This window comes from Nycticebus coucang, chromosome 18 (assembly GCF_027406575.1).
Source record: "Nycticebus coucang isolate mNycCou1 chromosome 18, mNycCou1.pri, whole genome shotgun sequence".
NCBI lineage: Eukaryota > Metazoa > Chordata > Mammalia > Primates > Lorisidae > Nycticebus > Nycticebus coucang.
The window spans coordinates 1,963,918-2,036,006 of record NC_069797.1 but is presented as its reverse complement, the minus strand read 5'-3'; the positions used below and the strand labels follow the sequence as shown (position 1 = coordinate 2,036,006).

Genomic DNA, 72,089 nt, shown 5'->3' with positions numbered 1-72,089 from the left:
GAGCCGTGTGAGACCACGGCACTCTACTGAGGGCCATAAAGTGAGATTCTGTCTCTACAAAAAAAAAAAAAAAAAGAAAACTATGAAACTCAAGAAAAGAAATAGCTGAAAATGTTAACAAAAGGAAAAATATACCATGCTCATGGCTGGGAAGAATCAACATTGTTAAAATGTCCATACTACTCAAAGCAATATACAATTTCAACGCAATCCCTATTAAAGCTCCACTGTCACACTATAAACATCTTAAAAAAACAATACTTGGTTTTATATGGAATCATAAAAAACCGCAAATAGCAAAGACATTACTTAGAAATAAAAACAAAGCTGGAGGAATTACGCTACCAGACCTCAGACTGTACTACAAATCGATAGTGATCAAAATAGCATGGTATTGGCACAAAAACAGAGAAGTAGATATCTGGAACAGAATAGAGAACCAAGAGATGAATCCAGCTACTTGCCGTTATTTAACCTTTGACAAGCCAATTAAAAACATTCAGTGGGGAAAAGATTCCCTATTTAACAAATGGTGCTGGGTGAACTGGCTGGCAACCTGCAGAAGACTGAAACTGGACCCACACCTTTCACCATTAACTAAGATAGACTCTCACTGTATGAATGATTTAAACTTAAGACATGAAACTATATAAATACTAGAGGAGAGAGCAGGGAAAACCCTTGAAGAAATCGGTTTGGGCGAGTATTTTATGAAGAGAACCCCCCGGGCAACTGAAGCAGCTTAAAAATAAACTACTGGGACTTGATTAAACTAAAAACCTTCTGCACAGCCAAGAAGTAAGTAAAGCAAGCAAACAGCCCTCAGAATGGGAGAAGATATTTGCAGGTTATGTCTCCGACAAAGGTTTAATAACCAGAGTCCACAGAGAACTCAAACGCGTTAGCAAGAGAAGAACAAGGGATCCCATTGCAGGTTGGGCAAGGGATTTGAAGGGAAACTTCTCTGAAGAAGACAGGCACGTGGCCTTTAGACGTATGAAAAAATGCTCACCATCTTTAATCATCAGACAAATACAAATCAAAACTACTTTGAGATATTATCTAACTCCAGTGAGACTGGCCTATATCACAAAATCCCAAGACCAGAGATGTTGGCGCGGATGTGGGGAAAAGGGAACACTTTTGCACTGCTGGTGGGAATGCAAATTAATACATTCCTTTTGGAAAGATATATGGAGAGCACTTAGAGATCTAAAAATAGATCTACCATTCAATCCTGTAATCCCTCTACTGGGCATATATCCAGTACACCAAAAATCACATCGTAAGAAAGATATTTGTACCAGAATGTTTATTGCAGCCCTATTCATAATTGCTAAGTCATGTAAAAAGCCCAAGTGCCCATCAATCAACGAATGGATTAATAAATTGTGGTATATGTACACCATGAAATATTATGCAGCCTTAAATAAAGATGGAGACTTTACCTCTTTCATGTTTACATGGATGGAGATGGAACATATTCTTCTTAGTAAAGTATCTCAAGAATGGAAGAAAAAGTCTCCAATGGAGGCGGCGCCTGTGGCTCAGTCGGTAAGGCGCCGGCCCCATATACCCAGGGTGGCGGGTTCAAACCCAGCCCCGGCCAAACTGCAACAAAAAAATAGCCGGGTGTTGTGGCAGGAGCCTGTAGTCCCAGCTACTTGGGAGGCTGAGGCAAGAGAATCGCTTAAGCCCAGGAGTTGGAGGTTGCTGTGAGCTGTGTGAGGCCATGGCACTCTACCCAGGGCCATAAAGTGAGACTCTGTCTCTACAAAAAAAGAAAAAAAAAAGTCCCCAATGTACTCAGCCCTACTATGAAACTAATTTAGTGTTTTTGCATGAAAGCTATAACCCAGTTACAACCTAAGAATAGGGGGAAGGTGGGAAGGTGGAAAGGGAGGGGAGGGAGGGGGAGGTGGGTAGAGGGAAGGGGATTGGTGGGATTACACCAGCAGTGTATCTTACAAGGGTATATGTGAAACTTGGTAAATGTGGAATGTAAGTGTCTTGGCACAGTAAGTCAGAGAATGCCAGGAAGGCTACTTTAACCAGTGTGATAAAAGTGTGTCAAACGGTCTCTGTAGCTAGTGATTGATGCCGCATGATCATATCAATGTACACAGCTATGATTTAATAAAAAAAAATACTTTACATATATGTATATGATGTTCAACCACAAAAGTTATCAAAAAATTGGAAAGAAAATGGGTCATCGAAAAAAAAATTCATTCTTTAAGAGTCCTTAGGACTATCACATACCTCAGAGGACTTCTCTAATATTCATTAATTTAATAATAACATATGTTAATAATATATGTGTGATACGATGGATATAGTCTCAGTACATAAGAAAAAAGAGAGGCTGGTCCAACAGCACTGAGAGTCAGGACCACGCAGCAAGGAAAGCAACCAGATGTATAATCCAATGTCCTCATTTGGATGGTCAGGTGACAACATCTGTCCTAGCCATTTCAAAGAAATGGTCAGGATTCATAGGATTTTCTTATCAGGTTGAGTGTTTGCTGCCTGTAAAGTGAGAGTCTTCTCGGTGGGGCCGGGAATCACTACATAATGGTGGCAGAGAGGCCAATAAAGACCCTCTGGAGAACACAGCTCCAGTCAGGGTGGAGTTCAGACAGTGCAGCCAGATTCTCTCCAACACCATTGCTCACAGGAGCCCTGAGAGCCTCCTCATGGTTAGTTCCTTATATTTTCTTGACACAAGAAAGAGCCTGGCATTCCAAGCAGTTAGATTTGGAAGAGAAAAGTCAGAAACCATGACTTGAGACAGATGTTTTCATTAAGTCACTCTATGAAGAGAGTGTATGATGCCCCATGATCATATCAATGTATAGTTATGATTTAATTAAAAAAAAAGAAATACGCTTTAAATACACTCTAAAGAATGTATTTAGTCGCTCACCCTCTTCCCCAAAATTGACTATGAAATTTCTGCATAAAGTGTTTAAAATTATCCCACTCTGCTCCCATGGGGTAATGTTTAAAAACTTTAAGAAATAGTGGCAGGACAAGGAATAAAAAAAGCCACTTATTTTTTTTTTTTTTTAATAATGTAAAAAGCCGAATGTGCTGTAAAAATAAAAAGTACTCATTCTGAGTTTTCGATGGACATCAATTAGAATTTTGACTTTTGTGTGTTACTCCGTAACACAGAACTTATGTTTCATCTTAGGGGTTCAGTTCAGGACCAGAAAAGTCATCTTAGCATGATTCAGTCATTTGTCTTTTCTTGAGCAGGACCAGGCTTGTGCTGGAAGGGAGCACCCAGTTGGGCCAGACATGTGCCCAGATGATTAGAGAGAAGTGTTTAAAACCAGAGTGCAAACACAAGTTAGTTCCTACTGCTATGCCAAGACCCAGGAAATGTCACAGAGGAGAAGCTGCTTGAGAGATCAGTGTACAATCAGTATAGATTGATCTCATGGGACGAGGGGAAGAAAACAGAGCAGCGGGAACAAAGGAGCCAGCACGGGCAGGAAGGAGCTGGCACAGATGAGCAGCACAGGAAGGGGAAGCTTTGCTCGGGAGAATGGCACAAGGGTCACGGCAGGAAGAAAAGCTGGAAATGAGGCAGGAGGGTGGAGGGGCAAGCAGAGACCACAGTGTGAGGAACCGTGAACACCCTGTGCACTGGACTCTCCTCACAGTCCATGGACAGGTTCCAGCAACTTCCAAAAAGGGCTCTAGCAGGAGTTCAGAGGGTAGGTTACAGGGAGATCACTGAGGGAGGTGCTGCAGAGCTCCAGGGAAGAGAAGGAAAGCGGATCTACAATGAAGCCAGAGCAGCAGATTGGGGTGGCGGTGGGGGGAATGTCAGAGTTATTTCTGAGACAGAATTGAGAAAACTCCAGTGTGAGTAAGAAGGCAAGGGTGGCCTCCAGATGTGGCTGGGAAAACTGTGACTCATTAGCCAAGTCAGAGCAGAGGAGGTTTGGGAGTGGGTTTCAGGGAAGGGAGGATGGCGATTGTACTTATAAACATGTCAGACTTGATGTGTGGAGTGTGAGCATTGCTTGCCATCTGGGCGGCGGTGGCTCGTTAGCAGCTGAGAGCACAGCGCAGCAGCACAGACTGATCAGGCTGTACAGGGTCTACACATCACAGAGGAGGTCGGGCTCATCTCACTCCACCAAAACACTTTGCCTAGAATCCCGAATTCCTTATCTTGACTTCTCTGACTTTCTCCAGACAACAAAGAATAACAGAAACAGTATTTTGAATACTAATTGATGGGCTCCTCCTTCCTTCCAGCCATACTTACAAAATTCCTGAGGCCTTGTCATGACCTTTAGGCTGGAGAGCAAAGCTACCCACCCAACAATAAAACCCGGATTACAAACACCGGACCACTAATGTGGCACGCCATCACTCCCTGAGAGAAAGGTCCCTGCAGACAGGATAAAAGAAGCCATGTGCTGAGAAAAGAGAGAAGTGAAGGAGCCACACACAGGGGACAGGGCCTGCAGCCTCCAGTGATCAAGCAGCACATGTGGGCAGCACCAGGGCAGCACACAGATGTCATTACTCAACCAGCAACCCAGAGATTGTCCAGCAAGATAACTGTCCATCTCCTCTCTGATTTATCTTCTATAAGAAACACCCTGATACTCAACAACCCACGACACTCCAAACTCCTATGAATAAAACTAGGTTTATTCCATACCTACAGTTACCTCCACTGTAGGGGTGGTGGTAATGTGAAGGGAAACATTTCATAGCTGTCCATAGATGGAACCAGCTGAAAAATCTACCATGGAGATCAGACAGAAACTAGAAATTTCACAACTGTAATGCATTCTTCAGACACGTGCAGGAGAAATTTCCTTGGAGTGGAATTTAAACCATCCTGCTGACCAAGGCTAGCTATTGTTCAGACTCTTTCTTCCATTTAAATAGAGTGGTTTTCTTCTACCCTGCTTAAACCTAGGATGCTTGAAAATGTTCCATGATTTGGCTACATCAAGGCAATCTATTGATAGTGAAATTTTGTCAGATGCCAACGTCTTCTCTCCAGAGGCTTCCTGGAAGAAATGCTCTGCTCACGGGCTCCAATTAGACAGCCCCCTTTGATTTGTTTGTAACAGTCACAAGCAAAAATCCACTTCCTTTCTCTCTGTACAAGATTAATTTGTTTCCCCATCACTTCTGCTTCATTATTTCACATCTTCCAGGCTCAAGTCACCATTACAGATAAACTTTTTTTCCTCCGAATAAAGGAAATGAAATCAAATTGTATAAATAAATGGAGCTCTAATTTTTTTCTCCATATTTCTCACAGCTTTGCAGATGCCCCTTGTGATGTTGCTCTGTAATAAAGAAGCTTATGGGGGCAGGACTAAATTTTTACGAAACACATTAGCCAACGGCATCTCTCTCACACATTCTACTTGAGACTCAAAAAGGAAAAAAAAAAAAAAGTTCATCCATTCTAGGTTTTGCCTTTCCAATTAACCAAAATTTTAAAAAGGAATTTGAAAAAATCATATATACAGGATGATCCCAAATGCATGAAAAAGTGTAGGGAAGGAAATTGCCCATGCATTGATATGAATTGCCTCTGGAATGGAAACAATCTGGGAGGTGAAATTTTTTTTATTTCTTCTCATTTGTGCTTTTTTTGATACTTTCTAAATTTTCTAGACCGTGCTATCCTAGTCTTATAGTGAGAAAAAAAAAAGCAAATAGCAATCACAAAACCCCATGGCAGGGTCAAGTGGTCTGCCATCACCAGGTAGGGGCAACCACAGGGTAAGAGGATTCCATAGGATTTATAACCAGTTTCTTTTTTTTTTCTGAGACAGAGACTCACTATGTCACCCTTGGTACAGTGCTGCAGCGTCACAGCTCATAGCAACCTCTAACTCTTGGGTTTAAGTGATTCTCTCACCTCAGCCTCCTGAGTAGCGGGGGCACCTGGCTATTTTTTGTTGCAGTTTTCATTGTTGTTTAGTGGGCCCGGGCTGAGTTCTAACCCGCCAACCTCGGTATGTGTGGCCGATGCCCTACCCGCTGAGCCACGGGTTGCCACCCTCATAATGAGTTTCTATCATTTTGTAGAGCACGACATAAGAGAAATCTCAAGCCACACCAGTGCATCACTGGCGATACATATGTTGTGACATACCTGAGCCAAAGGGAAGAAATGGCTTAGCACCTGGAGGAAAAGTGGCAGGGAAGGAAGATCCAGAAACTGCCACGAGAAGGGGATAAATCTGTTTGTGCTAGGACTACGGAATTCCAGAAATCTAGAGGAGGAGGAGGACAGTGTTCTTTCATGTCAGACAGACAAGGAGGAGCCCAGACTCAGTGGAGAGTGAGAACAGGAACTCGCCGCAGCAGAACCACGGCAGCCTCGGGCTGTCGCAGACTCCGCAGTGATGGATCAGAGCAGCTGTGTGGTGCATGAAAGACACACACAGGGACAACACTGCAGGCCCTGCTGCCACCTGTTAGGTGCTGGGTGGAGTGTGGGTGGGATCGGAGGATGGCATGCTTGAGAGATAAGAACGATATTCTTTTTATACACTCAGAATGCCTCCACATGTTCCCATGCAGACTTTGTAGCATTTCAGTAAAGACACCTTAGGCCATCTATGGTTAGGGTTAGACACTGTAAGGAACACTTTAAACACTCCTGCTGCTTCCCACCTCTCCATCCGTGGGCCACACATGTCCTGTCACAGCCACAACATACAGATGCAATCACACACACACACACGACCTAAACACACACACGACAAACCTTGATGGGGGCAGCTGTAAAGGTGGCTTAGGAGAGTTAGTTTACCATTCTTTTAATTTCCGTCTATTCTTTGATAAAGATACTTTCTCAACCATATGCAAAAGCAGCTTCAACCCACCCTTTAATCTACCACACTGCCATCCTCGAGCCCCTGCTTTACGGAAATTCTGGTGTTTCCACTATGCTTTCGTATTGGCAACAGGGGGAGTCAAGCATTTGCAATTCTTATTTGGTTTTACTTCTTAAGCATGGCTTTTCTTTATCTTTTTATTTTTATTTATTTATTTATTTATTTATTTTTATTTTTTTGAGACAGAGAGTCTCAAGCTGTCACCCTAGGTAGAGTGCTGTGGCGTCACAGCTCACAGCAACCTCAAACTCCTGGGCTTAATTAATTCTCTTGCCTTGGCCTCCTGAGTAGCTGGGACTACAGGTTCCCACCACAACGCTTGGCTATTTGTTGTTGTTGTTGTTGTTGCTATTGTCATTGCTGCTTTAGCTGGCCTGGGCTGGGATTGAACCTGCCGGCCTCAGTGCAGGTGGCTGGCGTTCTACCCACTGAGCCATGGATGCCACCAAGCATGGCTTTTCCAACATGTTTAATTAAGGCAGCCTGCACCATTGCTATGGCAGATAAGAATGATGTTTGCTATGTGTTTGTAACTGCCAGTTATAAAGTATCACGTGATTTCTACCCTAACATAGAAATTGTTACCATAATCCAGCTTCTTACCCAATGGGAAATATACTCCAGCAATAAAATACACAAGCATTTTGCACTATGGAGAACCCGCTCCATTTTGTGTGCGTATTTATTCGGATTAATGACACCTTAGTATGTCATTGCCACCCAGAACAATTCCCACTGACAATTTTTTTTCTCCTGAAATTCTCATGCACTTTGAAGAGTCACTCTTCAAATGTTTTGCTGTGTCATCGGAAGCTGTCCATACCACTAGTTCTGTCAGATCTCGTAACCAAGCAACTTTTGGCTGAGCATTGAAAACCTTCTTGTTGCCCAGTAGTGCCTAGAAACTGATTGTTTTTTCTCTACCCAGATTCATCCAGCTTCAGATCTAATCCTCCAGCTGTCGTGGGTGAATGGGGTCACACATTTTCCCAGAACACCATTGGACTAATCTGGGCAATCATACTCAATTAAGCTGTCTTTGAGAAACTTGACGTTCTGGAAGGAATAGAAAGAGTTTGTTAAACAAAATGTTGCTCCTGACCCGAGAGAGCCAGGACAGCAGCCGAGATGCCCCTGTCAGGACCCCCAGTTACCTCATAGAGATGGGAATCCCAAGGATCAGAGTTAAGACCATCTGCCTTCTCTCAACCTGATTTTTTAAAAAATCCCAATTATACACAATTCTTTTAACAGGGGTCAGACTGCTGATTTTGACCTGTTCATAAATACAGTTCTAAAATATCTGATTTGAAACTCTCCAAAGGAGAATCTGAGCCAGTGGGGAACAGTGACATCAAAGGTAAGTGCTGACGTCTGAGTTTCCCCCACCCTGTGTCTGAAGCTCAGAGAAGAAACAGCCGTGCTGAACCCTCTCTATAGCTCCAACATCCACATGTGTGTCATGAGCTCCCTGTATGATGCTGACATGCTTTCCTGTCTCTCTGTAGCCTCATCTTAAAAAAAAAAAAAAAAAAAAGAGGCTGGAGTCATTTTTAGTCTTACTCAAGGTCTCCAAGACAAGGGTAACATCTGAACGGTGGGAGTCCCTACACTCTGGACTTCTAGATAATCAGCAACACTGTCTCTAATCAGAGAGCCTTTAATCTCCAGAAATTAAAGCTGGTTCTCTTTCACTTGCCAAACACACAAAATCACATATTCTGCCAAAATACATAGATAAGAATTATGGACACACAGACCCTTCGGCTAAGAAAGTTAGCTTAGCATGGGATTTACAGAGTTAGTTATTAAGGCAGATTTTGAAGGCCATAATGATGAGATTGATCTTTATCATCATTTCTCATGACCCAGTTGGGGATAGAAGATTCCTTCTAAGACCCCATCTTCACTATTTGCACTCTTCACACTGTCCATGCAATTTTTGGCAACCAGTTGCCCACCTTCCCTTCTAACCATCATAACTTCCTTTTAGAAAAAGATTTGCTTTATAGCACTGCAAGCCTTCCTCAAGAGAATGGAAAGAGAGGAAGTTAACAACTTAATGGGACATCTCAAGCAACTGGAAAAGGAAGAAAATTCCAACCACAAACCCAGTAGAAGAAAAGAAATAACGAAAATTAGAGAAGAATTAAATGAAATTGAAAACAAAAGAATTATACAACAGATCAATAAATCAAAACGTTGGTTTTCTGAAAAGGTCAATAAAATAGATAAATTTGGCTAACCTAACCAGGAAAAAAAGAGTAAAATCTCTAATATCATCAATCAGAAATGACAAAGACGAAATAACAACAGACTCCTCAGAAATTCAAAAAATCCTTAATGAATATTACACTTTTATTCTCAGATATATGAAACTTTATTCTCAGATATATGAAAATCTGAAGTAAATTGACCAATACTTGGAAGCACATCACCTTCCAAGACTTAGCCAGAATCAAGTGGAAATGTTGAACAGGCCTATATCAAGTTCTGAAATAGCATCAACCATACAAAATCTCCCTAAAAAGAAAAGCCTGGGACCAGATGGCCTCACGTCAGAATTCTGCCAAACCTTTAAAGAGGAACTAGTACCTATATTACTCAACCTGCTCCAAAATATAGAAAAAGAAGGAAGACAACCCAACACGTTCTATGAAGCAAACATCACCCTGATCCCCAAACCAGGAAAAGACCCAAAAAGAAAAGAAAATTATAGACCAATATCACTAATGAATATGGATGCAAAAATATTCAACAAGAACTTAACAAACAGAATCCAGCAACACATGGAACAAATTATACATCATGACTAAGTTGGTTTTATCCCTGGGTCTCAAGGCTGGTTCAATATATGTAAATCTATAAATGTAATTCAGCATATAAACAAATTTCAAAACAAAGACCATATGATTCTCTCAATTAATGCAGAAAAAGCTTTTGATAATATTCAGCATCCCTTCATGATCAGAACACTTAAGAAAATTGGTATAGAAGGGACATTTCTTACACTGATAGAAGCCATCAACAGCAAACCCACAGCCAATATCGTATTGAATGGAGTTAAAATTGAAATCATTTCCACTAAGATCAGGAATTAAGGCAATGCTGCCTATTGTCTCCACTGGTCTTTAACATTGTGATGTAAGTTTTAGCCATGGCAATTGGGGAAGAAAAGGTGATCAAGGGTATCCATATAGGGTCAGAAGAGATCAAACTTTTGCTCTTCACAGATGATATGCTTGTATATCTGGAAAACCCCAGGGATTCTACTACAAAACTCTTAGAAGTGATCAAGGAATACAGCAGTTACCAAATCAACATTCATAAATCGGTAGATTTTATGTATACCAACAACAGTCAAGCTGAAAAAACATTTAAGGACTCTATTCCTCTCACAGTAGCGCCAAAGAAGATGAAATATTTGGGAGTTTATCTAACAAAGGACGTGAAAGATCTCTATAAAGAGAACTATGAAACTCTAAGAAAAGAAATAGCTGAAAATGTTAACAAATGGAAAAACATACTATGCTCATGGCTGGGAAGAATCAACGCTGATAAATGTCCCTACTACCCAAAGCAATATACAATTTTAATGCAATCCCTATTAAAGCTCCACTGTCATACCTTAAAGACCTTGAAAAAATAATATTTCATTTTATATGGAACCCGAAAAAACCTTGAATAGCCAAGAAGTTACTCAGAAATAAAAACAAAGCAGGAGGAATCATGCTACCAGACCTCAGACTATACTATAAATCGACAGTGATCAAAACAGCATGGTACTGGCACAAAAACAGAGAGGGAGATGTATGCAACAGAATAGAGAACCAAGAGATGAACCCAGCTACTTACCATTATTTAATCTTTGACAAACCAATTAAAAACATTCAGTGGGGAAGAGTCACTATTTAACAAATGGTGCTGGGTGAACTGCTTGGCAACCTGTAGAACACTGAAACTGGACCCACACCTTTCACCATTAACTAAGATAGACTCTCACTGGATTAAAGATTTAAACTTAAGACATGAAACTATAAAAATACTAGAAGAATGTGCAGGGAAAACTCGAAGAAATTGGTCTGGGCAAATATTTTATGAGGCGGACCCCCCGGGACAATTGAAGGAGCTTCAAAAATACACTACTGGGACCCGATCAAACTAAAAAGCTTCTGCACAGCCAAGAACACAGTAAGTAAATCAAGCAGACAACCCTCAGAATGAAAGAAGATATGCACGTTATGTTTCTGACAAAGGTTTAATAACCAGAATCCACAGAGAACTCAAATGTATAAGCAAGAAAAGAACAAGCGATCCCATCTAAGTTTGAGCAAGGTAGCTGAAGAGAAATTTCTCTGAAGATGACAGATGCACAGCATACAGACATATGAAAAAAAGCTCATCATCCTTAATCATCAGAGAAATGCAAATCAAAAATACATTGAGATATTATCTAACTCCAGTAAGATTAGCCCGTATCACAAAATCCCAAGCCCAGAGATGTTGGCATAGATGTGGAGAAAAGGGATCACTTCTACAGTGCTGGTGGGAATACAAATTAATACATTCCTTTTGGAAAGATGTTTGGAGAACACTTCGATATCTAAAAATAGACCTGCCATCGAATCCTATAATTCTTCTACTAGGTATATACCCAGAAGACCAAAAATCACATTATAACAAAGATATTTATACCAGAAAGTTTATTGCAGCCCAATTCATAATTGCTAAGTCATGGAAAAAGCCCAAATGCCCATTGATCCACGAATGGATTCATAAATTGAGGTATATGTGCACGATGGAATATTATGCAGCCTTAAAGAAAGATGGAGACTTTACCTCTTTCATGTTCACATGGATGGAGCTGGAACATATTCTTCTCAAGAATGGAAGAAAAAGTATCCAATGTACTCATCCCTACTATGAAACTAATTTATGGCTTTCATATGAAAGCTATAACCCAGTTATAACCTAATAATATGGGGAAGGGGGAGAATTAGGGGAGAGAGAGTGGAGGATGGGTGGAGGGAAGGTAATTGGTGGGATTACACCTACGGTGCATCTTACAAAGGTACATGTGAAACTTAGTAAATGTAGAATATAATTGTCTTAACACAATAACTAAGAAAATGCCAGGAAGGCTATGTTAACCAGTATGATAAAAATGTGTCAAATGGCATATAAAACCAGTGTATGGTGCCCCATGATCACATTAATGTACACAGCTATGATTTAATAAAAGAATAAATAAATAAATAAAAATAAAGTAGAAACTACAAAGGGGGCAGAATGGGGGGGAGACAAGGGATAAAAAATTGCCTATTGGTCACAATCAACACTGTCCACACGACAGGCACACTGAAAGCCCTGACATCTGCTTCATACAGTGTGTCTGTGGAACAAAAACATTAGTACCCACTTAATATTTTGAAATAAAATAAAGAAAAACAAAGTATCTCTAAATTAATAAATTAATTGTCCCCTAGGATTAATCACCTCAAATTAGCAACAGTGAACAATGGAGTAGCTTCATTGTGCCTTTTTTCCTCCTAAGGTGAAAATAAAATACCATATGGTATCTAATTTCCCCTACCAAAGAATTTAAGAGTTCACCTTGTCTGTAGTTTTATTCCTTCTCAGCCCCTACAACAAGGCAATTCTGATGGCTGAAAATGTTCCCACCACATGCAGGTGCTCAGGAAGCCACAGCTGTGGGCCACCTGCCTACAAGCCATCTCACCACGCTGACCTTGCCTTTCAAGCCTCCTTTTCTTCAGTGTAATTGAAAGATTCAAAGTGAAGACCAAGTCCAAATGTGAATAACAAAATGTTTTCCTGTCGATTCTACATTTTGGTGTCTATGCCTTAACCATGATTATGCATTCTTCCCTGGACTCATCGCTTTTCCCAAGGAGCTCCACTTGTTCCCTTGAGTAGCCACAACTCTGTGCAGTGACCGTCCCTGGGAATTCCTTTCTTGGCATCCAGGCTTCTAGGAACCTACTGCTCACTTTGGTACTTTATCGAAGTAGCAACCGGTGTTGGCTCAGCAGGTCTGACAGAGGCTCCCATTCTACCTCACATGACTAATAAGTGTAAGCAAGGGCCATGTGTTTTCCACACCTCTGGTTTCTCATAAAAAATGAAAGTAACATTTCTTCCTTTCTCAGATGTTAGAAAGATGAACAGAACATGTGGAAATTATGCAGGGTAAAGATGGTATGTACACGTGAGCGCACTTTCACTGTGTTTGTCATCATTTTAAGTCACGCTAATCTAGTAGAAAAAAGTATACATTTACTTATCCTTGTGGAAGTCTACTGCCATTGCAATCAGTTGTGTCTCACGTTACTTCTTTAGTTAGAAAGAGAACATTTCCCAGAGTCTAACTTGAGATCAGACGGCAATTGGTTCTCTGGCCACTAATGTAACTTCATGATGCCTTTTTAAAGTTACAGATGATACACTCGCTTGAAAACCTGTATTAGCCACTAGTTTATTTTTCAATGGAGTATGCTGACCATAGCTTGAAGTGTAGTGTTATGTGGATTAATAACTGTTGACAGCATGCTAAATGTAGCCAAAGTCATTTCCTACTTTTTTTTTTTAATTTTTTTATTAAATCATAACTGTATACAATGATATGATTATGGGGCATCATACACTCACTTCATAAACCATTTGACACATTTTTATCACAGTGGTTAACATAGCCTTTCCGGCGTTATCTCAGTTACTGTGCCAAAACATTTACATTCTACATTTATCAAGTTTCGCAAATACCCTCATTTCCTACTTTTAAAAATTATTTACCAGCTGGATTTGGTGGCTCATACCTGTAATCCTAGCACTCTGGGAGGCTGAAGAAGAAGGATCACTTGAGCTCAAGAGTTTAAGACCAGCCTGAGCAAGAGTGACACTCTGTCTCTATTAAAAATAGAAAAATTAGCTGGGTGCCGTGGTATGCACCTGTAGTCCCAGCTGCTCAGGAGGCTGAGACAAGAGGTTTACTTGAGTCTAGGAGTTCGAGGTTGCAGTGAGCTATGATGATGACACCACTGCACACTACCCAGGACAACAGAGACTCTGTCTCCATATGAAGAAGGGGGATATTTTGAAAACCTAAAGGGGGAAGGCAAGCACAATGATAAGAGATTCATTACTAGTCAGAATTTTTTGACCTATTTGTGTTTTTGATAAAAGGCAAAGAAGTGAAATCCCAAGTTGAGAAATCACTTCCATGGATGTCTAGATTTTACATTAAAATACAAGCATAGCTCAAACATTTTCAAACTCAACTGAAATAAGGTAACTAAATCTTACTTACTTTACAAAGTAAGCCATCTTTACTTGCCCTAAGAATGTTTTCTTTATAATTAACTATGTACAAATACGAAACAAGTTATAGTTTTGGTTAGAGTTCTTACAGAAAAAAAACCCACAAAGCCAAGTTTATACATTAAAATCAACCATAATTTGATTATAAATAAAAATGTATGTATTAAAATCAAATACCTCCCCAAAACAATAAAATTAAATGTATAACGTGCTTTTATTAAGCTTTTATACTAGCATTAAGAAGAAAAATTGTTACCATCTAATATCAAATTAGTTACCTCCAGAAAGAACATCGGTCCATGCCACAGGAGCCTCTAGTTGTAGCTTCAGGTGGCACCTGATTACTATGCTTCTGCACTGGGAGGGACAAGTGGTGTGATGACCTTGTTCCTTAGAACGTTTTTCAAGGAGTGTTTAGTACAGTACTAATGAACTATTTTATGGTGTTTAGTCTTCAAAATGAATCCTGGCAAAATTCCTGAAATAATTTTCAGTTATGTACCATTCCCCCCATTTGGTTAGAATCGATGGTTAAATGTCAGCCAAGAAAAATGGCATCATACCTACACATTATTAAAAAAAAAATCTGTATTCCTCCCTGACAGAACAGTCAACTGCTTATCAATAAGCCATTAAAATTTATTACATAACAACTACGTGAAAAATAAAAACATTTTATACATGGATAGAATTTTGTTAGACGTGGTCACCAATAAGCCTTGACAATACAGGTTTTCCTGAATGACAGCTGGACCATTTGTTATCAGCAGGGTATGTGAATTAAGTACATTATTATCTTTACCAAAACTACCCAAATGGAAAGGGGGGGCGAACATAAAACAGAAAGTCACTAAGAAATGGAGAGGTGAAAACCTTTAGTTCATGCCTTTACTTTTACTTTCAAATTTTGACATACTACAAAATTAACTTTTTAACTAGCAACACTGAACATATGTATATATACACACATGCAATCCTTTGGTGTTTATTACTAGGTCTAAAGTAATAACAGGCTCAATATTTTAGTTCATTTGACTAAAAATAGGCCTAAATTCTATCTTTTGGTCAGCCTGACTCTTTCAGTACAGTAGTTTATAAGCATCTACTAGCCATACTTCTATTTGTATTGAAAGTTTCCTTTTCCTGCAGCGAGCTTACATAGTATTATGGTAAGCTATTAAACATTTACAGGTCCTGACAATAGTCTCAACAATTTATACACATGTACTGCATCACCATATGCCATTGACTCCATTGGTTTCCTTGAACCATCTCTTACGGATGCCACCTCCAAGAAACAAGGACACAGTGAGGAATGAGGTGACTGTGAGCAAACATAAAACTAAGGCATAATGCCTTATGGAAATAACTCTGCCCTTCCTGAAACATTTTTACTTTCAATTTTTACATGGTTAGCATTTCAGAACTTTAAAATAAGACCATAGAAATTAGTGACTGAAATATATTCTATTCTTTTAATTCACCACTAAGAAAATTTACTTTCCTTGTAACTTTGACTTTGAAACTTTTTGACTTTTCAAAAGTCAAATGAAGTAAGCGGGTCGAACAAACTTGTCATAGCCCAGAGTTTGAGGAGAATGACCATTGAATTTGGGACTGCTTCTAGTAATTGTATTCCCTGGTGATACGTTATTTATGCACTGTAATATATAAGTTATTTATTTGTCAGTTCAGGTAAACATTTTATTATTTTATGTACACACAGGTACATGAGTGCTCACACACACATACATACACACTGTTTTTTTCTTTTAACTGGGGCATACTATGTAACTTCTAACGTAACTAAAAGTTTAGCATACTATAGGACCAAATGTGAGCAGGAAAATCACCGGGAAAAGCTGCAAGAAAGATAACTGACCACAGCAATCTCTTCTCTTCATCCTCTCTTAATTCTAAATCCTACTGCACACTCCATAAATGAGTACTCTGGTTCCCCAATTTGCCGAGATACTGCAACACAGCCTTCCTTGGATTTGCCTCCTCTTGAACCATATTTTGACTCAGTGATGACTGTTCCCTAACCAAACACGGCACTGGAAGCTGATCCCCCAAAGTGGGATAAGGTGCTTTCTTACAAATGCAGTCTGGGGACAGTCTTCAAAATTCCAAGCGGGACTTAGCTTGTTTCTGTAGGAGGACTGAAAATCCAAAGCCCCATTCTGGTGATCTATCATGAAGAATACTCAATGTGTCTAAATTCACCCTTTGGCCACAGCACCCACTCCTGCTTCTCAATTGGGCAAGATTTTTATTTTTACCTCCACGAGATTTTCCATTTTCTGTTATATCATTGCTGTTTATCCGTGCACACCTTGACTTCCTACTACATTACAAACTCTCCCAGGGCAATGCTTGCACATTATACGTCCTTCTCTAGTTTCCTAGAACATCCACCAAAGAGTTGGTTAACAGCAAGGCATTTATTTCTGCAGAGAAGTAGCATATATATATTTTTTTAATTTGGAAAACATTGCCTCTTTTTATTTGAAGGAAAGAGGTTTTCATTATTAAAAGAATCTACATGAAGTTCTCTAAGAAATTACATGATATTCATCACCTTTAAAATACCCTACCACTAGAAAGAACGAAATACATTATAACCATTACATGGCCTACCAAGGATCTGTTGAACTTGCTGTAACTGTTTTCGAGGGCACTCCTAAGGCCATTGTTACTGTCGTGAAGCTTCCGGTTAGCTGTTCTGCAGGGTAGAGAAACAGACGAAGAGGTGTAAAAGGAATGTGTTAGTGGGGGGAGTCAATGTCACCACTTTCTTTTCAGGCTGTAACATTCAGAATGTGGAATAACATTACCTCTTCCCTCCAAAGGTCATAAACTGAGATCACAGTTCACTACTCCAACTGCAACAACTTAATTGGTAACTTAATTGTTCTTTAAAGGTCTAGGGACATGTTAGATTGAATTAGCTATGGTGTGCAACACACTCCTCCCCCCGGAAGCTCCATGGTTTGGACAGGTTTGGGGCAGGTCTTTATTATCTAAATGCCTGAACTTAGCCAGCCAGTCCACACTCCCCAGGGCCAGGAATGGACACCACATGTTCTATCAGCCCTCGCGGCCGGTGCACCACTGTGTACCAGGTAAAGGGGTGGATGATAACCAGTCAGATCTGGGTTCGAATCCTAACTCAGGTGCTTATTTCCATCTGACACTGTTAGAGCGTCAGTGCTTCCTCAGATAAAATAAGGATGATAATAGGGCCCTATCACACAGAGTGGCTGCTCTTCCCCTCTGAAGGCCAGTTCATCCTTTATACCTCAGCTCAGCCCTCACTTCTTCTAGGAACACTTCCTTGACCTTTTAGGACAGGCCAAAGCTTCCCTCAGGAGACAGAATCTCTCTGCACCCCACTTGGCATTTCATATTTATTTCTATGATTATGGGCCAGCTCCTGTCTTCCTCCCCCAGAGTAGCCCCCAAAGGAGAGAGAGATTTCTCACTTCCTTGCTATCCTATCCTCAGCTCCTGGCACACCTGACCTATGAACAGTGCTGACTAAAAATCTGTTGAATGAATGAACGAACTCAAATTCTATAATCACCCAGGTGAGCCTTAATTAGAATTTAAAAATGGTAACTAAAAGAAACTGGTCAAACCTAATTTTATTTCATTTGGGAGAACTAAAACCAGAAGAACATACTGCATGGGTAGAAAAGAAAGAAAGGGGAAGGGAGAAGGGAAGGTTTACGGGCAAGATCGTGGGAAGTTGGAATTATTGCAACTTAGTTATGAAGGTGACAGAGCAAGTATAATATTAATACTTTCAACTTAAGGACGGAAAAAAAAAAAAAACTAAGAAAAAATATACCATTAGCCAAGAACAATAAATTGAGAAGGAATGATTAAGTCAGCCCAGTTGTATGGCTCTCACTACAGTGAGAAGCCCGACAAACTTGGTATAGAGCTCAGAGAAAGCCATGGGGTCAGGGTTGTTCTTCTTTACAGAGGTTCAAAAAAGACACGTGGGACAAATCCCCTGACTTGTAAGGAGCTTTGGAGAATTATCCTCTATGTCCTGCAATTTAATAATTTATTTAGGATTAGAAGCAGCAGAAAGTTAAGCCATGCACCAAGGGCCCACTGCCTCGGGCAGAAACACACACTGACCTGCGAACCTGGTCTTAAGAACACAGCAGCGCGTTCTAGGCGGCATGGGTTTTAGTGACGAGGAATAAGTAAAGTGTAAATGTGATAAGTATTCGATTTGAGAACTTACTGGAGTATTTTAATTTGCCTCTCAAGACTATTTTGATCTTCTGTGTACTCTCGGATTATTTCCAGGTCTCTGTAAAATTATATTTTATGTTTGAAACAGTATTAGATACCAAGGTCTGCCTTATGTATACCCACCCTCCCAGAACCTTTTCCACCTTTTTCAAAGACAAGTGACCTTGGCCACGATTTTCCATCCTCTCCTCTTGCAACTCCACAAACACACTCACAGACTGTGCTTCACGGAGCCAGCATCTGCCCCACCTCTGACACTGGAAACCCAGTGCTTTTCCTCCTCGGCTGCACCTTGGCACCCACCAGCTCTTCCATCCCCATCCTTGTGAGCTGGCTCTGTTCTCCATGGGGACTGAACCCCTGACCGGCTCCTAAGTCCCCTCTCTTCAGTTCCTCTCAATATGCTGGACATTCTCTGCTCATTCCAAGCCTTATGTAATCCCAATTTCATCTGTTTCCTCCTTTCCTGTGATTCCTTCCCCTCTCCCAACCTCAAACCTACTCCTACCCTCCCATCTCTCCTTATCCAAAGCCACAGAGACACTCACAGAACCCAGCTTGCTGGGCTCACTAGAAACATCCCAGCCATCCTCTGTTGCTTTATTACAGAAAACACACATTCTGAGCATTTGCAACTCAACTCCAACCTACAATTCCCTCTTAGTATACAAACCCCATCACTAGCACCCCAAACTCTCAGGCTAAGAAGTTTTGTCCCCAACCTCCTTTCCATTTGCTCTGTGGATGATAAAGCAGACAGTTTCCTAATTGTCTATAAGCTTTACATTCTTTAGCCCCAAATTCTGGGCCCCTACACGATAGCCTTAAATGAGCTTTTATAGTTTTTATTTTATTTATTTATTTTTTTGAAGAGACAGAGTCTCACTGTACTGCCCTCGGGTAGAGTGCCGTGGCATCACATGGCTCACAGCAACCTCTAACTCTTGGGCTTACGCGATTCTCTTGCCTCAGCCTCCCGAGCAGCTCAGACTACAGGTGCCCGCCACAATGCCCGGCTATTTTTTTGTTACAGTTTGGCCAGGGCTGGGTTTGAACCCACCACCCTCGGCATATGGGGCCGGCGCCCTACTCACTGAGCCGAAGGCACTGCCCTATAGTTTTTAATTTTTTTTTCATCTTTTGATTTTCAGTTCAAAATATTTCTTTCGGACCAGTGGTCTGACCACCATTCCCCAAGCTAGACTTACCCTTCATTATGTCCCTGCCCTGCTTTGGTACTTGCCTTATCTGGCACATCTCTGGGACTCTCTTTTCCCATCTGCACAGTGGACATAACAAAAGTCCCTATCCCATGGGGTGCTCTGAGGATTGAATGAGTTAGTACTAGCAAGCACCAAGGACAGTGCCTAGCGGATGGCCAGTGCCATGAGCTCTGAGTTGGCATCCCTGCTGCCTCTTCCTCCTTCCACCAGCACAAACCTATCCCTCTACCTGAGTGCACCTCTAGCATCTCATTTTTATAAAGTTCTGCATTTTTTCTAAACTAAAAACTTTTTCTGTGATCACATAGCAATTAACCCAAACCATGACCCTGGTAGTGATTTGCTTCTGAGATTATTCAGCTCTTGCGATGCTTTTCTCCAGCGGCTCTCAACCTGTGGGTTGCGACCCACAGGAACTGTATTAAAGGGCCGTTGCATTAGGAAGGTTGAGAACCACTGCTTTACTCCATCATCTCTTTTGCTTTTTATCCCAACTAAACCTTAAAGTATTCAATTAACAGAGACCACATCTTTTCTTTTTTGCATACTCTACACTCACAGCTCCTTATCTAGCTCAGAGACCTATCTATACAGTAAGTATTTAATAAATGTTTCATTGTTTTCCATTTTAAGACCTTAATTCTAATTAAAGTTTATAAATAAAGAATATTTTCCCCAAGGGTACATGCCCTAGGGGTTACATATGTATACAAATATCTATACATTTCTATTTACATAAACTTATATAAATATCCACATCTCTACCCTTTATACATAAATACACATCTGTGAGTGTATATGAGTGAGTACATCAGGTCTTATGTTATCAATACCATAGTGCAAAACTAACACCCAGAAAAATAAAACAACTTGACTAACAGGTCCACTTTTCCCTTTCTTATGTTATATGGCCAGGATTCCCACCCATAAAGCATTTTAATAGGCATTGACTCTCGATATTGTACGCATATTCTTCTGGCTCCCAGTTCAACATTTGTTTAACATTTAATTATTGGCTGTTCCAACAAGCAAATAATTAAATTAATCTGTTCGTCTAAAAAAAAAAAAACTGAACAGTGTTAGGACATCTGACAATGGAAGTATTATAAAAATAATTAATAAGAAAGGAAAAACTGTATTAGCAAAGTTAACACCTAACCCTTTATTACTGCATAGCCAAGCTCCATTTGCCTGAATAATCATCTAATGAACATTCCACTCCAACTAAAAAATAAAACGCAAAGTTTCTTACCTTTCAGAATTCAGACTCTGATCAGCATAATCACTTTTCAAAGCATCTAATTCACTCTGAAGAAAGGCGATGTTTGGGCTTCTAAAAGATCTTTCTTAACTTTCTGATTTTCCTAAAGAAAAGCGATACATCAAATGATCAGGGTCAGAGCTTCAGCTTCCTCCTCTGGGAAGAAATGAAGCTAAGTGCAGCGTGACCCTCTCCCATGCCACTCCCACCCTTTCAGCATTCTTCACATTTTGGTATTCAAAGAACTGTCACAGCAAGGTAATTTGAAATTATAACAAATAAAGTATTATGTATATATATACACAATATACATAAAATATATTATATATATATATATATTTTTTTTTTTTTTTTGTCGGGGAGGACACAGAGTCTCACTCTGTCACCTTGAGTAGAGTGCCATGATGTCATAGCTCACAGTAACCTCAAACTCCTGAGTTGGAGAGATCTTCTTGTCTCAGCCTCTGAGTAGCTGGGACTATAGGCACCTGCCACAATACCTGGCTCCTTTTTCTATTTTTAGTAGCGATGCACTCTCACTCTTGCTCAGGCTGGTCTTGAACTTCTGAGCTCAGGTGATCCACCTGCCTTGGCCTCCCAGAGTGACAGGATTATAGGCATGAACAGTATATAATCTGGACAGTATAAAAAATCTAAATCCTCAAAATTATTCTTCATTTTTTAATGCTTGGCACTTGGTACCAGACTGTAATAGTCAAAACTGTATAATGATGTATTTTCACATGTTACTGGCAAATTAACACCAAACATTTAAATACCTTCTTTACTCAATGAGAGCTGTGAACTACTGGTAAACACTCTGTGGAATAAATTCCACTCTGTAGAATAAATTGTACCTATTACCAGGTACACTGACTACTTTTTACGTAAATTTTTTCACTTAACAATTTTAAGTTTGCACTTAAAAATAAGCATGATTAGGAAATTTCTATGCTTTCTTTTAAAAAAAAAAGATTTTTCTACTCAAGACAGTGGACTAAGGACGTAATTGTCTTTTTTCTCTTCTAAAACCCCATTCACAAGAAATACCAAAAGAAATGAACCCATTGATAACAGTTAAAAGAATGAAAGAGTGGCCCGTGAGAATTCAAGTGACTTAAACACATTTTTGGAACCTGGAAACTGAAAGGAGGTGGGGGAACGAAAATCCCGGAGGTTTTGAAGGTCCTGATGCAGAATGCCGAGGAGGCCAGCAGCCAGAAAGAGGGCATGAGATGTGGGGCTGGAAATGGAGATTGAGAGTGTGCATCAAATTAAGGCAGCCTGCCCCAAATCCCTCCCTCCCTGACCCTAGCAAAGAACACAGACAGACTGGACCCCCAAGGCAACAAGGCAGAGACTGTCTTTTAAAAAATGAATGACTGTACAAAGAAAACTAATACTTCTCTCTGAATATCCCTTCTTTGTTCATTCTGGTGACTGGAATCACACAGTCTGAAAAAGCTCCTAAGAAGACACCCTCTAATGAAAAAGGCTTTGAGGCAAATGGCTGTTATCCAGAAACACAAGGCTCCTACATTAGCCACCTAAAATAAAGCTAATCCTTTACTTTAGAATATGTACAGACCACCAAGGATTGCCAGGTATTTGGGGTGGGGGTTGGGGGAGAAATGTAACTAGAAAGATCTGAATAAATAAATCCCAGAGGAGTCCCAGGAAAGCCTACTTATCTAGACAAATGCAACAAATTGTGAGGGGAATAGACATACGCAACTATTCAAAAACTGAGGACATTTCTCTCTCATATACCTTTCTGAAGAGATTCTTTGAAGATGTACTATAGCAAAATGAGGATGAAAACCCAAAGGAGGAAACCTACAGTACGCAAAACACTGCAATTCAACAAAGGACCCAATGAAAAAATATTCCAGGATAACATATTGGTATAAGTTTAAAAAGCAATCAGTCCAGTAAGAATTGTATATTCAAGAAGAAAAAATAAATTTCAAGTATTGGGAAGACTCAGTAAGAAGTCAAAGTATCACTGAATAACTTTTTATAACAAAAAACCAAAATCTCAACCAGAAAATCTAAGAAACACAGGTAACTCCATAAGAAAGTCATGATCTAAATAAAAAACCAACGAAGATATGGCAACTTCTGGAACTGTTGTTGTGTAAATGGAGTGAGTTCATTTGACATTGAAGCCAGGAACTTTCTCCTAATGGTACAGGGATAATGACAGGAGGGAAAGACTTGCAATCCTTGCTTATTTCCTGGCTCTGTGATGAAAGTATTTAATAGCACCATAATAAAGAAAATACTCTTTTTTTTTTTTTTTTTTTTTTTTGCCGGTACTCAACACACTTTTATTTCAGCTCTTGCATCCCCCTCACAGGCCACCTGACATCTCTTCCCCACCCAAGCCTGGAGGCACCCTGACCTCATCTTCTGCTTTGGTAGTGGGAGTATTACCCACCACTGTCTCCCAGGACAGCAGGAAGGACCACTGTACCTTAAGAGTTTGTAAACCTATGAAAATACTCTCTTTTTTTTTTCTGCCGTGGCCGGGTTTGAACCCACCACCTCCGGTATATGGGGCCGGTGCCTTACTCACTGAGCCACAGGCGCCACTCGAAAATACTCTTAATGGATGGCTGTTTCCTACGTTCTTAGAAAATGGATAATATGAGTATAACTCTTAAAAAAAAAAAAAGAAAATAGTTTGAGTTTGATTTTGCATATTTTAAATCAATGTTACATGTGTGCCCTTCACCCAGAAAGTGTAGGATGTATCCATTAGGTGTGAATTTACCTCTCCTTTCCTCCCCTCTTCAACCTATTGGAATTCCGTTAAATTTGGCTTCTATATATGCACATAAATGTTGATCAACAGGATTCAATTTGGAATTGAGTACATGTAGTGCTTGTTTTTCCATTTTTATGATGCTTCATTTAGGATAATGGTCTCCAATTCCAATTTAGATGTTTTTGTTTGTTTATTTATTGAACACTTACTATGGGTCAGTTTCTTTTTTTTTTTTTTTTTTGTAGAGACAGAGTCTCACTCTATGGCCCTCGGGTAGAGTGCTATGGCGTCACATGGCTCACAGCAACCTCTAACTCCTGGACTTACGTGATTCTCTTGCCTCAGCCTCCCGAGCAGCTGGGAATTCAGGCGCATGCCACAACGCCCGGCTATTTTTCTGTTGCAGTTTGGCCGGGGCTGGGTCAGAACCCTCCACCCTTGGCATATGGGGCCGGCACTACTTACTGAGCCACAGGCGCCGCCCGGGTCAGTTTCTTTTTAATGCTACCAAAACAGATGTACCCTATAATGTTCTAAAATTTTAAAAAAGGTGTATAAAGCTACCAATAGTAAGATACCCTTTATATAAAGTTTAAAAAGTGGCATAGTTAAGTCTCCTAATATTTAAATTTGTGATGGAAGTATTAAATGTGCATTAGAAGAATAAAAAAAAGAAAATATTCTTCATTTGCTTTCAAATTTGAGTTGACCTAAAATCAAAATAAAGAAAACTTAACCATGATTACAGAACAGATGTAAATATTATCAATTTTGTCAACTGCAAAAGCAAAAATATGGTCAGCAGAGGATGGAAAGGGGAAGAAAGGAAAAAGTGGAGGAAGGGTAAGGCACTAACATCCTCATCGACAAAATCAGGGACACAGGCCACAGCCCATACTACGGAAATGCAGGGTTAGCCTAAGTCGAAGAACCATGTCAATACTACTTTGAATAAAAAAATAAATAAAAATTGTATAATCAGCAGCATATCACTGAGGGGAAAAGCCTGATTAAATAATACCTTTGCTCAAAAGTATTTTAAAGGCTTTCTCTCACCATAGTATTAATTTCTCTATAAGTTGCTGTTCCTGGAACACTGCAATAACAGCACGATTATGTAGTCTAACAGAAAGTCCATTTCCATAAATGAAAAGGTGATTCTGTGCATTGCAGTGAGTGAAATGTAATTCTTACCATGAATAAATCGTAAATTTGCTTTTTCAGTGCTGCCACATCTTCCTTTTGACTTATGTGTTTTGATTGTTCTTCAAGCTGAAAAAGCAAATAAAAACTTTGCACTTATAAACAAAGTCACTTAGAATTACTTTAAATTCAGGACTATCCTTGAACATAGACATGGAAATTCTAGAAGTCTTCAATCGTCAATATTATGTGACTTTATGAATCATTAAGCTACACAAAATCCGTAAGAATTTAAAGATTTATTCTAAATAAACATTTCGAGAAAGGTCTTATTACTAAATTAATTTTCTTGGAAGTAATTAAAAAGCTTTTTTTCAGAATCCATTTAGCTAGTAAACAACCCAGCCCTTGCCATTTTCAGTTATGTTGCATGTGAGTCTGGATATTTATATTCCTCACCCTTAACACTTTCTACCCAGTATTAAAATTTTTTGAGGAATTTCTTCTCTCTCCTTCTAGAGTATAAGTTTTTTTAAAGCAGAGTTCGTGTCAGATTCACCTATGTTTTCTTCATGGTAAGTTCAAGAAATGTGTATTAAATAATAAAAATCAGTAAAATCTAAGTGTAACATGAAGCTAGAAACACAAACATATTAATACAAACACACACATGAGTTTTGCAAGCTGACTGACTCTTTAGTATTAATTACCAGACTAAATTGGTTCAGGAAAATCTATTACATGAAGAACAAAATATGTCTTTCTAACTACTAACTTACATCCCTTGGAACTGTGGGATTTATGGTTATTCACTCATAAAATGTCTATGCATTATCAACATGGACCCCAGCTTCCTCAAGGCTAAGTACTCTGACTTTGCATATTCTTCCCTTGGCCAGGTGGTACCAAGGGAAGGTTCTTACACACCGAGTCATGAGACTGAGAAGAGCGTTCTGACTTTAGGAAGAGAAATTGTGGGGAAAAAATGATTTTCTCAGAATCAGCGACATAAATGAATGGCAATAGTAATAAATGTGTACATTTTTGTCTGGTTCTTTATAGACTTTCATATAAATTACCATACTCTTGGGCAGCGCCTGTGGCTCAGTCGGTTAGGCGCCGGCCCCATATACCGAGGATGGCGGGTTCAAACCCGGCCCCGGCTGAACTGCAATCAAAAAAAAAAAAAAATAGCTGGGCGTTGTGGCGGGCACCTGTAGTCCCAGCTACTCAGGAGGCTGAGGCAAGAGAATCACTTAAGCCCAGGAGTTGGAGGTTGCTGTGAGCCGTGTGATGCCACGGCACTCTACCGAGGGCCATAAAGTGAGACTCTGTCTCTACAAAAAAAAAAAAATAATAATAATTAAAAAAAAATTACCATACTCTTCTGCATAATGACCACACTGGGCAAGAGGAAGTCTGGAATAAGGGAGAAAGCCCAAACTATATAGTAAGATGACTGTCAGTTACCATATTTTGCTGTATATAATATGCACTCCCATTGTTTTGGCTCAAACTTTCAGGGAAAATATCCTTCATTTTAATTTTTTAATTAAAATTTTTATTTGTTTATATTTAGGTACTTGTTTTTTGTATTATGAAAGAAATTTGTAAAAATACTACCTGGATTGCTAGGTATATGAAGAAAAAGTATATGTTGCTCTTCATTGGCTGAAAATGCAACTTCATTGCACGCTCATATGAGTTCAACCAAACCAATTACTGTATTTCAGGGTATTATTTTGCATGTGAATATTGTTATTCACTCTCTAGAGTTACACTTTCAATGCATAAGCATAAATAAAAGAATTAAATCATTCATATAGATACTGAATTAGTACTACCCATATACAATGTGCATCCTCATTTTTCCCTCAGAAATGTGGGCAAAAAGTTTGCATTATATGCAGCAGAATAGGGTATTAGCTGTGTGACTTAAACAAGTTAGTTATTTAACTTCTCTAGAATCCAGTCCTTGCCTTTAGAGGAAGAATATTTATACCCTCCTCAAAGATGGTCTGACAATTCAATTTTTTAAATTATCAAACAAGAGCTTAAAATAAGGTGAAAAGTCAGTAAATTATAATGAGTTATTGTGGTTGAATAAAACAGTTCATTATTAACCCCACTTTTACATATGAGAAGCTGAAGATAAGCAAGACAAAGGGAATTGTGACAGGTGTTACAGGGAAAAACCGGCAGAGTCTTGAGAAGGACTCAGACTTCCTCACTCTGACTCAGGTCCTCTCTTACTGCTCAGAGACATTTGGTCTTCATCACATGCTGCACAAGGGCAAGAAATTACATGCCTTTTTTTGTCTAAAGATTCAGGAAGTCACAGAAATAAGTGAAGACAGTTCCTAGGACAATCTGTGGCTCTGGGATAGACAGGAGATTGGTCCACTCAACTCTATAATCCAAGCATAGTATGTACAGTTCAATAACTTCTGCAAATTAGATATAAGTTTGACATTGATGGTAATTTTCCAGGAAGACTATTGAGGAGAATTCTTAAATCATCCCGGAGGTTTGAATTCTAATAGCCTAAAAATTACAGTTGATTGTCGCTTAATCTCATTACCACTTTCAGGGGTGATTATTTTTTAATTATTCACTTTTATTTTAGCTAAGGTATTTCATTATGGAAACAACTCACATGTGAGAAGTGAGCCTGGTGCAGTGCTGGAGCCAGCTGTAACAGCAGGGGACAGTCTACAGTCTTCTCAACTCTGAATTTAGTGATATCAGCTTGAAATCAATAAATGATGGAAATACTTATACCATGAAAATACACAAATGCTAAAAATCCCTTCCTTCTCCCCCTTCCACTTCCAGAGACACTTTCTGGCATGTCCCTGAGTGAAACAGACCCTTCTCATTAGAAACCAAGTATAAAGCAAAAGCCAAAACCCAATCACAACTTTTTCATATGTCAATAAACTCTCACCTCTTGCTGATCAGGGGTCCCCAAGATCTGAAACTTTCTCCTTAGAACAGCTATATTCATTTCATTTAGTAAACAGCCACCAGATACCTTCCATACACCTTGCAGGAAGCTAGGGTCAGGGCCAAGGGATAGATGACCCAGAAAGTCATTGTAACTGGGCCCATGGAGCAGACCACTGAACAGGGAGACTGGAGCACATGCGCTTGTGAGACTAAGGAAGCAAACTGAGGTTTGACAACAACTGCTCAAGAGGTCAGAAATATTTATCACATCTCTACAAAACACAAGAAGAACTCAGAGACGCTTAGAAAAAAGTCTTTCCATGGAGTCCATCTGACTCTGAACTCTGATTCTACCTGCCATATGATTCCAAAACGTTTCATTGTCAGTAGCATAGACACACGGCAACACCAAGGCTGTTCCTCAAGTATAGTGCCACATTCCTACCTTTTAAAGCTTTTTGTTGGTCACCTGCAGATCTCCCACTTCCATTTCATACTGACGCCTGAGGTCACTGAGGGCTTCCTCGGCTATACATTCTTCTGAAGGGAATAAAAGAGAGAGATTGTACTGATTTAAATAGGATCAGTCTCTTAAACAACCTCCCAACCCCCACAGATAAGAAAAATTCTGCATCAAACCAAGGCTGACTTCCATAGGGAGGGCAGGAGGAAGACCAGTGACCTGAAGACAGCTCTGCAGCTGAAACCCACCAAAAACGAAGAACTGCGAGACCCACAGCCTACATGCAGACCTCACCTGGGAGTGCCGCCTCTAGGACTTACTCATGTGACAGAGGCCGCAGCACAGCAATTAATTAAGCACTAATTGCTGTAATTAATTAAAAGCTACAGCCAAGCAAAGGGCTCCAGTGCTGGCCTATATCCCATCACGTCAGCGGGCACAGAGGGTACAGACTTCTTCCTAGACCTTATGCCTCATCTGAATTCAAATCACTGCACATTTCTGTGCAGAGTGCTTTCCCATAGGCAGGTGCTTCTCAAAGGTGTCCCTTCAAGTTGTGAAGCAGAGAACAGCAAGAGGGTCCCCTGGGAGACCAGAGGTTGCCATTCAGAAGCTCTCATGGACTGAAACATCTCCAAATTTCCTTTTTCTCTCTTATGTCCTATGTTCAGTATTCAAATGATTTTATATTGGTAGCCAGTGAAATTCAGTGTACAAATATTCGCTGATGCCCCATCTATACTAAGAACAGTTCCAGGCACAGGCACCGGGGACGTGGGGACAGAGCAGGGGACGACGCAAACCAATGCTCTCAGGTATTCTTGTGGGGAGTCAGGGAACAAAGACAGTTTCAGGAAATGATATGAAGAAAAACAAAATACAGGCAGATGTGCTGAGAAGCCAGTTGGGGGCATGGTAGGGCCTCTCTGCAGAGATGTCATGTTCCCACCTCTACATACCTGCCCGGGTGAAAGGGTCTCACTGCCTACTTATTGACTGTGGCATCTGGGAAAGCTACTTAATTCCTTTGTGCCTCCACTTTCTTGTTAGATTATTGTGAAGATTAAATTTAAAAATCCAAGCAAATTAAAGAATCCACATAAATTAAGGTAAATTAAATATTCCATGAAAATTAAATGATCCATATAAATTAAGTAATCCATCTGTAATTCTTAGTATAAAAGCAACATTGTCCTTAAAGGTTACTTGTTTTTTTCTTAGAGATAGGGTCTTCCTGTCACCCAGGCTAGAGTGCAGTGACATCATCACAGCTCACTGCAACCTGAAAATCCTGAGCTCAAGTTTTCCTCTTGTCTCAGCCTCCCAAGTAGCTGGGATTACAGGCAAGCAACACCACACCCAGTTAAAATGTTTCTATTCCTTGTAAAGACAGTGTGTCATTCTGCTCTCAAACTCTCAGCTTCAAGCAACCTTCCAGCCTCCCAAAGTGCTAGGATTATAGGCGGAAGCCACTGCACCCAGCCTGTGTTTTCTTTCTTTCTTTTTTATTAAGTGACTACCTTGACTTAATCCAGATTAACAGGTCATTATTTAATTATCATTTATCTATTGAAGGACATTTGAGTTATTTCCTGTTTGAGGCAATTGCAAATTAAGGGGCTATGAGTATTTATGTATAGGTCTTCATATAGGCATACACTTATGCCTTGGGCAGGCCACAAGTACGGCCCACTTCACAGGTGGATGAAGAAACCAGGCCTCACAATGAGGATTAATGATGCTTCTTGACATCAGAAGGGACATGGGATCAACAGCTACAAAACCAAATTTAACAACTTTCATGCAAAGCTAACTAAAGAAATTTATCGCTTATTTCATTCCCAAACTTCAACAGGGTAGAAGCTGGGACATCAGTAACCTAGGTGAGAAATGGTGGTGGTTCAGATCAAATCTTCACAAACTTCCAGCAAAATGAAATGGAAGGATGCAGCCCAACTCATTCTATAAGACCAGCACTAGCCTGGTACCAAAATCAAAGACATTAAAAGAAAATTACAAACCAACAACTCTTATGAGTGCTGATGCCAAAATGAGAAATTAATTCAAAATGATAATCTATGAAAAGGATAATACATCATAACCAATTGGGGGTTATCTCAAAAGTATGAGTTCATTCTAACATTCAAAAATCAATGTAATTCACCATATTAATAATCCAAAAAAGAAAAAAGAAAAGATCCCTTCCATAGAGTCAGGAAAGACATTTGACAAAATCCAAAATCCATTCCTGATTAAAATAACAACAGAAGCAATAACATCAACGAACTAAGAACAAAAGGGAACCTCCTCAACTTAACAAAGGGCAGATATGTGAGCGACAGACGTTACAGCATCCTCTCTGAATGTAGACCAGGACGACCTCTCCACTACCGCTAATCTACTTGCCAGTGCAGTAAGTCAAGAAAAAGAAAAACATCATGCATGTCACAGGGACCAGTAAATCGGATTTTATTCCTATATAATCATCAACCTAGAAAATATAATGGAATCTACAAAATATTTCAACTTCATCAAAATTAAATTTTTCTACTCTTCAAGAGACACTGTTAGGAGAATGAAAAGACTAGTAATAGTCTGGGTGGAAATATTTATAGATCAGGTATTTGATGAAGGACTTATAAAGAATAGAGAAAGAACTCGGCAAGGCTCAGAAATCAAAAACAACTTAACTTTGAAAATGAAAAAAATGTCTTTTAACAAAATATCTTTTAACAAGATACTTCTCAGCAAAGAAGATATATACATGGCAAATAAACACAGATCGACACTGTTAGTCATTAAAGAAATGCAACTGAAAATCCCAAAGAGATTCTTCTACATAGCTATTAGAATGCTCAAAGATTGGAATTCTCATACACTGCTGATGGAAAGGTACAGTGCCATAGCCAGTCCAGAAGTCAACTTGGCAATGTCTTAGAAAAATAAACATATACTACAGTTGACCACGCCATTCCACTCTGGAAATTTACTCACAAGAAATGAAAGTGTATGCCTACATGAAGACCTGTACATAAATACTCATAGCCCCTTAATTGCAATAGCCCAGAACTGGAAATAACTCAAATGTCCTTCAATAGATGAATGAATAAACAAACAGTGTCTCACCTACACAATGGAATACTACTCAGTGGTAAGAAAAAAAGATGAACTATCGATACCTAGATAAGTCTCAAAATAATCACGCTGAGTGGAAGAAGCCAGACCAGAAATAGTACATAGTGCCTAATTCCATTTCTATACAATTCTACAAACTTGAAACTAATCTACATTGACAGAAAATACAACAGCAGTTGTCTAGCAAAGAGGGGCAAAAAACGGGAGGAAGAAAGTCTTGTTATGCCTTCAAAGGGGCACGAGGAAACTTCTACAGTGGATGGTTATGTCCCTGATCACGCTTGTGGGGATGGTTTCACAGTGTGTAATATGAGTCTAAAATCACCATATTCCGTATTTTTTATTGCATGACAATTATATTTTTGTAAAGTTGTTACAATTTTTTAAAAATCTAACTGAAACAATACAATATGAGAAAGAGATGAATATGGCTAGAGGACCAGGGGAGGGCACCAAGAAGCCAAGACTTTCTCTGAGCTTTTCAGATTTTAGGACAGTGGAAAGGAATGGGGAGACAATCACCAAGGCAAAGAAAACAGCGGGAGCAAAAGCAGAGTCACGGGCAGCGGGCAGGCAGTGATGCAGCCGGCAAGACTCAGAGGTGAAGAACCGTGGGGAGCCCAGGGGAGTCATGTAGACAGGAGGGAAACTAGGGAAAATCTTCCAGCAGCCTGAGCATGTTAGTCCAGAGAGACCATGTTCAGAAGGGTGTAAGAAAGACGCAGGACAGGCAGGCAAAGAGGCTTCCTACCAGGGCCACAGCTGCCCAGCCTAGTGAGGTCATGGGCTGACCTGCTGAGGGCTCAGAGGCCACATCAATGTGGTGAATGACTGGCTGCATATCCCTTGCTGTGGAATAGAAAAATGTTGCCACAGATGCCACATGTTTGCCAGCCTAGGGCCAAAGCCCAAGAACCCAAGGCAGACGCTATAACTAACAAGACATGAATTTATAGTAGGAGCCAAGATTATATCCCCATTACCAGCAACAAACTTGGGAGGTATTTATAAGCAACGAGACTGGTTACCAGAATAACACAGGTATTTGATTAAGTATATGATGAATGAATGGATTAAAAACAGTGGATAAAGAGAAACAAGGCAGAAAAAAAATAAATTTTACTGTTTTTAGAGGAAAGTACTAGAAGAACGGGATACCCATTGTAGTAAAGCTGCACTATGAACCCTGAACCATTTACTGAGCTGATTATGACATCTAAATGCTTACTGAACTTGTAAACACAGAGGACAACACAGAGACCCAAGGTCATATAGAGGGTAAAGCCATATAAGATGAAGAATCTCAGAGGAACCAAAGGTACACGGAGCCACAAAGAGGAAAGCACAGTTAGTCACGGTGCAGCCACCACATCATAGACACTGTATCCAGTCACGGCGGGAATCCTTGTTAAAGCAGGTAGGCGGCATTACTCCATTTTTAAAGATGAAACAACAAGGCTCAGGAGTTGGGCTATTTGTCAGAGCCACCTTGTCCAGGTAAGGGCAGGGCCAGGGTACAAACCGAGGTTCCTGGATGCCACTGCTCAGGCCACGTGCCTACTATCTCACTGCTCTTCAGTGTTAACAGGGCAGAGGAATGCATAAAAAAGGAATTCTTAACCTAATATTAGCGACTCAAAGAAATATATCTATTTTCTGTTTTCAGTGAGCATTAACCACCCAAAAATATTTTTTAAGGAAAAAAATAATTATGTCTTCAATGAAAATCACTGAAAGTAGCGTGCAACTCTCAGCCCAGACAGGTTCCTATAATGCTGAGTTAAGGTGTAGGATCAACCCTCCGTATATCTGAGATGCACATCTGTGAATTCAAACAACCATGGATTGAAAATACTAAAATAAAAAATGATGCAAATATAAAAGATTAACAGCAATGTACATAGAATTTATATTTTGTTAGGTATTATAAGTAATCTGGAGATGAATTACAGTATACTGGAGGATGTGATAGGTTAGGGGCAAATACCGTGCCATTTACATATGAACTGGAACATGCAGATTTTGGTACAGCAAGAGTGGGGGGAATCCTGAAATGAACCATCTGTTCTGTAATGATGGATAACTATATTCTATTATAAACAATGAAGTTAGAAGACAGAATTTTAATTTCAGTGTAATGTACATTTAAAGCGGTCAGCAGAGACGGCAGTGAGACAGACAGGTGTAAGTTAAGCCACCTTCTCTGCTGAAGGCTAGCTCTGCCCTCTTCAACTTCAGCTCTCACAACCCTTCTTCATCAAGGCCTCTCATGCCCGACCCAGCAGCCTCCTCTCCCAGTCACTGATTGTCACCCACATTGTCTCTTTACTGTAATTGTCACTATCTGAATTTATCTGCGTTATTTATACATTTGATTATTATCTCCTCTGATCCTTACCCCACCCCTAAAAATGTCACCAGTAAAAATTCCCTTGGTAGGAGCCTCTGTGGGAGCCTGGGCTTGTGCTACTCACATCCTGACACCCAGAGGTGTGTCCAGGGCCCAGTACATAAAAAGTGCCTCATAAAGATCTGTTAAAGGAACGGCCAACCCCAGAAACATACGTCTTTCCGTGTCTTATGCTCCGCAGCCTGAATCCTCTGATCCATTTCCTCTTCCAACTCACTCCACTACTTGTCCTGGGCTCTGCAATTCAAAAGAATGGCTCCTTTCATTAGGTTCGTAGACTTACAACACAAAGAGAAAATGTCAAACTCATCGATGTTAAGCTCTCTATTTTACAGATGAGGAGAAACATAATAATATTCCCCCTTCCCTCTGCATAATCAAATGAGATTGGCAATTTGACCGTTTGGGCGTAAAATGATTTTAAAACTAGATATGGTCATGCACTTCTGAATAATGGGGATATGTTCTAAGAAATGAGTGGTCAGGATATTTTGTCATTGTGCAAAGATCACGGACTTTACCAACACAAACCCAGATGGCACAGCCTACTAAACACCTAAGCTACATGGTGTGGCCTCTGCTCCCAGGTTACAGGCACGTTTGATGGCAACACATATAAATTCTTTTGCAACGAGATGGCTGTTAAAATGAGTAAGATATCCCATGTGAGCCACCTGTGGCTTATGTGGACTGTTACATAGTAAGGGTTTAACAGGTTTTTAGCTTTCAGTTCACAGGAAAGGGCTGGTAACGAGGGCTAGAGATAGGGACAGCAGCATCGCTGTGGCAGCCACAGCATGAGGGGCTCATCCATGATGTCATCTACTAAATCTCAATACCCTGACGATGAGAATATTTTCATCCTCATTTTCCAGATATTGGAATGGACTCAGGAAAATTAATTAACCAGCCCCCAGGGTCTCAAATTTGTGAGTTACAAATCCAGGCTTTAAATGGGGTCCTGTTTGCCTTTCTCAAGTTTCCGATCTGTAGCCAGATATAAGCTAAATCTATGAATTGTTTTATTGAACATTATTTGTGAAGAGTTTATATAATGACCAACTGATTGCTGACTGACCCTATAAATTTCTGTATGATTCAAATTTCTCTGTGCTGATTTAACTCAGGAGGACCACCTACATCATAATGTGATCATGCAGTTTACTCCATCTACCACCCCTGTCGGGGAGCAGGTTAAAGGACACGCTCTCTATGCCACTGAGAAAGGAAAGACTCCAATACCTCTTCACTGCAATGGCCAGGTTTTCCATTTCTGTGCTTTGAAGTTTAATCTCACGAATAAAATTCTTTATAACATGTTCATATGGCTGAAGTAGACCTGGCTCCACGAGGTTGATGTTTTGATAAAAGGTACTAACTTGTTCTTTTCTGCGAAAACAAACAAACAAACAACAACAACAAAAAAACAGGTAAATTAACCAAAACAATTAAAAAACAAAAAGGAAACAGAGTAGAATACTTGTAAGAAAGAGAAACATTAAGAAAAAAGAAAGAAAAACCAGTGATTAATAAAATGATCCAGAAGGAAGGAAAGACGACAGTCAGAAATACTGTTGCTTTTTTCTCCACATTAGGAAATGGAGGCCTTTGAGGGAAGAGGAAATGAACCAGAAGAGCCTTGAAGGGAAGTAATTTTTTGCCACTTCTGTTTTGTTTTTTAAAAAGAAAGGTAAATAAATTTACAGAAAAGCTAAATACATTAAACCAGTCACTTCATTTCATGTTTGGCTAATCCCTAATAAAATATTTTCACTTTTATGGTCATAAGAGTGGATATACACCTATTATTTATAGTCAGTTAAAATGACTTCATATAAATTCACATTTATATGTGTATTTGCACTGCTGTTATTCACAATACTCCAGATACCAAACGTGTGGATTTTTTCCTCCTACCAACCAATTCTCCACCTTTCTGGACACCTCTGTGAATCTGACAATTCAGTTCAGTTCTGACAGTTAACTACCCAGATTTAGCACGGACCCCCACAGGCTAAGCATTCAGTCCCATAAGCCTGCCCCTCACTTCAGACCCCCATCATGAGTTCTAAGTTGCCACCTGTACTTCTGACCAACTGGCTATAAATCACGGGCTCTCATGACATGCTCCACAGGTTCCATGATTTGCTAAAACAGCTCACAGAACTCAGGAAAACACTTTGGATTACCAGTATATTATAAAGGACACAACTCGGGAACTGCCAAATGGAAGAAATGCTTAGGACAAGGTATGGGGCAGGTGTGGTGAGTGTCTCTGGGAACTCCACCCATGCCAGCCCCTCAGTGTGTTCTTCAACCCAGAAACTCTCCTAATGCCATTGTTTAGGGGTTCTATGGAGGTTCTACTGAGTAGACATGATAGACTTAATCACTGGCTACTGGTGAGTAACTCCGTCTTTGGCTCCCCTACCCTCCCCAGGTCAGAGGTGGGGCTGAACATTTCAACCATCTAAATCAGGTTTGAGCCCTTCTGGCAACCAACTCCCACCCTGAAGCTACCTAGGGGCCACCAGCCATCTCATTAAAGGACATTCTTGTCATTCTGGAGATACCACTGGTTTTAGGAGCTGCACGCCAGGAACCTGGAACAAAGAAAAAATATTTTTCATATTGTAGCTCAGTATTTACATGTGACAGCCTCTTACCTATCATTTAATACTTTTTATTAAAAGACAAAAGTTTTGGGCGGTGCCTGTGGCTCAGTCGGTAAGGCGCCGGCCCCATATACCGAGGGTGGCACGTTCAAACCCAGCCCCAGCCAAACTGCAACCAAAAAATAGCCGGGCGTTGTGGCGGACGCCTGTAGTTCCAGCTACTCGGGAGGCTGAGGCAAGAGAATTGCTTAAGCCCAGGAGTTGGAGGTTGCTGTGAGCTGTGTGAGGCCACAGCACTCTACCGAGGGCCATAAAGTGAGACTCTGTCTCTACAAAAAAAAAAAAAGACAAAAGTTTTCAGAGGCATTTCAAAAGAAAAAGTCACCAGATTCAGATGCTGAACTGACAAAGGAACGGAGCCAGTTGGTGAGGCTTAGCCATGTCCTTGACTCAAAGGTTAATGGCTAATGCACTGAGTGAAACCTTGCAGTTGTCCAATAATGCACCTTGATGTTTAATGAAGTCTGTAACTAACTGCTACTGAGGGGTGCTATCATCCTGTGTGGACTGAATAACCACACTATTCCTCCCCATAGCAAAGCTTCTCTTCATCAGAAGGGCTGCATACTGGCCTCCTCAGAGGTCATGCAATCCAACCTTCCTTCTTCTGATCCTAGTGGAAAGGCATGCTTGCTAGTATTTAACATAAGCTGTGACTGAGTTGTAATAGTAGCAGCACATGCAGCCTTATTAAAAAATTACTTTTAGTGTTTGGATAATTCTTAGATTTGATGATCTGCCTCTGATGATTTTGTAGTTACTTCTCCAAGAATGCAAAAAGTCGTCTGTCTCTGGCCCCTGGTATGGAGACTACTCTTCTTTGGTGTTTGTCCAGTGCTGTTAAAACCGCTAGGCAGGCTCTACAGGAGGGGGACTTTTTAGAGCAGGGGTCCTCAAACAGTGACCCGTGGGCCACATGAGGCGGTGTGATTGTATTTCTTTCCATTTTGTTTTTTTACTTCAAAATAAAATATGTGCAGTGTGCATAGGAGTTTGTTCATAGTTTTTTGTTTTTTTTTTTTAACTATAGTCCAACGGTCTGAGAGACAGTGAATTGGCCCCCTGTTTAAAAAGTTTCAGGATGTCTGTTTTAGAGTATTGCACAGCCATCTACACTGGCTAGTGATTCTAAAGTTGCAGCCACTGAAGACCTCTTAAATCCTGGGCACAAAATTCACACCCATCCACTCAATCAACATTCCCTGGGCGTTTGTCCTGGTACTCTGTCAAAGACAGCCTGTTAAGAAGCTGCAGGAGTGCTGGGCATAGTGGCTCATGCCCATAATCACAGAGGCCAAGGCAGGTGGATTGCTTGAGCTTAAGAGTTCCAGACTAGCCTGAACAAGAGTGAGAACTCATTTCTAAGTCTCTAAAAGCAGTAGGGTACCATGGCAGGAACCTAGCTACTTGGGAGGCTGAGACAAAAGGGTTACTTGAGCCCAACAGATTGAGGTTGATGTAAGCTATGATGCCATGGCCCTCTACACAGGGCAACAGAGTAAGACTATTTCAAACAAACAAACAAACAAACAAAAAAAAAAAAAAACAAGCTACAAGAGCATGAGAAAGAATATGATAATCCCAGACCTTAGTACTTAAAAGGCATGCATACAGCTATCAACTGCAACAGATGACAAAGATACATGATTTACCTATTTTTGTAATAAAAATGTTCTCTTTAGGGTAATCAGTACAGTCCACGTACTGTGCTAAGCAATTTGTATGCATCACATGTGAATGCTCACAACAATGCTATAAACCCATTTTGCAGATCAGGCAGGACTAAGACCTAGCTATGGGCTCATTCCCCATTCACATATTGGAATCTTAAACCCCTAGTATTTCAAAATGTGGCTATGCTTGAAGATAGCATCATTGAAGAGGTAACTGAGTTAAAATGAAGTCTTTAGGGTGGGTTCTAATCCAATGTTCTGGTGACTTTATAAAAAGAGGATATCTGGAGCCAGACACAGATAGAGACAGCCATCTACAACTTTGGAACCAAGTTCAAGATTGTAACACTTGCTGCAGGACAGCCAGTAAGTCAAGAGACAAGGCGTTGGGGAAAGGAAAGCAACTTTTCCTCAGCCAGCAAACAGGAGCAGATGGCAAACTAACGTCCCCCATAACTATCTTAAGTTCATATGTACTTGGGGCTCTTTTTATGAGAAGGGAAGGGGAAGGAGTTGTCAGCTGGGCATCAGTGAGGGGCTGAGCAGGTTGTAAAACTTCTTTGCTCTTGATCAGTTAACTCTGGAGGGTGAACTGGATGTTCTATGAGTCTTTATAGTGACAGTGCTCCTTGTGCGTGGACCATTTTTAATCTCGTAGGAGTTAATTTTGGAACAGTCTTGGCTGTCACCTTTCTCCTAGCCTACATGCAGAGCTATGCAAAAAACTTAAACCTAAAGGATATCATTTCAGAGGGTCAGAAGCAAAATGGAGCTAGTCCTGTTACGCCCATCAACGCCTCAGAAGAAACCAACACTGCCCACACCTTGACCTCAGACTTCTAGCCTCCAGAATTGTGAGGAAATCAGTCTGTCGTTTAAGCCACCAAGTCTGTGATATTTGTCACCATGAATACCTAGGCTGCCGTAGCCAACAAGTATTGTATAGTGCCCAAGGTCACACTGTAGTTCATGCAGAACTGGGATTCACAGTCTCACGCTACAGACCTCGTGAACGACGGTAGCATCAGACTGCTTCCCAAAGGTGTTAAACATCTGAATGCTGGTAGAATAAATGGGGCTCAAAATCATTCCCCAGACCTATGAAACACTCTAAAACATTAGGTACACATTATCTCTAAAACCATATTATGACCCCAAGGAATGTCCATGTGGCAAAACTTGCCCAGGTTTGCTCTTATCAATACACTGCTTGATCTGTGAGGAGGCCAATTATGATTCAAAATAATCATTCAAGTGAAATATTAATTAACCTGCAGGAGTAAGTCACTTTTTCAGTGATGTAAGACACAGACAATTGCACAATTTGGGAGGCTGAGGCAAGAGAATCACCTAAGCCTAAGAGCTGGAGGTTGCTGTGAGCTGTGACACCAAGGCCTTCTACCGAAGGCGACAAAGTGAGACTCTGTCTCTAAAAAAAAATAAGAAAAGAAAATTGCACTCAACCCCTCCCATTGGAGTTGAGTACAAACACTGGTTGCAACAGTGAGAAATAATTATTAGAGAGCAGTAGGGGGAAAAATCTACTCTTAGGTTGTCCCCTGTAATTTCAATGAATCATTAACTTCTCTGCCTTTGCCATTTACTGAAATCAAAGCACACAAACCTGTTCTTTAACAGAAATCTGACTGCCAGGGATGATCATTAAGATAGTGTTACCTGGGGTCCTTGATCACTGGCTAACTGCAGAAAATAAAATGTTCACACGTGGATGTCTCAGTAGATGCCCTCAACTTTCTAAAATGGGAAGAAAGATAACGATGCATAAATTCTCTTGGGTCACATGCTGGTTCCGGAATTCATCACAGAGAATTTCAGGAATAGTTTACAGTGAACAATACAAGTAGATTAATATCTGCCACTGACAGAAAATATGTTACATGGTTAAAGGCTGAGCCAGAGCTGCATAGATAACTCCACTATCCTTTTCATCACAAGGCACACAGGGAGATTTGATTTCCCAGAACCGCTGGGCTGGCTGGTATGTTAGAGGCACATGACTAGTTCTGGTGAAGGGAACAGGTACAGAAATGGTGTGTGTTTGCCAAATCCATGCTTGGCCCCTAAAATCTTTTCATCCTGTGTGAGATCTTCAGCTCTTAATTCTTTCCTGTTTCCCCTTTCTTTCTCATTTTCTCTCTCTCTCTCTCTCTCTCTCTCTCTCTCTCTCTTATTGCTACAAGGATTGTCCTCATTATAAAAGACTACTTGAAAGAAAGCATGACTAAGGTTAAAATGAGATAACCTTACCATACTTAGTTTAACTAAGCCACTATTATCTGCAGTGGAGCACCTCCCCACCTTCCACCTCCTGCCCTGTCTGCCTATATTTGTGAAACTAGAGAACCACCTGGATTATTCTGAGAGACTGTAACATAATGTACTTGGCCATTCTCACATCTGATGGAAAAAGCGAAAACAAAACAAAAACAAACAAGAAACCCACTTCAACATAACAAGAGATAATACCTGGTCCCTCTGTTTACACCTGAAATGCTGTGACTACACAGGCAGTAGAACACTTGGGGATCCTTCTACTTAGCAGAGTTGGTGCTGGTAACCTTTTACTCCCCTCCAAGGGTGTAGTAGTCACTGGCCTCTCCTGGTACCCTGCTCCTGACATCAAAGGTTAAAGAGGCAGAAACTATACAATGGCCACCCACAGAACTCTGTTTTCTTCTGGGCCTGACCCATTTTGGCACATGTGAGTGCTCAGAGGGGCTTGGAAGCACTTTAAATTCATTAAGACCCAGAGCCTCACCTAAGGCAAATACACTTGGACTCAAACACCATGTAGACCTGTTTACAGGTGTACTTGACCAATACTAGTTAAAGATTAAGGGTCAAGTCACAAGCATTCATCAGTCAAGACAAAAACAGTCTCTCCATGTGCTGAGAGAGCCACCAACACTAAAAATAATTTTTGTCTCAAAATATCAAAATGGAAATTCAATTAGAGAAAAATGTACCTTGAATTAACCAATTTTAGATGCTCAAAACCTAAGCCTACTTATCTTCTTGCTCAATAAATTATATGATGAATTGTGTGAGTGACAACAGTAATTACTGATGAAAAATTCACAACTTTTTAAAATATTAAAATAAAAAAAAAAAAGAAAGGGCAGTGCCTGTGGCTCAAGGAGTAGGGCGCTGGTCCCGTATGCCGGAGGTGGTGGGCTCAAACCCAGCCCCGGCCAAAAACCACACACACACACACACAAAAAAAATTAAAATAATCCCTAGGAATTAGGCATCTTAAATAGCAAATATTCCCACTGATGCTGAGATGGAATTTTTTTTTTTTTGTAGAGACAGAGTCTCACTTTATGGCCCTCGGTAGAGTGTTGTGGCCTCATACAGCTCACAGCAACCTCCAACTCCTGGGCTTAAGCGATTCTCTTGCCTCAGCCTCCCAAGTAGCTGGGACTACAGGCGCCCGCCACAACGCCCGGCTATTTTTTGGTTGCAGTTTGGCTGGGGCCAGGTTTGAACCTGCTACCGTCGGTATATGGGGCCGGCACCCTACCGACTAAGGCACAGGCGCCGCTCTGAGATGGAAATTATATGTACTTGAAGAAAAGATAGGTGTACTTAAGATGTATAAAAATTTTAAAGGGTCACACATTTTCATAAGATGTAACATTTTACTTAAAATATCATACATATATTTATGTTTGTGTATCAGTAATGCAATTAAGGCTGGTATTTATAATGGCTAGATACCTATGATCTCCAGACACCCCTGGGAAACAGTCAAGTGCAGACAACTCTACTCCCTTCTATAGAACATGAAAATCCAGCAGGTTTATTAGGAAAATCACCCTTAGCTCCCAGGACTTGCTGCTTGAGAGCTAACTATTTATCTATTTATTCAAACTATGTGTCATACAGAGGCAGTTTTTGTGGGCAAAAGCAAATAGTATTGAATGTCAATATCTTCATTTTATAGTAACAAATGCCTCAAGAAAATTGATGCTAAGATCTTAATAACTGAGCATTAGAAATTGAAATACACATGCACTATAGGTGATCCTGGAAATAAAATGCTAAAGAGCAGGCTGAGTTCCTACCTGCCTGACTAGAAGGAAGCTCACACTTGGTTGGAATGTTCTGGAAAGATTACCTAAGAGATACTCTGACAGCATAGTTAGGGAAGCCTGACCCTCTGAGGGGAATTACCTAAGACAGGTGTAGACATTAACTAGGCACAAAGCAGACAGGGGGCTGGAGTGTCCTGCTCCAGGCATCAATAACCACAGGTGTGCAAAGCCTCAGGAAGAGGGAGTTGGGGACAGCAGAGGAGCCTCCCATTCTCCAGATGGGGTTAGAGACCTCGGCAGGAGCCAGATGAATGTACCGGGCCTGAAAGCACAGTAAAGACACAGGGCAGGGGAGGGTAATCTGCAGGGTGGGAAGCCAAGGAAAGATCTAAAGCAAGAGATGGCATAACTGAGTTTGCATCTTCACACAGTTTTGGCTGGAGTGCAGAATTAAAGAAAGGATTCTGAAATAAATATTCAGAGATAAAGATAAAACTAAGGCCATTATCATTTAATCTGCAAATATGAAACTTCAGTTGTCACTAGTTTCTTCTTGACTATAGAACTGGTAAAATTATGAACAGTTAAAATCTGATGGAATACTTATTCCTCTTTGGGGGTATGAATAAGGAGTATTTTCTTATTAATGTAGTATCAGTTGACCATTTTAGATGCCCTGAATGAACCACACTATTATTTAGTTTTTTTTTTTTTTTGGCCAGAGCCGGGTTTGAACCCGCCACCTCTCATACATGCCGCCGGCACCCTACTCTTTTAGCCACAGGTGCCAACCTCACACTATCATTTAGTTAAGTATAAAAGCTTAAACCTTTCCTCTCACACAAGCAAAAATTGATCTCTTTAAAATATACTTTCATTAAATAGTATGCATACTTCCAGAATAAACCCAAATTAACTCCGAAAAAAAAATTCCATGGGCCAAATTCACCTAAGTTGCTAGAACAGGGCAACATTAGTTCTCTTTCTAAAGGTCAAGTTTTACTTTCTAGACAGGATGGCCTCTGCCCACCAAGAGAGCTGCCTTTGATTGGCAGTGGTTCCAATCTGTATTCTCAAGATAGGTCTCTCCCTTCACTAACTCAGCTATAGGATGGCTATCTGGCCCTCTGTTCTAAAGAAAAATCATCAATGGTCTCTTCAAGTTGGCCCCTGCAGACAGCTGGCTTGGAGAGACAACATGGTCCAGGTTGTCTGACCTCCATTTTGCTGCTATTTGATCAGAGGGGGATCTGGCCCAGGCATTCAACCACCAACATCTCATCCAGGGCCTCTTCCCCAAACATCTTTCCTGCAGATAAAATTCCTTCTGGAATCCTATTACACTGAAAAATATTTTACTTATGTAAGTATTTATTTGGATAACATTTAAAAGGTTTTAAAATGGAAGTTTTCTGAAAGATGATAGAGTTAACTAAATCCATTCAATTCAATGTCTAGAAACAATTCAGAATGCAAATTGCTTCCCATTTAAAATCACTGACATTTGGTTACTGGGAGGCTCACCAACGGAGGCAGGAAGATAGAAACAGCAAGAGGTATTGTGCTGAAAGTTTAGAGAAGGTACAGCCTCAAAACAACTGAGGACTTCTAAAGTTATGAATGAATAAATAGTACGCAGGGTAAGTGGAATGGTCTGGGTAAATTTTAAATGCTTCCTGCACCACATCTAAGCTTTATGACCCAGCGAAAACTATCTAACCTCTTGAGCATCAGTTTCTACCACAAAGTGAGTATAATAATGAAACCCGCCACATAGAGTTGTTGTGAAGACACATACCTAATAAAGCACATTGGGCACAGCATAAGGTACATTGGGGGTAACTATTAAGTGTCAGCCATTGCTACCATCTGTTATTATTCCTGACTCCAGAACTGAGTTAAAGACTGTGGCTGTGTCCTGCCTGCGTCCATGTGGTGTTTTGGGAAAAGTGTTAACTGGAAGAAGGTCATACGGTATCAAAGCCCATGGACAGAAAGGTCTTATGGGAACAAAGTTCTGCGGAAACAGAAAAAAAAGAGAATTAGGTCATGCCCAAGGTCAGCCTGAGAAGGTTTTAGGCTGGGTGGATGGGTAAATCTTTTCTGTAAAGCGATAGGTAGAGGACAACTTAGGCTTTGTGGGCCAAATCCTCACTGTTACAACTACTCATCTCCATCCCTGTAGAGTGAAACCATCCCTAGACAATACCTAAACAAAGGAGCCTGGGTGTTTCCAATAAAATTTTATCTGCACAAATAGAGAGCCAGATGGATTGTGCTTTGCTGACCCCCTTAACAGTCTACTCAAAAAGGCCCTGTGCACGGCAATGCAGACCTCACTGCTCCATACCTAGGGAAACAGGCTTTTCTTCACATCCTGGCCCTAGGTTCAGATCAACTTTTTTATATACATAAGTTTATGCTGTCAATATCACGTTATTAATATGCTATATGTGTGTATCTATAATGTAGGAATGTACACCTCTTTATGTAAGAACACTTACCCTGCAATGCACGTTTACTCTTCTAGTATTTTTCTGCCAACTTCCCTTGAGTCAAGCTAAATGTAGGCATAATCTAGTAATATTTAGTGCAAGTGAGTACACTATAGTTATTTTTCACTGAAAAATTCTATTCTGGCAAGAAAGACAGGGGTTGGGGAGAAAATAAACAATGGAATCAGTTTCAATATAAGATTGCCTTCCTCAACAACATCTGTTACCTTTCCAGGATTGTCTAGGAGCAAACTGTCCTTTTTAAAATTTATCCAGAATTTCCATTTTAATCAAAAACTGCATTGCTATTAAATGTTATTAAACTATGTACTAAGTTATTAACAGGTGTATTAAAACAAGCCAGGGTGAGTTTTGTGAATCGCCACTTTCACCTAGTAGCGAGAGACATCCTTGCAATGAAAAGACTTCTCGTTGATACCTAGCTAAATCAGGAGATGATCTGTGATACTAAACCCACCTCTCCTTTCCTGACCCTTTCCAGGCACAGTGTAACTATGACATTCCTTTCAGGACCAGGTAACAGAGTACTCACGGATAAAACAAATTAAGGCTGGACAAGAGAAGCTGAAGACAGATAACTCCTTTAGAGCTCAAATGGGGCTGGAGAAAGATCAAAGGCAGCAGCTTCTGCTGACCACCTGGAGAACCAGCCAGTTGTGGACTGGCTCTGCAAAATGTGTGATGCTGCCAGGTGGCTGTGTGGCCCAAATCATGGGGATTCACAAGCTCAGTGCATGTTAAATTGGTATAGAAAACAGAAGTTAGACAGTACTGTCATACAGAAATAAGCTCATGCTACGATCTTATTTAACCTTCTTTTTTTTTTTGGTATAGTTAAAACGTATAATTATTTCACTGAATGGCAATGCTTTTATATTTTGCAATAAACCCTTTTGATGGCAATGGCCTCAAAAAACATGCAAAAAAGATGCATGCTTAATAAAAAGCTGAGTACTCAATTTGCTTTCCTTGAGAAAACTGATAAATGTGTAACTATTCAAAATGTTTGACTATCATAACCAAGAGAAGACTAAGGAAATATGACAACTGAATATAATATAATGTCCTGAATGATATGCTGGAACAAAAAGGGGGGGGGGCATGAAGGAAAAGTTGAGGACATATGAATAAAATAAGGACTTCTGTCATTAAATTTTCACAAATGTACTGCCCCAAAGCAAGATGTTAATACTAGGAGGAAGTGGGCATAGGTTACATTGGAACTCTTTGCTTTCTTCCCAAATTTTCTTTAAATTTAAAACCATTCATTAAAAATGTTTATTTAAAAAAAAATAAAACTTGTCAACATTTATCATCCATCATGGAAATTATCAAGCCCCTGAAAACCAGAAGATATAAATCTCCTGAAGAAGTAACAGAATCTACATATTTTAAGAAAACTGTATTCACAGCCTATGATTTTACTGAAGTGTCTATGGAAGGTACATTTCTATATCACCTGTGAAGCATAACTTACCAAGGATCAAGAAACTATTCTAAACTAATTTTGCATAGTTTTGATTTCAAAACTTTATTGTATAAATGCAAACAGGAAAACAATAGCGGGTGAAGTCATCTCCATTAGCAGAGAAAGCTCTCATCCAAGGTGAATGAGGCTAGTTTTCTATCAGCGAGTGCAACAGGAGACTTCAAATAGAATCAGTTGTGTTCATTCCAATCATGGTTTGCTTTTTTCCAACCACTGAGTGAAATCAAAGTTAAAGCTTTTGGAAGTTCATCTGGTCGAATATAAAATGCCCAGCCTTTGTATAAATACTATTATAAATTCAGTGAAAAATAAAAGAGTACTGTGGTAAAAATTCTACTTTTACTGAATTAGGAAGTCTGTGAATTAGAAATGCACCTGGAAAATATCCACGTAATTTAATCCAAATATACTGACATTCTGCCTCTTTTATTTTACATGAAATAAAAGATGTAGCTATCAAAATTTCCAATGTATTTACACACATGATTATACTATCTAAACTAAGCATTTTTGTGATAGTCATTTCGTTTCTTTGCCACCTAGCATCCTTCAGGTATTGGAAATGTTTGAACCTTTGAAGAACTCCTAAATGTCTTATGTTTCATCACATTTTGTCCCAAGTCAGTAGGAAATTTTAATCATATTACTCAACAATAGGAGCTATAAAAGCTACTTTCAGTTTATTAAGCTTTCAGCAGATTGAAATTAGTTGAAAACTAAAACTGAAAACATGAAGACACTAAGAAACTAAACAGATTAAATGAGGAGAGCTCAAATGTACACATTTAATTGAGATTCCGTAATTGTTAGTCGGAATGTCTCAATTCATAGGAAAAATCTTTTGTTGGGCTTTTCTTTCATTGATTAAATATATATTCTGAGACAGAAAAGAATGGAATGAAAAGTCCTACGATTGCAAAGCATATAAGTATGGAGAAAATATTTAAATCGTAAATGAAGACTGTTAACATACTTCACAAGTCTTATCTTGTAAAAGTTAGGAAATGTGTCAAGGAAAATACTTTCGAAGGAGGTAAAGACACAGAACTTGTGACAATCAGGTAATTATAGACTCAAATATTTATGTGTTAGTATTTATACATGTCAATTACCAAAAAAGGAAAAAAACTGAGAATATCCTCCACTTATCAGAATTTGGTCTACACTGATATTTCAGCACTTGGGTATTAAAAATATTAAAATATTTTCAAGGTATCCAACCAGATTATTTGAGGACTATTTTGCTTATTTGTGGTGAAGGATATTGCAAAAAGTATGCACAGCTCATCAGCTTTCATTAGTGTTTGTGTATGTAAGATGACCCTTGTTCATCCAAAGTGTGGCAGAAAAAAGGGTGGATACCTCTGATACCTAGAAGAGTCAACTGCTGTCAACAATTTCAAATTGAATTTGAAGCATGTAGCCCCAGAGGCCTGGACTGCATTAATAACCATAAAATGTAACTCTAGAGAAACTACAAGCAATATTAGGGAAAAAGTAAAATATAACAAGACCATATGGAGAGAATATTCTTCAGGAAAGTGTCAGTGTGTATGGCATTAGAGTCAGATACAGGTAATTAACTGATGAAAATACTTACATATGTTCTAGTACTAAGTATTCTGTTTAATTTTTATTGTTCATAAACTTGATATGAAGATTTTCTTTGCTTTAATAGACCTAAACTTTTCATTTATGTTAGAAAAGTTTTTAAATGTTTGAATAGAACTACTTATATAATAAAGGAATTTGTCAAGACAGAATAGTATTTCAATAAAATTAGATAACTTAAAGAATAGTAGTTCTTTCTCCTCATTTTATTCTCAGACAAGTCCTGCTTTGGGGAATCAACTCTATGTCCACTCTATTTTCCTATTTTACCTCCTTCACCCTCTCCCATTCTTAGGTACTCAAAGTCTTCAAGTATTGCCTACTTTTTCAACAAAGGAGAAAAAGTCCAGATGAAACACATTAATTTGGCTGATTTCACATCATCCCATCCTTTAACTATTTTTTTCCCAATTTTTGAGACTGAAAAAGATTGAGAAAGAGATTTATCTCTTGCTAATCACAGCACAGTTTTAATACCAGTCTCTTATCAGAATCCAAATCTTTTGTATTTCTTATCTAGAAAACAAAACCTGCACATCTGTCAAGGCTGTCCTGAGAGTTGCCTCCACAAGAAGTCTGGACTGTTCCAGCCACCGGAAATCCCTCCCTCATATCCCGGCCACACTTCATCTGAGTTCTGCGTACTGAGTTTTCTTTAAATGGTTTAACCATCCCTGTTACCCTATCAGTCCCTCAACCTTCACAGCATCTAGCCCCAGAGGCCTGGACTGCAGTAATGAATGAATAAGGCAGGAGGCCGGGAGAAGGAGGAGTCAGTGTGACCTGGAATGGAGATGGGAAAGTTTTGTGCTGGGCCGAAGGCAGGCTCAGAATTCTCTCAAAGAGAATAAAGAGGACAGTGGTGGGAAGGAATGAGCAGTTGAATCTCATGGGCACAGGGTCACCGAGGGGACGAACTGTAGGAAATGGGCCTGCCCAGCTAACAAGCGTTCCCTTGCATCCCCCAACATGCTGCTGCCTTCTCCACTGATTTTTCCCTTTTCTTCTAGATGCACCCAATATCTACCACATAACCACACTAGTAACACTGAGAAGAGTGCAAATTTTTAACAAGAAACTATTCTGCTGTGCTTTGGAATTAATATTTCCAAAACGGAGAGGCCCCTTTCACTTCCTTCCACCTCAGATTTATGTGTTTTGCAGGTTGATGTTGCTGAAATATGAATTCCTGGTGAATGGCTAAACCAATGGTTTGAATCCTGAACGTATTTTAAATATGGGTACACTTTTAACAACAAAAAAATTGTATTTCTTTGTAATATGAGTTCCAAAAACATAAATTATGTGATTTCATATATATAAACTCCCACTTAAAATACTGCCTACATAGATAATCCCCTAACAGCTTCTACAAAAGAATTTGCTTGCCATTCTAAAATCTCCAAATGATTTATTAATATGAGTACCAATGAAGGGGGCATTTTATCTCCCATAATCACTACATTTTAGAGCATAAGTGCATTCTACTTATTCACTCAATAGCAAGTATATTTCCTGAATTAGCATTTATTATATATTTGAATACCTACCACTAATTATTAAATGTCTGGCATTTAAAGCTAAATTATTATTAGTATGATGGAAGGATAACTGGTTGGTACCTAAGCTATTATAGTCACATTTTTTTCAACCGTTAAACAAACCTTATGTTTAAGGATGTTTAAAGTATAGATGATACTGGCAAGAAAATTTGTTGGAAATTGTACAGGAGCTACTCTGACTTTTTAAAAAGACTCTTTCAAAGGTCACTAGAATTTGGTCTGAAAGATCATGTAATTAACCAAGAAATTCATTTCTATGACCATGCCTTTTAATTATCTTAAAATTATTTTTAGGCATGGCACTGTGTGTTTACTTAGTGTAAAAAAAAAAAATTCATAGAAAGATTTTTTTAAAAATCTACTTTAAGAATCATTGATTTTTATCTACCTACCTTGCTATCTAATCAGCGAACACAAAGATAAATCTATCACAGTATTCCAGTCTGTTTCATGCAAAAATATAAAAATGGACCCAAAGTATCAAACTAAAGAAACATTAGTTATAGAGTTTTTATTACAGATTTTCTTGAACATATTTCCCCTTTGAAGTAAAATGCTGGTAATACCTCTAATTTGACAACTCAGTAGTTAAGACCCTGGTCTCACTCAATGGTGCCTGGGGTGTATTTTCCACAGGGCAGAAGCTTCCTAAGATGGACACAACTGCCCATTATCTGTTCACTCCTCTGCTTTCCCACCATCCTGCTGGAAAGTCTAATTACCTTTTCATTTGATTTTCTGCGCAATCCAAAGGGTGATTTCCTAGAATATGCTCTAAAAAGAAAATAGCCAAAAATCTTATTAAAATTTGACCTTTTCACATTAAACAAGGGATCAGTGGTCCTGAAACCAGTCCACTTTTAAGCTCACAGAACCACAGCTCACTAAGAGAGCAAATAACCTTCAGATTTGCAAACACTATCTGCCAAAGGAATCTGACCTCAACCTCCCAGAAGAGCTAGGAAAAGGAAAACAAGTCTTCCTTAATTGAGTCATCACCATAACTCACTGCTTCATCTGGTAAGGAGAAAGCAATTTCAGTGAGCTGTGTATTTACATTTATCTCAGTTTATATTTTTCATCCCAAACCTTTAACATTCCCTGGGTTTCCAGTTCCTTGTGGTTGGAGCTGCCACTCCTCTCTTACCGGCTTGGATAACATCCCCTCTGGGCTACAAAACTGGTGTAAAAGCTACTAAACAAAATAGAAATAATTTGTTGCTTTAAATGCAAGTACTAAAGAAAGAGCTGTAATAAAGTTATTATAACAGTTCTCTTGAGTGGACAAGAATCCACAATGCAGTACTATTTGCCTATCTCTGTGTAAAGTTTTTGAAGCATTCCCCCAAGACTGAAAAAAAGGAGGATTAAAAATAATTTCGGTGATCAACTGTTAGCTGGGAGCCCAAGACACAAGACACCACCCACCCAGTAATTCCGCTATGTAAGCCAGCCCCTCCACCAGACACCTACTTCTTACCTGTGTGCAAAATAATATCATGGTTTTACATGGATAATATCATGTATAAAATAATATCCATGGTATACGCTTATCTTTCCAAATGGCCTAATTTCTACAAAGATAACTTAAAACTACAGTATTTACTTGAGGAAATTTCCATATAAACAATTTTTAAAAGACTTAACATATGACTAAAATTGGTAAAGGAGTAAAACTGCAAAAAGTAACAATAATAATTTCAAAAGTATGGCAGCCCTGTGGCTATCTGAAATTTAGGTGTCTGTCACAAAGAAGAATCCAAAAGAAGGTTGTAGTCGGGGGAAAAAGCCTGAAAAAAGCCTGTAAGATACCCCCTGCTTTAGTATAGGACTGAGCTATTCCAACAAGGGTTCTAAACTACAATTCTTATATACTTGATAATTTGTTTTTCAAATCTTCAACAGATAAAGGGACCCGGGGAGGAAATACCGACAATACTAACAAGTCACCTGGCAGCCTGACAGTTAAGAACACAAAAAACGCACAGTAGCTCAAAAACCCAAGCTGAACCACCAGTTCTGAGGATATCACTATAATACAGCCCAGGGTAAAACTAGACCTCACAGTACCGACCCCAAGTTAGCAAGGAAAGCTGAAATGATTTTGCAAGCAATGCGCTGCACACCTTCAATTGCTTCTGAACCTGATGACAGACGCTCACTGTGGCGCTACGTGTAACAGGCACAAGGTAGAAATTACCCAAATGGCCATTAGTAGCAAACTGGATAAATAAACTGTGAGATATTCTACAATAATTAAAACATAAGGTCTAAACTACAAGCTCACAAACATGTTAAGTAAAAGAAGCCAAATACATTACGGGACCCTACATATGGAAAGTAAAAAAAGAAAAAAAAAAAAAAAGACAGGCAAAGAATAATAACTTACCCTGGGATGTGGGAGAAGGCTCTGTGGTAGTCGGAAGCAAAAGTGACCATACCCCCCTTTTCATTTTCCCAGCAGAGTTTAGGGCACAGACACATCGCCTATGCATGGGTTTTAGTGGGTTTGTGCTGGGGCCTACAAGTCTGAATTTCTATAGGTTCTAGAAACACTCCCAGGTGTTGACAATTCTGCTGGTCTAAGGCCCCTGACTAGCAAAGACTGAGAAAAGATGTGATTTAAAACCAGGGCCCGCTGAGCTCCTGGAAACTTAACTAAAGAATGAAGCTAGCACCTCTCCTGTGGCTGCGTTTTAGGAAATGGTGGACCTGGGCTTCCTCTCATATTATATCCCTGTTAGCAAGCACCTATGCAGGGACAAAAACTAGTAGTTGGGGATAGCAAGATAAGAACCCATTCCGTTCCTTACTAAAGTCGCCCGGCTGGGGCTGTCCCGGCGCCAGAAGACGGTCAGCGCCTCCGTGGTGTCCCTGTCAGCCTCGTCCTCTTCGCCTTCCTGGGTCTCAGACCCCATCTCGCCCGGCGCGGCCCCCAGCAGCTGGCCCCGCGGAAAGCGCTGGCGAACTCCTGGAAGGCGATGACACCCTCGCGGTGGGCGTCCAGCCCCTGGAACACGCCTCAGCGTTGGCTGGCCACAGGCGCAGCTCCGCGCACAGCGCGCCAAACTCTCGCGCTCCAGGCGCCCGAGCAGTTCGCGACGCAGGCAGCTAAGACCGCGCACAGCCTGGCCAGCTCCTCCTGGTCCCTGTCCGCCTCCATCCCGCCTGGCAGGGGCGGGCGTAGAGGGCTACAGAGCGCAAGGGAGCGCACAGCTCCCACCGGCTGCAGCCGCGCAGGGAAGTCCAGGGCCACCTGCTGGTACCGGCAGGAGTCGAACTCCTCAGGTCGGGTTGGTTAGACCACTTGCAGGAATGTTCTGGAGAGACGATGTATCTGGGAGGGTCAGGGTTGTCCTTGCCGCCCCCTTACAGGTTGGGAGCTGTAGGATGCGCCCAGACTCCAGGCGCTGCGAAGCTGCACTGCCCGTGACAGAGCCTGCACAGCGCAGTAGCACTGAGCACTTCCACAGAGAGTCGGCTCCGCTCAGCAGCGAAGGAAGAGGGAGCGCCGGCTCTGGTTTCCATACCTGCGGGAGCCAGTCGGTGCTTTCAGCGATGCTGTTGGGGCCTTTGGCCAGAATTGGGGGTGCTGCCCCTCCAGCCGCGTGCTCCATTCCTCCCCGGATACCCGCTGGCATCGTTGCAGGACAAGGCAGCACCACGACCTGCTGCCTTAGCCCTAGAGGTGTTCACAGCTCCTGCGGATGGAGGAATCAGCTTGCTGGAGCAGCCTGACACCTACAGGAGAGATGCTGGCGCCTTGCTGTCTGCTCCACTTGGACTTCTGACTGGTCAGTTTCAGGGATGGCTCCTTGCTGTCTCCTCCACGTGCACTTCTGACTGGTGGATTTCCTGTCAGTTTCCAAGACCTGAGGACAGCTGGCTGTAACTGACAGGACCCACGCTCTAGCAGAACAACCCCTCCCCCCACTATATAAATCCCTGAGCAGAGAGCCAGAAGACAGACCTTGAAGAGGGAGTAGGAGAGCTTGTTCACCTCCTGGGTTCTCTCTGCCAGGTTAAGTTTTTGTAGTTGTAAATTTTTGTTTCTGTAAATAAATCCTGACCTTCGCCAAGACCAAGAACCTGAAATTCCAGTATCAGCATGAGCGTGGGAAACTCACAGGACGGAGGAGAAAGGTAGGTAGGAGTAAGATTCCAAATTGGCTAACCTTATATGCATTTTATGCTCTTTCTAATTCAAAACTTGGTAAACTTCTCTATATACAAGTTTTCTTACAAACCAAACTACAGGATTTACCAGAAGACCCCATTCTCTGATTTTACTACTTTCTTTAACACAGTTTCATCCAGCTAACATTAAGGTCTTACTACTTATTAATATACATTAGAAATTACATACATCTTCCAAACCCAAACAGTTTTTCTAATCCTTGCCTTCTCAACCAAAATCACTTGGCAGGCAACATTCTTTTAAACAAAGAGTGGGGTACTTTCCGATTTGGAACTTTTTTCTCGGTCGGTTTAAACAAACCTCATGGAAATTATATATTTAAAGGTTACCCTTTGAGTCTGAACACTTATTTCGACAATATTAGTGTTTCTTTAACACTGACTCATTTTGTACAAGAGATTTTTAAAAGTCATCCATTTTGGTTATTTTATAAAAGTCTTGTTCATCCATTTCCAGGAGATTCTGAATCTGTTATACTGTTTAACGTTTATCCTTTCGGTGATTCTCATACCTTGTTAAAAATATGTTTGGGTGTTTTTACTTTATTTACATTATCCATTCCCTCTGCATTTTAGACTATCTTTTAGTTATTACCATTTCTTTTAGTTATGACTCTGTTTTCCTTTCATCTCATTCTGGATTCTCTATCAATTATCACTTTTATTTTTTAGGTCTGATAATTAAGTAGGAGATTTGACAGGCACATTCCCACCAGGCTACTGTTCTTAAACATAAAGCTTAGCACTAAACATCTGAGGAACTGTTTCTTCTTGAATTGTACAATAAATGCCATCAACATGAATAGCTTTTATCAAGCAGTAAATACTACTGATAACCTCCATCTGCATATTAAACTGATAAATTATGAGATACATTCCACTAGAATCCCTGGTTTTAGCAACCTAATTGCTAAGTGAATATAGTTTTCTGCATTTGCACAGCTAATATTTGAAATGAATTTTACCATTAGTGCAGAGTAAGTTGTTATTGATTTTTAGTTTATGTGCTTTCTTGTTTATTCTAAAGATTTTTCCATAAAAAGTAAAAAATGGCTATCTTAGAAATACCTTTAAAGCTTTACAAATATACTTATTAAACTGCCTCTTTGAATAATTATCATTATATGTTAGCAGTTAATAAATATCTGCATCTTTCAAAACAAATGAGTTAATGATATTTGTAACTGCTTACACCGAAGTGCTTTTTGCAGTCTGCTTACATGACTTCCCTCCTGATTTCTGCTGACTTTTGTGCTCATTATTTCTGAATTCCTGCATTCTACGACCTACCCTGACCCCTTTATTGAAGAGCCATCAAAAAACATTGATTATTCCAAATGTTTTGTGTATACTTTTTATTTCCACTGATATTGATCTACTTTAGAGTTACTGTATTAGATATTTATCACTGTATAATAATACAACCAAAAGGGAGTGATTGGAAACAGCAGTCATTTTATTTGTTCATAATTCCATTGTCATCAATTTGAGCAGGGCTCAGCCAGGTGGTTTTTCTATTGGCTTGCCTGGGATCACTGGATAGCTGTCATGTTGACTCAGTGCGGGCTAAGTGGTCTTTGAGAGCCTCACTCACATGTCTGGAAGTTGGTGCTGGTTGTAGACTGGGTCATGTGTCTCCAGGAAGCAAGTTTGGGCTTTGTCACTGGGTAGCAGTGACATTCACAAATGCATTCACAAATGCATCACCCAGCATATATTATTAAGAGTCAAGGAATAGGCTGCAGGAATGCCTTGGACTATTCCCAGCAGTGTTCTCAGGGGAAAGCCAAGGTTATACAATCTGACTCTAATTTGTTTTTTCAAGAAACAGAGTAAAGAGAGAAGAAATAGGAGGTACTCCTTTTCTAATTTAGCATCCAGAAACAGCTAGCCAGGAACAGATGATAACAGAGCAGCCTTTGAGAACTGATGAATTGATAGGTAAGGAGAGCTTGCCCTTAGTTATCAGCATGACTTTTGGAAATATCAGCTTGCTCTCTGGCTGTTTAAGGATTTTAGAAATCAGAGATAATCTTGTTAAAGTATGTTTCTCAGAGTAGTAAAAAGATATCCTTAGAAATGCTATTGTGATCAAATGCATTTGTAAAATGCAAACAAATTTGGAAAAAATCCTACTATATCCTTTCTTGGATGAGATAAAGCAGGTTAATATTTCCTAAATGTATTTGACTGTGGAAGCTTTTAGTTCGGGGATTTGATTTGGTTTGTTTTCAGATTTCTGCGAGTTTTCCAAAGCTAGTGCTCTTGAAAACATACTTTCAGAAACCTCATGTTAGACAGTGACTAGGGTGGTGAGCCATGAGACATGATCCCTCACCACTACATCATAGATTGGCCCAAATTCCCATAATGGGAATGTGCAGTACCCACTTAACCTGTTTGTCACCCATTAAATGGGAGAAGCTTTTAGTGGAAGCTTGTTCTAATCTACTATGTAGGATTTCTTTCAGGTACTAGAACCTTCCTCAGAGCATGACTTAACACTACATTTACTCTGCCCCAGAAATATCTGATATGACAGTTAAGATGGAACTAGATATCCAAGTAATGGCATATGCCAGAGGGACAAATTAGCATGTTCACCGACTCTCTCAAACACATGCATCCCTTGAAGAACCCGAGTCTTCATGTTCTCATGCATGTCTAATCACAGCTCACTACTGGAAATAATGGGGAAAATGCTGGAGATTTTGTGAAGAGGAATATATCATAAAACTTACATCTATTTACACTTTATGTAAAGCACAGAATAGAGAAAATAATAACATAGCATATACTACCGTCCAGAATTTGCAAATAGGAAAGTGCTATCATATTTTCTTCAGATCTGCTTTTAAAATAAAGCATTACAGACTCTGTTGAACTTCCTCATTGAACATATATATAGCACTGTGCAAGTGTTGTGTTAGCAGTGATCAGACTTCGGTAAATCTTTCACTTAAAAAATTAAATCTCTCTATAATGTTTCAAATAATATCAAATAAAATTTCATACTGCCAACTACAGCAGAGTTGGTGTTCATTGCTAGAACTGAGTGAGAAGTGTTAAATTTCAAACTTCTGATCCATTGTGTGATGCCTGAGCCACGCTCATGTGCCGTCTTTCCACATTAGCAAACTGTTTCTCATACATCTTGCTCTCTTGGGTGAGAAAAAAGTTTGTCCCCTATATGAGGAGTCTTCAAGAAGTTCATGGAAATGTGTATTATGAAAAAAGTATACATGAAGTTCAGATTTTTTTCCACCAAAATAAACTTGTACAAACTTGTTTACAACATGTCTGAGCTGGATCTCGTTTGAAGTGTTAACAAGGATAAAACATCACTTTGAAAAGAGTCTCTAGGCAAGCAACACAAATTCTGCTAAAAATGAAGCAAGAACAAACATCAAATTTATGGTGAAGCTTAGGTAGGAGAATAATGAAATAATTAATGCTTTATGAAAAGTTTATGGGGACAATGCCACAAAGAAATCAGTTTACAAATGGATAACTTGTTTTAAGAACAGACAAGATGATGTAGAAGATGAAGCCGACAGCAGCAGACCATCCATATCAATGTTCAAAGAAAAAATTAGTCTTGTTCTTGCCCTAACTTAAGAGGACCAACAATTAACAGCAGAAACAAGAGCCAACACCATTAACATCTCAATTAGTTCAGCTTGTACTACTCTGTCTGAAAAATCAAAGTTACAAACCAAAAGTCTGTAAATGGCACTCATTTTTCATCAGTTAATAATGTAAAAAAAAAAACAGCATTGACATAGTTAAATTCCTGTGATTTGTTGCACACAGATCAGCTGCAGACAAAAGCAGAGCTTTCAATGGAAATTTTAAAGTGGGATCAGATCCTGAAGCACTTTCTTGGTTCCTTCTGACTTCTTTTGGTTTGCTAATCTTAAAAGTCTGTAAATGGCACTCATTTTTCATCAGTTAATAATGTAAAAAAAAAACAGCATTGACATAGTTAAATTCCTAGGACCCTCAGTTCTTTAGCGATGGGTTAAAGGGCTGATATCACATAACAAAAATACCTTGAAATTAATGGAGCTGATATTAAGAAATAAAGTTTCTATTTTTCATTTTTGTCTCTTAATTCCATTTTCCACAAACTTTTGAAGTCCCCTGACATCATGTATGCAGGAAGTAGAGAAAGAGAAAAATGAAAAAAATAAATGGCCCTCAGTTCAGCTTTTGGACAGCAGAAAAAGCAAACTGTGGTAAGCAGAAATATACAGTGTTCCCCAATTCTCCCCTTGGGATACATGCATAACGCTGCATAACCCCTTCCTTTTCAGAGTGAGAAGTACCTTGAATATGATAATTTTAGTCTTTTTTAATTTTAGCAATTCTAATGGATGTGTAGCATAGATACATATCCCATTACAGTTTTAATTTGCATTTCCCTGATGACTAATGATATTACACAACTTTTCATATCCTTATTAGCCATTCTTCCATCTTCTTTTGTGAAATGACTGTTCAACCCACTTTTATTGGGCGGTCATAGTATTGCGTTATAAGAATTCTTTCATATATTTCAAAAACAAGGTCTCTGTCACATGCATGTATTTTGAAAACTTCCCATTCTGTGCTTTGTCTTTTTATTTTTTTTAATGGTATCTTTTGAGCATACAGGTTTTATGAAATCCAATTTATCAATTTTTCTTTTCTGCTTTGTGACTCATCTAAGAAATTTATGTCTACTCAGAGTTGCAAAGGTATCATTTATCTTTTCTTCAAGAAACATAGATTTGTCATTCACTATTGTGTTTGTGATCCATTTTTAAGTCAGTTTTTGTTTACTGGGTGAGTTAAAAGTCAAAGTTCATTTTTTTTTTTTCTATATGGACAACCAGTTCTTCCAGCACTATTTTTTTGAATACTATCTCCTCCCCTATTAAATCACCTTTGTGAAAAATCAAAAGACCATATGTGTGTGGATCTATTTCTGGGCTCTCCATTCTTCCCTGTTGATTAATCTATTTATCTTTTCACCAACACCATATGGTCTTGATTAAATGTCTTGATAATAAGTCAAATATAAGTCTCAAAATAAGGCAGTATCAGTTCTCCAAATTTGTTACTCTTTTTTTGAAGTTGTTTTGAACATTGGTGCTGTGCAAATTTTAATATCGATTTGTTGATTTATACAAAAATATATCCTTTTGGGTATTGTGATTGTGATGAATCTTATAGATCAATTCTGGGAAATTAGATATTAAAAATATTGAATCTACCAATCAATGAGCATGATCTATCTATATTTAAGCCTCTTTTAATTTCTCTTAATAATGTTTTTAAGTAGGTTATGATTTATAGATCTTCCACATATTTTGTTAAATGTATCTCTTGATTTTTGAGCTATTTCAAAACACTGTATTTTTAATATCAATTTCCTGTTGCTTGTTGCCAGTGTCTAAAAATTCAATTGATTTTTGTACAATTACGAATTGATATTCTGAGACTTTCTATATTCACTAATTACTTCTAGTGGCTGCTTTTATAGTAAATTCTTAGGACTGTCTCTATACATAATTATATAGTCCATGAATAAAAAGATAATTTTGCTTTTTCATTTCCACACATTTTTCTTGCTTTGTTGACTTGTTTGAACTTGTTAGAACTGCAGTAGTAAATACAGGTAGACTTGCTTTGTTCCTCATCACATCACATCAGAGATCATTTGATCTTTCACCATCAGTTGTGATGTTAACTGTAGAGTTTTTATGTAGATTCCCTTTGTTGGGTTTAGGAGGTTATCTTCTACATTGCTAAGAATGTTTATTATGACCGGATTTTGAATTTTTCTTAGATCATCCAGCATCTACTTAGATGATTGTGTTGTTTTTACTCCTTTATTCTGTCAACAGTGGTGAATTATACCAATGGATTTTTATTTTAATCCAACTATCACTTTTCACCTGTGCTCAGGGCCTCTTTACATGGGGAAAATTGGGCTTCTAATGGGCTCAGGGCTCTAAGAGTGAGTGTTCAAAGAGTCTTACACAACCTAGCCCTGGAAGTCCCAGAACATTATTTCTGCCACCTTCCAATAGTCAACCACGTCACCAAGTCTAACCCAAACTCAATGGGATATTCCTTAGTCTTCACCTCTCAATAGAGTAGGAGAATTAAAAAATTTGAGGCCATCTGTAATCTAACTTTTCTTTTTTTCTTTTCTTTTCTTTTTTGAAACAGGGTCTCACTGTTGTCACCCAGGCTAGAGTACGGTGATATCATCATCACAGCTCACTGCAACCTCAAACTCCTGGGCTTAAGTGATTCTCCTGCTTCAGCATCTCAAATAGCTGGGACTGCAGGCACATGCCCAGCTAATTTTTCTATTTTATTTTAGATTATGGGGTCTTGCTATGCTGCTCAGGCTGGTCTTGAACTCCTGACCTCAAGCAGTCCTCCTGTCTCAGACTCCCAAAGTGCTAGGATCACATCTGACCTCAATTTACCATTTTAAAAGTCTTTTTCTACACATCTGTTTGAAGCAAGGGATGTAATGTCCACATCAGCTCAGTCCCCTGTATTGAACAGGTTTCTCCTTCCCATGCTTCAGTCCTCAACTTAGTGTTATTTCCCTGACCTTACAAAAAGAGATTGTGCCTCCCTTCTAGTGTCCCCAAAGGACCCTGTTGCTACCCTATACCTTCACACATGTGCCCTGCCCTCAAGCCACACTGCTTCTCACATAGTAAGCACTGTTTTTAAAGACGCAACACTTCCTGCATGCTATTTCCTCTACTCAAGGATTCTTTCTCTACTTTGCCACTGTGCTGTCTTATTTAATCCTCTAAACATCCTTCATGGAGATAGGTTTCCCAACTTCAGAAACAGGAAAAGTAAGTTCACATTCAATTAAAATCACACAGCTAGTAGAACTAGTATTCAAACCCAGATGACCCAACTCAGCTTACTGCAAGTGTCCCTAAATCGTGCATGTAGCAGATGCCATCTTGCTCCACTCCACCCCCCTCAATCCCTTGTGCATTTCCACTCAACAACCATACCCTGTGTCACTTATTGGGGGGACCACCCTCCAGCTGGTGGAGTTTGCTTTGCCTGTGTATCCATGCCTGATGGAATAAATACCCCACCTCCCTTATACTATACATAGAACAGCTCTGAGACTGACAGATACCGTCCTCAGCTATGATACTCAGACAGTACCCCCCAGGGCATGGTGCTTGTTGTCAGCATTGCACTGTGGCTTATACCTCCCCAGTTCTGCCTTCACCCTTCCTCTCTCTTCCACATTTACCTGAATCCTCATCTCAGCATCTGGGTAACCCAACTAAGATAGTGCACAACCCCTTCCTTGGTATACAATACTCTCCAAAGAGATTCAAGTCAAAGACTGTGGTGGTGTCCATAGTTTGAGAAAGAACCCTGTGTGGTACATGGGCTATTCTGGGAGCCACAACAATGCCCTGGCACGAGGCCTGCAGAAATCAACATGGTATTTGATGTTGCTATAGTACATATAAAGGCGCTGTGAATATAACTAAATATTTATAGGGCATAAAAGAGTAAATATTCCTGCCAGAGTTATCTGACTTACTCTTCTGTCATGATACACTCGGGACTAAAATAAAGGTTGCAAGATGCCAGTTAGTAATCTCAGGTAATAACTGAAAAACGTTACAAACAATTTAAACAAGCAAGAAAATACTAATATTTAAAAATTTTATGCCTTTTTACTTTCTCATTATTTGGAGGAGGAAGAAGGAGGTGTTAGGCATTTTTAAAAGTGTATTATTTCATATGATGCAGAAATTCCATGTAGTTATTTCTTGATTATCTCCAGATAATCAAGGTAAACTGAAAAGTAAGGTATATATACATACAAACTGAATGTATTATACATACAAACTAAAAAGTAATGTATAATACATCTCCAGATCAAGGTAAACTGAAAAGTAGTGTGTATATCACTTTAATTGGGAAAATTCTGGGCATATTTAACTAAATATATTTTCAAAATCTTTGTTGGTAGAAATTCTATTTTCCTAAATATCTTAGCAGGTAAGGGCAGAAATATCATGAAATCCTTTGACTCTTCTGTAGCTTTTATTATGAACCTCAGGTCAGACATGATGATACAGCCCTACAGATGGAGAATCTTCAGTTTTAAAAAAAGAAGGTAACATAATGTGAAGTGGATACATTTGAGCCTAGATTCTAATCATAATAAATGCATGGAAAGTCTTTCAAATATCCTCGACTAGTATTTTATGTTTCTCAAAGAAGAAAAATAGCATCAAACTGGAGTACTGCATGTATATTTTTAAAATTTGTCACGTGAGTGTACTCAGTAAGGGAATTGGTGAGAATATCTAAAGTTGAAGGCAAGCTATGTGCCAAAGGAAAGGGTGTTGGGCCCCATGGTGAAAGGTAGTCTAAAGCGGATGTCAGGAAAGCTAGCCCACCACCCACTTTCACAGGGCTCATACCCTGAAAGTAGTTTTTATGGTTAGAAAAAATCAGAAGCAAAACATTTGGGGACATGTGAAAGATGCATGAAATTTTAATTTTGTTCACAAATGAAGTTTTTTTTTTGTTTTTTTTCTTTTATTTATTTTTTTTAATCATAGCTGTGTACATTGATGTATTCATGGGGCATCATTCACTAGCTTCACAGACCGTTTCCCAAGTTTCACATATACCCTTGTAAGATGCACTGCATAAATGAAGTTTTATTGTAACACAATCACACCCATTTGCTTTCATACTCCAAGAGCCACACTGAGTAGCTGTGACAAGACACATATAACCTGCAAAGCCTAAAATATTTCCTCTCTGGCCCTTGATAGAACGTTTTCCAATCCAGCTCTGGAGGAGGAAGTGACGGAAGGGCACATTTCACTTATTCTCATAGCATAAGTTAACTTTATGCATTGGCAAGAAATATCCTTATTTTGAAACCAATCTTCTACCTTCAGGACGTGGAAAAATTCTTCAAACCAATTAAAAACATAATAATTCAACTTTCAGGGAAAGAAGGTAAGTCATCACAAGAGAATGGTGGGAAGAAGACTATGGAAATTCTGTTAATGATAACTTATTTAACATTTTTACAATAAGAAGAGACCGACTGAACAGCATCTGCAGAATCCCTTCTGTGAAAAATCGCCAGAGCTCTTTGTAGAAGGCAAAAAGGACCAGGGTGACATGCATGCTGTTTCCCATTTTGTCATTATCTGATAACAGATTGCAGCTGAATAGGGTCTGTATAGATTTACAGGGTTAAACTTCAGTGTTCAGCTCAACCCCAGCCCCATTTCTGCTCTTTCTCTAGCCTGTTTCCAGTCAGACATTTTTTATTATAATTTTGAGTTGCTTAGCTATACGTATATGCATGTATGTTTTTAAATATAAAAAAACTCAAGTCTTTTCGAAAGAAGGCAATATTGAGAAATTGTAAATAACATAAGTAACTTCAGTAGTTCGTTTTAATGTTGGTACTATCAGAATAATTATGTAAATTAAGGAAATGTAAACTTTTCCTTACTATTAATATGCTAATTATTCTACAGCTGTTTAGGACACACTCTCCTTTCCCCAAGCTTACATACTAACACCAGACAAATCATATTCTAAGATGATCACAATGGATTTCTTCCTAGGGAAGCCTCTGAATTTGATCTCAAATGTTTAAAATTACTTTTTGTTCCAGAGGATGCAATGTATGTATTGCAAGATCAGAAATACATTTACATTCACCCCAAATAAAGAAGATACATACATTTTTATGTGGCATGAAAGTATTTCCCAATTCTGTAACATAAGGAGATGTTAAAATATTAATCTATTTTTTAGACTAAAGAAGATTAAATCTTGTGTTCCCAGAAGTACAAAATGAGACAAATTAGATCAGTCAGAAAAAAAATCTAAAGAATTCTAAATCCATCTCCATTCTTCTGGAAAGCATTGTATAATTCGGTTTTCAAAGGATGAGGTATTCAAACAAGTCTCTTTTCACCAGTACCCTAGAGCCTCAGATTAACAATGAACTAGGACACTAATTTTTCATTAACATGTAATATGAAATACATAATCAGGATTTCTAATAATGATACAAGAATTTGTTAAGTGGTCAGTCTTTCATATCATAGACGGATAAATTAGAGAGCTAGTTTTTTGTTTTTGCTTTTTTAAAAAAAGAGGTTACTTTTGCTCCATGAAATGAGATTATGGAAGAAGACAAAATTCTTTCTCTACCAATACATTTGTTAAAAATGCCATACCTGTAGAAAAGAATGTTTACTCTCTTTCAAGCTCTTGATGTATGTTTTCTAGCACAGTAGGACTAATCATGTACTTCTTGAAATATGGAACACCTGAAAAGGTATCTGCACCTCTGATAATTCTTTAAACGTCTTTTTTTTTCCCCCTCTCCCTTAGCTTATTGTATAATTCTGGTAAAAGGTATTTCAAGGTCAAAGGCCATCCTGAGTGAAAAGTGTCCTTTTGCATTTTTGGAAATAATTTTCAGTTCAAAATTTTTATATGAATTCCAAATTACAAAGAAAAAATATATTTTCTGCTATTGAAAAGGTTATGAAAACTTGGTGTATCCTTAAATGAAGTTTCAATTTTGTGTTGATAAAATGGAGACAACCAGGAGGACTTCTCAAGAAAGAAAAACCAATACTTGGGTAATACCAGGTTTCCTCTGACTTTGTGACATCTAAGACTAAAAGAGACACAAAGGGGTATGGTCAATGTTTTCTTGTGGTCTAAAATTCTTACAAAGTTCTTTAACACATCCAGGGTGACATTCTTACAGAAAGTCACACATTCCAAACTAATATAATAATTAGTCAGCGAACAAACTCTGGAAAGTAGAAAGACGACAAAAACTTGCTAGAATGGGTTGTTTAATATACCTTTCACAAATGATTTTTAAGAATTCAACCCTCAAACTTACCTTAGTCCTGGCATATTCACTCACCCCACCCCACCCAGGGTGAGAATGCAAATGGCACTTCATAAAAGAAATACATACAATGAACACGCTTAATAAGATTTCCAGACTGCAAAAATCAAGCAGAAAAAGATGATAGAGACAAAAATCTAAACATGTCTCTATTTTTAGATTACTAGAGAAATAACCTGGAGAAGTGTTACAGCATTATCATTTTAATGTGTATTTAATAACAATGAGGTGGAGGTAACCATGATCTTAACATCTGGCACCAGGATTGCTCCTGGAAGGAACCATCTTTTGAGTTAATACCTTGATAGACTCTTGTAGGAGGAAACAATCTGTGGAATAAAAGTGGTGATTCTGTCACTTCTTGTGGACAAGGGTAGGTTTTTATTCCTCCCAACAGGTGGGGGTAGAAAACAAAGGAGAGGAAGGAGAGACAAGAGAAAAAAACTGAAGAGAGGGTGGAGCCAGCCAGGTGCTGTGATGTAAGCCCCTACTAGATTCCTGAAATATGTTTGCTCTAGTTCATTTTGCTCACAAATGAACTGGAAGAAGAACCTGAGATATCATTGACCATGTAGGAGGGAAAAGGAGCCCAGGAAGCAAGAGATGAAAAGGAGGGGAAAGGAAGGCATGAGAACTTAAATCTCCATACTTTGTTAAAATTGTAGAGATGGAATTTTGATAAGTAAATGTTTGTTAGATCTAAAGAGTCCAAAAGGCCTTTTCCAGGATGAGGGATCTCTGTACAACCAAACATGCTAGTTCTCAAAGGATGGCTCATGCGCTGACAGCATCAGTCTCACCTAGGAAATTGCTGGAAGTTTGGGGGCTTCACCCACTGAATCAGAAGCTGTGGGGTGAGGCTCACCAGTCTTTGTTTCAACAAGTCCTCGTGTTGATTATAATGTACATAAAACTTGAGAATTGCTAAACTCAGACAATGGTTTGCAGCTGTTAATATAAATTCAGTGGCAACCAGGCCTAAAGAATACCTGAGCAGAAAAAAAATCTTACCTGGCTTCACACAAAGTAATCTGAGTTTCCTTCTTGATAGTCTCTTAATGTCTGAGTAGCCACAATTCTGTTTTTGTGTATCTTTTTCTGTTTGTTTCTGGCCTGAACATAAACAATAGAAGGAAAACCTTGTGATTGGACCATGGCATGCATGGAAAAGTGTCTCGAGTGTTTTCATGAGCACAAGAATGGTGTTTCATGTTTTCTTGTAAGAAAGATCTTTATATTTCTATAATGTGTTTCTCAAATTACTAAGCCACCATTGGAAGTTCCCATTACTTTTAGAATAGACCATTCCTTTCTCTCATAATGGACTAAATCCTGCTAAAGTTGGCTCAGGAGGTACCCTTGTTTCAAGAATAGTAAAACAACTCTTAAGTGGGAATGCTGCAGAGAGAAGATGTGAGATGCTCAGTGTAATACAACCATACACAGAGGGTCTTGGGGGCCAGACACTGTCAGAGTGTGGCAGTGTGGCCCTGACTCCAGGTTCTAAGTGCTATTGGGGGAGATTCAAAGAAAGAAGTGTACAGAAAATGTTGCAGGAAAAAGTTATAAGTCATGTTACACCATGCACCAGGAAGTGCAGAATGCAGGGAGTGCAGACTGTTCTGTATTGATGTATCTAGTGTGGGAAACACGTGCTTTGACACCTGCTTATTAGTCTGCCTGGGATCTGCCTTAGCTGTTCTGCCTCACTAAGTGATTACTTAGTTATGCATCTGGTTGCAGCTTTTGCTGCTGACACATATGCCCCTATTCCTTCCTGTTCACATGGCTGCAACTTTGTTACAGTCACATGCCTAGCTTAGTGTCACAGGTCAGTAATTTTTGCCACTGCCCTGGACATCCTGTTCCCTAGGTATACCTTGAGATGTCTCTTACGTGTTTCCCACACGTAGAATTTATGGCTCATGATGTTTTACTTTATCACAGTCATATAGCAAAAAAAGAGGAGCATATTAAGACTCTGCAGTGATTACATCTTTCTTCACAATCAGTAATTTAACATTAAGAAAAACAGCAAATATCTTTTCATGAAAGACAATTGAAATTTGTTCTCCCACGACCTGCCAAGTAGCTGTAGTGTCTCCAAGTGGCTGTAGTGTGTTTACCAATTTGATCACCCCTCTATAAATTAAACTTCTGAAGTACTGGCTTGGGTGCAATAAACAGTGGTTTTCAATTCACATTTCAGTCAATTGAATGCTTTGTTTATTTAAGATATTGGAAGTAAAACATAAATGGAAGATACTCAGGCAGCATAAACCAGATAATCCTCTGAGTGCCAGGAGAGTCAGCAAAAAAGAGGATGTTGCCGTAGTTCCTAAGAAACACAGCCTAGATGCTCAATGTCAGTAAGATATTGAAAATGTAGCAAAATAAGCTCTTAAGACTGGAGTCACTCTCTCCTCTATACTTAATTAGTATGATCTTGACCCTTGCAACTAAGTCAAAATGGAAAAAAAAAATATTTTTATTCTGCCTGTTGACAATGTTCTGTACTTAAGGAAGCTTTCTCTCTGGAGCTTTTGTTGCACATTAGCATAATTAGAGACATACTCTCCTTCTAAAAAGAAGATAATTTCCTAATTAGGTTGGGTTCATTTGTTCTCTATCACTTGTGATATCCCAGCACCATGGGTATCCCAGGGAAAACCATGATTCCGGCTGAGTAACAACACCCTCATTATTTCTCCATCATCCAAGGAAGTTACCTTTGTCCCAGCAAAGACAGTGGTGCAAATCCAGAGACTCATCATTTGCCCAGCACCCTACATTTGCTTTTTTTCTTCATTACATTTCAGTCCGATTTAAGGGTAAAATTCAAATATGTGTAGTAGGCTGATCAAACTACAATCTTTATCCAGACATTCACAGATGAATAAAAGAAAGGCAGCAAGAGAGAAATAAGTTAGTCCTACATTAAAATTGGGTTTCAAGACTATGATGAAGTAAATGTCTCCCTTTCTGTTTGTTTTGACTGTTTTTCTCATATGAAAGTTTATTGGATTCTCACAAGTTTACCTTTCTCTACCAACTGCTGCAGAATTTATGAAGGAGGAATAAAAGTATAATTAGGAAAGAGGGATGACATTGCTTATGCAGCAAATGGATGTGGAAGCTTGTCAATTCTTTAATAGAAGCTCATGGGTCCAGTGATCTGCAAATACAGAGGGCATAGAACTTTGTCAAATATATCTTCAGTAAAAGAGTGGAAAATCCCTGGGTTACTCAAAGTGATGCCTACTGGACCTGGCTCTGTTTTTTCCATTTAGATCCATTTGTGGATGCTGTATCAACACAGTTCTACAGGAAGAAACCAAGTACAATCCTATTACTTCTAGAACATCAGTGGGTAACATCTTAAAATCTTTTATGCTTCCAGGGGATGAAGACTTAACCACAAAGCAGACCTTGTTTATTTGATATTTTGAAAAGTTACATATCAATAAGAACAAATAGGTACAAGACCATCATTTAATGTTTCCAGGAAAACAGAATTGCTTCCAGTCAACAACAGCCATCACCAGACCCTCCTATTTCATTTCAAATAAAAATAGTAATAATACCTAGAAGCTGGGAGGCCATCAACTTCTTATAATCAGTTGTAAATTGATTCTCTATAAATTCGGTTATTTTAAACTATTATCATTTTACAAATATAAAATCTCAATTTTCATGATATAAAATAATGAGTATTATAGAAGAATTTGTGAGTCTTCTAACAGTAACCAATGATGGATCACACTGAGTAAGTGTGAGACCCTGTCTCTACTAAAAAGAGAAAAATTAGCCAGGCATCATGGCACGCGTCTCTACTCCTGGCTACGGGGGAGGCTGAGGCAGGAGGATTACTTGAGCACAGGAGTTTTAGGTGGCAGTGAGCTATGATATCTCTGATACATTCTGCTTAGGGTGACAGAGGAAGACTTTCTCTAAAAAAAGAAGAAGAAAACAAAAAACTAACAATGCACATGTGGCTATTCACACAGCACACTTTCCAAACTGAGACCTCTTCTGTATTCCTTATTTCATTGTTTTTATCTTCAAGAAACAATTTCAGGTGGCTTTGGGCAAAAAGACGCTTTAAGCAACAAACTAAGAATCACTTAGCATTTGCCTACCAATCACCTAGTGGTGAACAAAATGTGTTATATTTTAAGAGGATATAAAGGAGTAGAATTAATCTCTTAACATGTGTACAGGAGCTTCAGCTATTTGGAAAAGATTTAGGAATTAGACATTATTAACAAAAATAAAGGTCACGATCCTTTTTTTCTACAAAGAGACCACTCAGCACTCAACAATGTATTTGTTAAAATATATATCCATAAAATATATTTGATACAAGGGCTCTAGTAGAAACGGTCAAGAGGTCATCAGTTTCCTATTCAGTTAAGTAATAATATTTATCTTGAACCCTTCTCCATTTGTAATGCATAAAAGATTACCCCCAAACTTACAGCTTAGAAGTGTGACCCTGGGTCACTCTTAGCTTCCCTGGGTCAACAAGTCATGTGCAACTTAGCTGGGTGATTCTGGCTCAAGTTGGTCATGAGGTAATAGCCAAGCTGCTAGGCGGGCTGCAGTCTCATGGTAAAGCCCAACTTGGGGAAGTTTGCTTCCAAGATCCCTCACAGGGTTGTTGGCAGACATGTCTCATCTCCTCACTAGCTGGTTGCCATATAATTTTGTTGCTTACCATGTGGGTCTCTTTATAGGCCTCATGATATGAGGCTGGCTTCATATCATGTTTGTTTGTCCTCATGATATGACAGCTGGCTTCTCCTGGGGTGGGGGACATGGTGGAGAGATCAAGGTGCCCAAGATGGAATCCTTTATAATCTGAGAAGTGAGATGCCTACACTTCTGCTGTATTTTATTGGTCTCATAGACCAATGCTAATACAGTTTTGAAAGGGGCTACAAAGAATGTGAATACCCAGAATTAGAATCATCAGGGGCCAGCTTGGAAGCTGGCTGCCACAAAGAGTAACTGTGATAAAATAGAAAGAGACATTTAAAATAAGTATTTTGGTCACATCCCCTGATTTTATTGGAACTCAAGTATGCAATAAGAAAGAAGTATTTATGTTTGACTATTAAGGGGTGGGGATCTCAATGAAAGCCATAATATAAGGTGGCACAGGAGGGACATAACAGACAAAATTTTAAAAGTTACCCTGCCATGGACTGAATTCTGTTGTCCCAAAATTCTTACACTGAGTGATGGTATTTGGCCTTTAAGAGGTATTTAGGTTTAGATGAGGTCATGAGAGTAGGAAACCTCATGATAGGATTAGTGTCTTTGTAAAAAGAGACACCAGGAGAATTTGCTCTTTCATGTGTGTGTTTATCTCTCTCCTCACTCTTCCCTCTTTCACTCTTGATTTTATTGAGGCTTCTCTATTTTCTCTTGATTAGTCTAGATTAAATATTTCGTTAATCTTTTCAGGTAACAAACTTTTAGTTTTGTAGATTTTTTTTTAATTGTGTCTCCACTCTATTTCATAGACTTCCATTCTAATATTTCCTAATATTATCTCCTTCCTCTGCTAGCTGTAAGATTTAGTTTGCTCTTTTTTTCTGCATTTGAGTGTTTCTTTTTTTAATTTAGGTATTTACAGGTATAAATTATCTTTGAGGACTGCTTTCACTGCATACTATAAGTTTTTATATACTGCATTTTTGTTTTAATTTATCCCAAAATATTTTCTGACTTACATTGTGATTCTCTTTGACTTGTTGGTTATTTAGGAATGTGTTGTTTAATTTCCACATATTTGCGAACTTTGTTTATTTTCTTCTGTTATCAATTTCAACCCATTGTGGTCAGAAAACGTGCTTTGATTTAATTATTTTTATTGGCTGAGACTTGTTTTATGACCTAACATATGGTCTTTTCTGGATAATGTTCCATATTTATTTTGCTAGTCTAGTTGATTAATGGGTTTTTCAAGTCTTCTATTTCCTTACTGATCTTTCCTCTAGCTCTTCTAACCATAACTCAAAGTGAGATGTTGAAGTTTCCAATTAATTTTGTTGAATTGTCTATTTCTCTCATGTATTTTGTCAAATGTGCTTCCTGTATTTTGGGCCTCTGTTATTAGATACATATATGTTTTTAAATCCCATATCTTCTTGACAGATTTACCCTATATTATTATAAAATGGCTTTCTCTGTCTTTAATAAAAAATTTGGTCTTAAAGTCTATTTTGTCTACATTAGTTAGCTACTAGTTACTAATTATAGCTACTAATTACTAATTACAGCTACCCCTGCTCTGTTTCAGTTTTAATTAGTATGCTTTGTGTTTCTTCATCCTTTTATTTTCAACCTATTTGTGTCTTTCAACCTAAAGTGAGTCTCTTATGGACAGCACATGGTTGGATTTTTTTTATCCATTCTGCCAATGTCAGCCTTTTAATAGAAGATTTTAATCCATTTAAATTTAAATTCATCACTGATATGTTAGGGTTTCTATTTGCCATTTTGCTATTTGTTTCCTATTCCAAGCAATTTTTATTCTTCTGTTCTTTCATTACCACTTCTTTTGTGCTAAATATTTTCTGGTTTATCATTTTAATCCTTGTAATTTCTTTTACTATTTTTTAGTTATTTTCTAAATGGTTGCTTTGGAAATTACGATTAATATCTGAAACAATCTAGTTCATATCATATTGAATATGGAAAACTTAAAACATTTCTGCTTAAAACTGGAACCTCACAAGGTTGAACACTGTCTCCACTTCTATTCAACATAGTACAAAGCCCTAGCCAGAGCAGTCAGACAAGAGAAAGAAATTCAGGGCATCCAAATGGGGAAGGAAAAGGTCAAACTAGTGCTCTTTGCAGAAAATATGATTTTATATCTAGAAAACATAAAAGATTCAACCAAGAGACTCCTCAAATCTGTAAATAAATTCAACAAAGTCTCAGGTTACAAAATCAGTGTAAACACGTCAGTAGCTTTTAGATACACCAAAAACAGTCAAGCTAAGAATCAAATCAAAGACACAATACCTTTCACAGTAGCGACAACAAAAATAAAATACCTAGGAATCTATTTAGCTAAGGAGGTGAAAGACCTCCATAGGGAGAATTATGAAACACTAAGAAGAGAAATTGCAGAAGATATAAACAGATGGAAAAATGTCTCATGCTCATGGATTGGCAGAATCAACATTGTTAAAATGCCTGTACTACCTGAATTGATGTATGGATTCCATGCCATTCCCGTTAAAATACCAACATCATTTTTAACAGATCTAGAAAAGATAGTTCTGTACTTCATACAGAATCAGAAAAGAACTTGACTAGCCAATGTATAATAAGAAGAAATATGGAGGCATCGCTTTACCAGATTTCAAGCTATACTGTAGGAATATAGTAACCCAAACAACATGGTACTGGCACAAAAATAGAAACATAGACCTATGGATCAGAACAGAACCCAGAAATGAA

At 39.1% G+C, this 72,089-nt stretch overlaps 1 pseudogene; it reads right to left on the bottom strand.

The window, feature by feature from the left end:
- Positions 1–14,768: 14,768 nt before the first annotated feature.
- On the bottom strand, positions 14,769–52,607 carry LOC128570214 (ras and EF-hand domain-containing protein-like; annotated as a pseudogene).
- Positions 52,608–72,089: the final 19,482 nt, after the last annotated feature.